This window comes from Miscanthus floridulus, chromosome 4 (assembly GCF_019320115.1).
Source record: "Miscanthus floridulus cultivar M001 chromosome 4, ASM1932011v1, whole genome shotgun sequence".
Lineage (NCBI taxonomy): Eukaryota > Viridiplantae > Streptophyta > Magnoliopsida > Poales > Poaceae > Miscanthus > Miscanthus floridulus.
The window spans coordinates 121,151,126-121,215,452 of record NC_089583.1 but is presented as its reverse complement, the minus strand read 5'-3'; the positions used below and the strand labels follow the sequence as shown (position 1 = coordinate 121,215,452).

The 64,327-nt window shown below is 49.7% G+C and overlaps 3 protein-coding genes and 1 non-coding gene across 4 annotated transcripts; 1 reads left to right on the top strand and 3 right to left on the bottom strand.

Moving 5' to 3' along the window:
- Positions 1-26,017: 26,017 nt before the first annotated feature.
- On the top strand, positions 26,018-42,703 carry LOC136549233 (uncharacterized). The gene is made up of 4 exons (XM_066540482.1): positions 26,018-26,103; positions 26,187-26,856; positions 27,147-27,415; positions 42,415-42,703. Exons 1-4 carry the CDS (start codon positions 26,018-26,020, stop codon positions 42,701-42,703), a joined length of 1,314 nt encoding a protein of 437 aa, XP_066396579.1.
- Positions 42,704-49,111: 6,408 nt separating this feature from the next.
- LOC136550580 (CBL-interacting protein kinase 29-like) lies at positions 49,112-50,775 on the bottom strand. The gene has a single exon (XM_066542192.1). It carries the CDS (start codon positions 50,641-50,643, stop codon positions 49,306-49,308), a length of 1,338 nt encoding a protein of 445 aa, XP_066398289.1. The 5' UTR covers positions 50,644-50,775; the 3' UTR covers positions 49,112-49,305.
- Positions 50,776-56,375: 5,600 nt separating this feature from the next.
- Positions 56,376-56,457, bottom strand: TRNAS-UGA (transfer RNA serine (anticodon UGA)). The gene has a single exon. It is a non-coding gene; the product is annotated as a tRNA-Ser (tRNA).
- Positions 56,458-57,048: 591 nt separating this feature from the next.
- Positions 57,049-59,376, bottom strand: LOC136552919 (WEB family protein At2g38370-like). Its single transcript, XM_066544493.1, has 2 exons — positions 59,064-59,376; positions 57,049-58,888 (listed from the first exon to the last, which is right to left on the bottom strand). The coding sequence occupies exons 1-2, from the start codon at positions 59,262-59,264 to the stop codon at positions 57,311-57,313; spliced, it is 1,779 nt and encodes a 592-aa protein (XP_066400590.1). The 5' UTR covers positions 59,265-59,376; the 3' UTR covers positions 57,049-57,310.
- Positions 59,377-64,327: the final 4,951 nt, after the last annotated feature.

The following is a 64,327-nucleotide window of genomic DNA, read 5'->3' as shown; positions in this document are numbered from 1 at the left end:
GGAAGAGTTGGTTGGCATGTCCATGTCCATGCTACAGGGCTGTCTGGAACTGAACAGCCAGCCAAGTGGAACCGTGGAAATTGTTGGCAACACAGGCAGGGCCGCAGGGGTCGGTCACCAGCAAAGAAGACGAGAGGCGCGGGACGACACACGCAAAGGCGCGGTCACGTGGGCTTTGCCACTTCCTTTATTCTCCGTGGGCCTAGGCCGGTCCTCTGCCCGTTCCCAAGACTCCGTGTCGATTTCTGGGCTTAAAATTCTCTTGGTTCATTCATGTTAGCTTTCAATATAAGCTGGCCCAAATCGGCCTGTGATTTGATCTAAAAAGATTATCTTCGTTAAAAAAAAAGTCCACGCTACCTCTCTCAACTTTTTTGAAAGTCTGTTTTTTCTCCTGAACTCTAAAACTGGGTAAACCAACTTTTAAAACTGTTCGTTTTACTTCCCTAGCCGGTTATAAGCGGTTTTCAAATGCGGTTTTATCTTTTTCTTTTCTATTTATTTCGGCTGAATCTTTGAAAAATCATAGTAAATCACCAAAAAAATCATAAAATGAAAAATATAAATTTTGTTGGACTCCAAATGTGTAGATCTACACAGTGAACATATAATATGGTATGCTTTATGTAATTAATTCATAGTTGCAGTTCTATGTTCCAATTATGGTGGGCTAATAATTGTATGCTTGAACTGTGCACCATATAAATTTCACCACAATTGGACCATAGAAACTACAACTATAAATTAATTATAGAAAAACATAGATCTAAAGCTACAGAAAAAATTATACTAAAACATACTATATTATATGTTCACTATGCAGATCTACTCGTGTAGAATCCAATAAAATTGGAATTTTTATTTTATGATTTTTCTGTGATTTACTATGATGTTTCAAAGATTCAGCCGAAATAAATAAAAAAGAAAAAGACAAAACCGGCTTTGAAAACCGCTTATAACCGGTCAGGGAGTTAAAATGAACGGTTTTAAAAGTTCAGGGAGGTGGTTTATCTGGTTTTAGAGTTCAGGGAGAAAAAGCAGACTTTCAAAAAAGTTGAGGGAGGTAACGTGGACTTTTTCCTTAAAAAAACAGGATATCGAGCTGTGGCCTTATCCAGCCGCCAAATTCCAAAAAAAAATCTGCATAGAAAAATCCATTTGATGTCAACGTTTGTTTTTCCTACTTTTTTTGAATTATAAAGACACTTATTTATGCATCCATACTTATTCGATATAAACGCACACACATATTACCAATATGAGCATCTTCAAAAGACTAAGACCGAGTCGACATATCTTTCTCATTATTGTGGGCATGTCATTTATTAAAAGAACAACACAGTTAAATTATGAAATAAATTTAGAAAAATGCAAGCACCCGCGTCAATTTGAGGATTTGAATTCATGTGGGAAAATTTCACTATAAGAAATATAACAAACTAGCTATGCTCATTTCACGTTTGATTATCCTACTCGTTATGCAAACCAGTTATTCTACACACTAAATGACTTAATATATCGAACAAATTATACCTTTAACTAGTTTGCAAGGTGGTTTTAGTCTACATGACGCCACATCAGCTGTCTTATGTGGCAATATGTCAGCTCTGATGGGTTAAATTGAACTACATTCATAACTAGAGGGTCAAATAATCTTTACAAAAAATATATATAAATAAGTTTTTTTTCTTCAAAACATGCCCCAATATGTTTTCAAATAACTTCAAAACATTATTCTAATAGCTAACAAGAGCATTTAGTAGTAAAATTTTTTATAACTTTTCAAGATAATTTTCTAAGATTAAACCAGATTTTAAGATTTATAAGTGCGTAACTCGAAAATATTTTTTAATTTGTACAATCTTTCATGTAAAGTCTATTTGACCCAAAACTATCATTATAGTCCAATTTAACCCCCTCGGTGCCGACGTGGCACAGCATGTAGACTAAAAAACACCATAAACACTAGCCAAGGGTGTGATTTTTTGGTATTATAAACAGTTTAAGGGGTTTAATACTTTGAGGAGAAAAATCAGACGACTAATGATAGTTGACTGGTAAAATATACCTTTTCCATTTTACACCTGCTGCTTCCGCTCCACGGGCTTGGCCCAAGTTGTGTCTTCGGCAGCCTGTTGTTTTCCGGTGATGGGCTGGGCTTGGCTGACCACACATAGTAAAGAGGGGAAAAAAACTCTGAAGCAGTGAAGCTCCATAAGCGTCTGCTTGGCACAGGTCTTTTTTTTTTTTTTTTAAGCTGGTCATCCACAGCTCATATTCATGGTATCTATCTTAGGCCGAACACGTTTTTTTTTATGTACGAACACGTATGTTTAAACACATGAACTATTCCCTGAAAAGAAAAAACACATGAACTATTTCCCTGAAAAAAAAACACATGAACTATTTCTCTGAAAAAAAAAACACATGAACTATCAATGGAGTCGTTTCACGCGTAGATCGTATTGAAAGTATCGCGAAACTGTGAAATTCAGTACGTTAAACTGCCGGTTTCCTATCTTCTTTCTGAACAAAAGCTTTTTCTGTCGACAAATGTGAAGAAATATCTCTCTCTCTCTCTCTCTCTCTCTGCAGACCGGAATCCAGATTCCGGCATATAAATATCTTCAAAAGTTGAAGAAATAATCCCGCCAGCTTTGCCGTGTTCTTTGGTAGACAGTGTGCAGCTCAATCATCAGGTATACTAATATAGGAACATATATATAAGCATTTGATAAGGTAGGTAGCTTAGCTTCCGTGGATGCATGTGTTACCATTATTTTCGGCCCACCTAATTAAACAGCGCATGGGGTGGGTGTGACTGTGAGCTGTGCATTTCATGCATGCAAGCAGACAAGCAGTACCCATACCGTACACCACATTGCCATCGATCCAACCGGTGACAGACGATGATAACTTAACCCAATGATGATAATACGCCGGCAGAGCTATCATCACTCATCAGGGAATGAATGTTCGGCTTCAATTTATTTGGTTTGATCGCTGCGCTGACCAGCTCCTTCCAAAATCCAAACTGTAGTTCTCTTGCTTCTGCTCTGCATATACACTGCATTGTTATTGCAAGCCTTCGTTGGCTGCCGTGAACTGTCAAATATAGGGGATATATATATATATATATATATATATATATATATATATATATATATATATATATATATATATATATATATATATATATATATATATATATATATATATATATAGGGAGAGGCTATTCAGTAGCCGGCTACAAAATAAGTTATTCTGTAGCCACCTCCATTTACTATAATTTTATATACTAATTTACCATAATATAAATACATATTTACGATAGTTGGGTTACTATAACACATGGGGATATTTACCATAACGTTATATTAAACCACTTAGTAAGGAGTTACTATAATCTCGTAAATTAACATAGTAATTATCGTAACTCAAAGTGGCTACAGAATAAGTTATTCTGTAGCCAGCTACAAGATAGTAGTTCTATATATATATATATATATATATATATATATATATATATATATATATGTTTGGACTTTGGAGGAAGTACAAATGAAGCCAAACTCTAACGAATGAAGTAATCTAAATACTGATGGATGGATATTGTATTATATTATTTATTTACAAGCTACCACCACCATCATATGTTTGGACTTTGGAGGAAGTACAAATGAAGCCAAACACTAATGAATGAAGTAAGCCAAATACTGATGGACTTTGTACATTTGTTAAGTCTGCGTTGTCAACGTTAACAGTTGTTGTTTATTTCTTTTCCTCTTCCTAAAGTTCAGCAGCATGCCTCCGGACCTGTTCTACCTCTTAAAGTAAAGCGAGTGGTATACTTTTCATTTGAAAAAGGAACTGAGTGGGACAACAGCCCGCCTTTGCACACCGCGGGAAACCACTTTGTGTTTGATTTGATTTGTATGAAGCCATTAAATTGGCCCCATCGCCATCACTTGATCTAATCAGCTCCAATAATCAGATGCACTCATCAAATATAGCTCCAAGAGAAATGACAATTCAACAGCCTGTTTGATCGTCACCAAACAAGCTTGAGAAAATAAGGGCCTAGTATATACATGCATTTTCTTTCCTCCCATTTTCTGCCCTTATCTTTTGGACTAATAAACAATGCTCAATCATGGCTCAGGTTAGCTGACGAGTTACATCCGTTCCAAACCCACATGGACCACATGCACGCACGGCCGCATACAGATTGCAAACCACTTCATCATCTCAAACTTTTTATCACCTGTTCATCAGCAGCTTATATATGCTGCCACTACACATCACATGTGACCATGCTATCAGTACACCAGGAATAATCAGCATTTCGGTGCTCATAATTTTGATAGACCATCAACTAGCTATAGATCTAGCATGTTTACTGACATTTAGGATAAATAACAAGTCTGATAAATAACAAGTCCTAGAACATGAACTAGTACGAGATTTACAGATAAAGTGAGAGAGAGGGGGGTTGAGGAGGTGTAAACCATCGGCCGCCATCGTAGAAGACGAGCTGGCCATGGGGTTGCTGACGGTGGCGCGGGGAAGCCTGGCGGCGACGACGCTGTCGTGGTGGTGACGGTGCAGAGGCGGCGGTGGCCGGTGACTGTCTTCTCGTCGCTGGCAGCACCCCCTGTTAGATCAGTTAGGGTTTAGGGACTGTAGGTGAGGCGTCTGGCGGCTTAGGTGAACCTCGTGCCTTGTGCCCCAGCCCCCACCTCCCTTTTTATGGCGCTGTACGACGGGGCCCACCAACCATGGAACGGTTGGGCGCCCCCGATCAGGGCGGGGATCCAAGGGCCCAATTGACCGTTGAGCCAATTGGTGGACATCATCTAACATTCTCCCCCTTGATCTCACCTTATGACTTAAACTCAACTTACTTACTTTATCTTGTTTTCATTCCATCACAGATCAGTGCATAGAGCGTGTCTCATCATCACGGTCAGTTTCCATTAGATTAAACAGCTACAATGCACTTCTCTATTTTAAAATAGATTCTCAACTAGGCCCTTATTGTCCAGGAATCATAGGCTTTTCCTTAAACCCATACTGACTAAGTGTTCTCTGAACACGCTGGGTGGTAAGCCTTTGTAAGCGGATCCGCGAGTATCTTTTCTGTTCTTATATGCTTGATCTTGGACTTTATCTTTCACAATATAATACTTTATGTCAATGTGTTTGGTAGCACCACTTGACTTATTTCTGTGAGCATAACATACTGTTGAATTATTATCGCAGTATAACTTGAATGGTTTATGTATGTCGTCTACCACTTTCAACCCGGGCATGAATTTCTTCAACCAATTCACCTGCCCTGTGACCTCATAACATGCTACAAACTCGGCATACATTGTGGATGATGTAGTGACGGTTTGTTTCGAGCTTTTCCACGATATAGCTCCTCCTGCGAGAGTGAATATGTATTCTGACGTTGATTTTCTGTCATCTCCCGCATAATCAGAATCTGTATACCCCTCTATGTGCAGGAAATTAGATCTTCTGTACATTAGCATGAGACCCTTCGTACCTTGCAGGTAACACAAAACTTTCTTTACTAATTTCTAGTGTTCTATTCCAGATTACTCTGATATCTGCCAAGTAACCCGGTAATAAATGCTAAGTCAGGGCGAGTACACACTTGAGCATACTGTAAATTTCCGACAGCTGAACTATATGGAACCGCTTTCATTTGATCGATTTGATATTGGTTCCTGGGATATTGAAATTCCCCATATATATCGCTCTTGACTATGGGAGCAGGTGAAGACTTATAATTTTGCATATTGTATTTCTTTAAAACTTTTTCTAAGTATGTCTTTTGTGATAATCCTAAAACCCCCTTTTCTCTATCTTGGTGAATCTGTATTCCTAGGACGAACGAAGCTTCACTGAGATCCTTCATATCAAATTTTGAGGGCAAGAACTTCTTTGTTTCTAGTAGTAGATTAACATCACTGCTAGCGAGCAAGATGTCATCCACATACAAGACTAGAAAAATGTATTTCCCATTCTTGAACTTTGCATAAACGCAATTGTCATCTACATTTTCTTGAAACCTAAACTTTCTTATTGTACTATCAAACTTCAAATACCACTTTCTTGAAGCTTGTTTTAATCCGTAAATGGATTTCTTCAGGCGACATCCAATATATTCTTTTCCTTCCACAACAAAACCTTTCGGTTGTGCCATATAACCATTTTCCTCCAGATCCCCATTTAGGAACGTCGTCTTTACATCCATCTAATGTAATTCTAAATCGTAATGTGCTACAAGCGCCATTATGATTTTAAAAGAATCCTTACATGAGACTGGGGAAAATGTCTCATTGTAATCTATGCCTTCTCTTTGCGTGAAACCTTTCTCCATAAGTCATGCTTTAAACCTTTCTATATTCCCTTTGGAGTCATGTTTAGTTTTGTAGACCCATTTACAACCTACTATCTTGTCTCCTTTAGAAATTATTTCTAAGTTTCAAACACCATTGGTTTTTATTGATTTCATTTCATCTTCCATGGCTTCAAGCCACTTGGATGAGTGAGCGCTTCTCATGGCTTCTTCAAATGAGGTGGGATCACCCTCTATTTGAAATTCTTCACATTCATAAACTTCGTAGTCATCAGGAATAGCTGATCTTCTAACTCTTTAAGACCTTCTAGGGGCCTTGTTAGATGATGCTTGTTCTATATGAGGCTGTTGTTGCTCTCCCTCATGTAGTCATGTGTGACAATGGGTTCTAGGGGATCCTAAAGGATAGGTTCCTCATACTCATTCATTGTTGCCACATGAGAACTAACAATAGGTGCTGTTACTATAGTGTATTGCACTATTGGTATAGCAACAACAAGTAGCGTGAAGAATGACTCCTAAACTATAGGAGTGGGCACGTGTACTCGCTTCTCTTCAAAACTAATTTCTTGCACTACCATGCTCCCCCCGATCATATCATCCTCTAAGAAGACAACATGTCTTGTTTCTATAAACTTCGTTTGTCTATCAAGATAATAGAAGCGATAACCTTTTGACTTTTCTGGATAGCCAATGAAATAGCAACTAACTGTCTTGGAGTCCAGCTTTCCTATGTTTGGGTTAAATACTTTTGCCTCAGCTAGACAACCTCACATACATAAATAGTTTAGTGAGGGTTCCTTTCCTATCCACAATTTATACGGTGTTTTGAGCACCGACTTGCTTGGTACTCGATTAAGAATATGAATGGCGGTTTTAATGCCTTCATCCATAAACTTATCAGTAGGGTAGAGTAACTTATCATGCTTCTTACCATATCCATTAAGGTACGGTTGCGTCTTTTAGCTACTCCATTCTGCTGAGGCTCGCCCGGTGTAGAATACTGGGCTACTATACCATTTTCCTATAAGAACCTTGCAAAGGGTCCAAGAACTTGGCCATATGGGGTGTGTCAACCATAGTACTCTCCCCCATGGTCAGATCTTACTACCTTAATCTTTAAGTTGTGCTGATTTTCCACTTCAGCCGTAAATATCTTAAATTTATCCAATGTTTTCGATGTTTCCTTAATTGGATAAATATAACCAAAACATGAATAATCATCTGTGAGTGTTATAAATGAATCATAACCATCCACACTCTTCACAGGAAAAAGGACCACATATGTCTGTGTGAACTATTTCTGAAATTCCTGCACTTCGTTTAGCATCTTCCTTTATTTTCTTAACATACTTTCCTTTTATGCAATCTATGCATTGTTCTAAATCTGAAAATTCTAAAGGTGGAAGAATTGATTTCTTAATCAATTGCTCTATTCTCCCCCTCGAAATATGACCTAAACGACAGTGCCATAATTTCGAAGATACATCATGCACTCTCTTCTGCTTATTTGTTGCATTCATAGACGAGGAAACATTCCAATTCTCAGTGCTTATAGCATTCACATTCCAAAATGGTAGGACCAACACACTTATTATAATACATCTTGTCTTGTCAGAAGGCAGGACCAACACACTTATTATAATACACAATCCAACATTTGCCATTAACAAAATGGCAATCATAACCATCATCGTTAAGTCGTGAGACACTTATTAAGTTTCTACGCAAAGAGGGTACATAAAGAATATTTGAAAGCTAAAGTCTAAATCCATCATCTAATTGTAGAGAGAGATCTCTAATGGCTTCAACTTCAGCTTCAACTCCATTTGCTACTTTAATCCTTCTTTCTCCTCTTTGCAGGGTTCTCCTCGTATGAAATCTCTGTAATGAATTTGCAACATGAACAGTTACACCTGAATCAATCCACCAAGTAGATTTTGCATAACTTAAATACATGGATTCATCTATGAATGTAATGAAATCCTCACCTCTCTTCAGAAGGCTCTTTAGGAAGTCTAGACAGTCTCTCTAGTAATGTCCATGCTTCTTACACCATTTACACTGATCCTTTTCAACTTGAGCATTGTTGTTCTTCTGATGGTAGTCATTCTGAGGGGCTTTCCCTTGAGGTTTGACATTTTTGTTGAAGTTCTTCTTGTTGTCCTTCACAAGGTTAGTAGAGTCACCCTGTAAGGATTTTAGCCTCTCCTCTTCTTGAACACACATTACAATGAGCTTCTTTATATCCCACTTATTGGGCTGCATGTTGTAATTAACAACAAAAGTTTCATATTCTTTTGGTAAGGAAGCAAAAACCAAATAAATCAGGAACTCATCCTTGAGCCCCAAATCCATTGGCTTCAGCTTTGAAGCTATGTTGCTCATCTTCAGTATGTGCTCTCTGATACCGCCACCAGTATACTTCTCATTGAACAATTTCTTGATCAAAGTACTGGCATAAGCCTTTGAAGAGCCAGTGAACCGACTCTTCACCTTCTTAAGATACTCTGTGGTAGTATCACAATCTGGGATAGATCCTCTTATTACATCTGAAAATTGTGGACTTAGCCATCATCAAGCACTTGCGGTTTGAAATGTCCAATTTCTTGCGTTCGAGATCATACTTCATCCGCACTTCTGCATGATCTCGCTGCCGAGCAGTGAAATCAGCATCAGTCTCATTATCTTCCCTGACTAGGTCCACTGGCTCAATCAGACATGGGGAGGTAAGCGCTAGGTCATTTTCAGACAGCACAAGTGCTAGTTCATACTTCTCTCGCCATACCCTATAGTTGCCCCCTTCAAGAGGTGGTATGCGCGAGATAAAAGCCATTGGGCTGAGTTTTGAAAAACACTGTCAGAGATAGTGAGAAAAATATGACATCATAATTGCATGCTTTAATTTAACATTGGTCAAAATTAAAACATACAATATTCTTATACACTAATTCTACATCAACGTTGGGTAGAAATAGAATTAATGCATGAAAAACTTATGAATAAACATTATAATATTTCTATTATCAACGTTGGTTAGAAAAATAATAATATTATAATTTACTGACTAAAAATGACTACTCTTCAAATTAAATTCCCCTGTTGGTTCGAATTTAATTAGAAGATGATAAACTTTAACTTGCAGTGGAAACATGAAAAAATTATGTATCTACTTTTCAGAAGCATTTAATTGTGCTAATCTACTGTCGGGTTCATAAACCCGGGGTCCCTCATGGACCTGCTTCCTAGCAAAAGCTCAGCGTAGCAGATGACATTGCGAACAACGTGCAACTACTGGGCCGGCCCAAAAACCTAACGATAGGCTAGAAGGGCGATCCAATCTCCGATTAGAAGGCCTGACCAAGGAAAGGACAACGCTCGCTTCTGACTGCAGCCCGCCTCTCCGATCGGAAGGCCTGGCCAAGGAGGAACGACGCTCGCTTCTAACTTTGGCCCACCTCTCCGACTGGAAGGCCTGGCCAACAAGGAACAACGCTCGCTTCCGACTCCGGCCCACCTCTCTGACCGGAAGGCTTGGCCAATGCCGCTTTTGACTCCGGCTCGCCTCTCCGATCGGGGATGCACCGAACCTCTGCTTACAGCTCTTCTCCGACTAGCATAGTCAGAGCCAACTAGGACCAACTGACCGGGGACGCCCGCTCGGTGAGGACCTAGGAAACGAGTAGAGCAAGTAAGGCAGGGCGCTCATGTCAACTGCAATACCAAGGACCGTACCCTGTACACCTGTAGCACAGTACTGACAGGGCATGTTAGAAGGGTGACCTGCCACCTTCTAGGCGTGTTAGGGCCCAAGCAGTGTTGTGGGCTCCAACGTTTGCCCTACAGTGTTGTGGGCGCCCTCAACTCCCATACCAGGCGAATACGGTAAAACCCCCACATGCCTCTAGGCATCAACAATGTTATGGGCACCGTCATTTGCCATACATGGTGAACACGATAAAAACCTCCCACATGCGTTTGACATTAATAGTATTGTGGACGCCTACAATCATCTTGTACCCGACGATATGGGCAACAAGACTTAATAGCATACGTACACACTCTCTCTCTCGCTTGTAAGGCCGTCCTCTTCATCTATAAAAGGGGACACGCTCTCTCCAAAAGAAAGGGACTCAGACAATTTGACCACTAGGACGATTCGATCGATTCGAACACGCAACGAACAACTCCAACAAGAGCACACGCTCAAATACTTAGCACACGTAGAAACTCCTGTCTCTCTCGGCCCTTTGGTCCAGAGTCCGACCAGAACTCTTACACCCCCCATCTTACTCCCTCTCGTTTGTAACCCCACAACAAACTTCGAGCATCTAGGCTCAGGAATAAAGTCATCGATCGACTCAAACTGGACGTAGGTCATATTGCCTAAACCAGTATAAACCCTATGCCATTGAGTGCTAGGCCACATCCGATCACAACGTATGACAAAACAACAAATATTTACGTGCTGGCCACTTTCTGCACTGACATCTACTCTCTGAAAAAAATTATCCCTTTGGTTTAAATTTTGACAGAGATTAAAACTGGATAAAAAAGCATCAAAATTTGCTTCTAAAAATGAATAAAACAATAACTCAGTGTTTATTGTTCATATAGCACATCCCCGTTGAAACAGCAAAATCCGGCCTGGCCTGCACTGTTCTTGCATGTGCTGCGCCTTCCTAGGCCGCAACCTAGGCCAAGGCCGGCAAAGCCACCAGCCGCGCACGCCCGCCTGGGCCAAATCTAGGTCTAGTGAATCATAGCCGTTGATCATGATCGGACGGATGGGCGACGTTTGCACGAGAATAAAACCGCCGCCGTGGCGCGGGCGCCCAAACCCTAACTCATTCTCGCCTCCCTATGTCTCCTCTCCTCAGCGCAGTCGAAAGAGAAAGAGTGAGAGCAACGCAGCGGTGCCGCCGCTGGTCCTCTCACTAGCGTGCGTGCTCACCCTAGGCTGAGCGTGTTGCCATCGAGCGATCTGGGCGACGGTGCCCTCATCCCCCATACGCGTTGTGGTGGGCTTGCCCTTAACCCTAGATCTTACTAGCGCCACTGCAGGTCCCCTCTCTGAAGCGCGCGCTCCCCAGTGGGTGAGCACGGCGTCGTCGAGCGGTCCTATGATGGTACCCTCGGCCGAGGCTTGCGCGGACGGCAATGAGCGTGGCTCGGCTTCTCCCCGCGCGCTGACGAGGCAGCAACGGAGTTCCTTCCCTCGCGATGGCGGGATTCTACCCACGCGACGGCGATGGTGACGCGCGGCGGAGAGTCTGGGTATGTTCTCCCCTCCTTCGTCCTTACTCTAGGGTTAGGGTTAGGGTTTCAGGTACTATTCTTCTTCCTCGAGTTGTCTACGCAAGTTAGGGTTAGGGTTTGAGTTCCTTTTCAAAACCGAGACCCTTTCTTCCTCCTTTTCTTCACCCGATTTGGGTTTAGGGTTCGATGAACCCTCTGCTTAGATCCGAATCGGATCTCTCACCTCCTTCTAATTGCTGCTATTGGGTTTTCTACCTCGATAAGCTAGACCTACATCTAGTTAGGCGACTGATACCATTGATAGACTTGATAGGATCAACTAGCCATAGATCTAGCATGTTTACTTATATTTGGGATAAACAACAAGCCCTAAAACATGAACTACTATGGGATTTATAGATAGAGTGAGAGAGCGGGGGGGGGGGGTTGAGGAGGTGCAAACCATCGCTCGCCTTCGTAGAAGACGAGCTGGCCATGGGGTTGCTGACGGTGGCGCGGGGAAGCCCGGCGACGAAGACGCTGTCGCGGTGGTGATGATGCAGCACCCCCTCTTAGATCGGTTATGGTTTAGGGACTATAGGTGGAGCATCTAGCGGCTCAGGTGAACCTCATGCCTTGTGCCCGGCCCCCACCTCCCTTTTTTTGGTGCTGTGCTACGGGGGCCCACCAACCATGGAACGGTTGGACGTCCCCGATCACGGCGTGGATCCAAGGGCCCAATTGGCCTAACAAATTTTGCCCCATCTATCGTCACGAGAGGTGAGGTGGCAGATTGATAAGGACTAATGGCTATAGGACAGCACAATAATGCAGCTGCAAGCATCGGAGTTGGGAGGGAGAGGGACCCCTGTGCAGTTGGTTGCAGACCGTAGGGCAGCCATCTAAAGCGATGTTCAGTAATACTGAATACTGATAGCTAGCCGGTCTGTTACTTCATGTCCTATTCTAGAGATCGCTAGCAGTTTTTGCATGTTCGATGTTACATGAAAGATGAAAGAGACGTCGTCTTTTTTAGTGTGTGTTCGATGTTACATTGCATAATTACCATAGTCACGAGAGCATTATGAATGATTCAGAGTGCTCTATCTCCTTGTCACGCAAAAATAGTTAAAAGTGGTTGCCACGCAAGCTGTCGAGTCCCACAGGTACCCAGCGCATGTACACGTGTGGGCATGGCTGCCGCGCAAGTTGTCGGATCCTACAGGTATATGTCACATGTACATGTGACTACCACGTATGTCGGTCCGATAGACAAATGCCTACCCTAAGACTTAAGACGAAGCGACATTCGTTACAGTTCTCAAACCAAGCGTCATTGAATATTTGGTTCAATGACAGCGGTGTTCGTTATAGTTCCAAAACAGAGCGTCACAGATGAGTAGGGCGAGGAGCATGTGTGATCTGTGACGATATCCTATGTCGTTCTGTAAGAATCCTCCTGGGAGGGGCGGCCTGGTGGCGGCGGCTAGGGCTGAGGGGGGCTGTAGGCGTTGGGCTAGGGAGGAGGGGCGGTGGCAGGGAGAGGACGAGGGAGGTGCAGGAGAGAGGTAGGGATAGGGAAAGCCTGAGGTTATTCTTTCTTAACTTTAGATGATTACAATGCTCCTATATTTATAGTCCTGGATAGACTTGTATCTCAAGTAAATTACTATAAAATCCCATCTAATCTTATTTCCTAGATTGATTCTATTTCTATTCTTTCCTATTTTTTCCCCTTTATTCTAGATCCTCCGAGACATGGGTGTTGGTGGCGTGGCGGAAGGCCACCCCACCCTTGGGTGCGCCCATCCTGGTGGCGCGGTTGGCCAGGGTGTGGCCGCCTGGGCCCTTCTCAGGCCTGTAGCCCTCCTTCTGGACCCTTTATTAGACGTATCCCACGTTCAATGATGATATTTTTAATGTCATAAATGTTATTGTTCTTTTCTATAAATTTCCTCAAACCTAAAATAATTTGACTTAGAATAACTTTGTAGAAGTTAATTTATTTTAGAACGAGGAGAGCAGTGAGTCAAGATGATGGCCCCGTTTGTTTCCACTTGTTTCGAGGCTGCTCGTGAGGGGAAGAATCGAGAAATAAACTATACCGCCGATTCCCCGTCTATCGCTGCCACAGAGCCACGGTTTGGCTACCGGACTATGCGATCAGAGACCACGGTTCAAATATGTGGCCGATCGATGTCGGCTAGATACAAACGTTTTACAACCATGCATGTCCGTGTGGTCAGCGGATCGCCTCCGGGGCTGCAGCCCAACCACAGAGAATCATTAATTTGGTATAAGCTTCCGTCGACCACAGCCAGCTGGCAGCTCGCCGGCCAGCTACACAGACTTGTGATGAAATGGGCTAACCTAGCAGTGCATGAGAAAACTTTGTTGGCAGGTAGTGTAGGAGTAATACGTAGTCTGCCCACATTATTATTCAACCGGTTACTAGTTAGTTGGTGACAGCTTATAGTTACATGTCGTGATAACAACGAAAGTGCACGGCAGCAAAACTATCAGCGGATCTCCGGCCGTACGTTTCACGTTTGGACCCGATACAAGTACGGCACCCGTCACGTCATGTTAAGTCCACCGTTGTTCCGTTGGCAACTTGTAATGTTCCTCTTCAACGGTCTCTTTCCTAGATCCTTCCTCGTGTGTGCTGATCCAGATCGAGCTTCCAATAAACACAAATGTACTATGTCCGCCTTAGAAAATGATACAATTCTATAGTAATATTCAGTCAAACCTTTTAAAATTTAACCAAACTTATATATATAAAAGATACTAATATTTGAAACACTACAGATGTAACATGCATTAGACTCATTATGAACTATATTTTCACAGTACACTACTGGAATTTTCCTGAGGGTGCGATTACAGACAGGAAAATAGAAAATACTCGGCCTGTTCGCTGGTTGGTTTCTGGGCTGGTTTGGGTTGGCTGGCGCTGGTTTGTTGTGAGAGAAAAACACTATTGATTGGCTGGTTTGGGCTGGTTGAAACCAACAAGCGAATAGAGTGACTGATAGGAAAATTCAAAACCAATTTCCCTGTCGATGCACCGTCAGCCAGTAATCGCTAGGGACAGAGCGACAGGGAAATTAGAAAAAGTCTGACGCTGAAATTTTAAAATAATTTTCATGTCGGCCAATGACCGACAGAAAAATTTGAAACCGTAAGGTCTAGAAATCTAACTCTGTTGGTTTCAAATGATAGTAAAATTGGACCTCATCGAGAGAGAAAGTATTTTCTTGACTGTGTTATACCGACAGAAAAATGGGCAATTTTCATGACGGTGCTGTAACCATCAAAAAATAGTTTCTTTTTTCTATCGGTGGACACCAACAAGAAAATTATTGACTGTGTTATACCGACAGGATATTACATTGCATTGCAGTAGAGCTTTAATACAGAAAAAACAATAGATTTAATACATTTTCCACAATAACATATAATAGTACTCAGATTATTTTTTATGATTCATATACAAGCTTAACTCACATATAGCAATAATTGTAATTATCCTATGTGTTTTCCAAAAGCTGTAACATTTAATACATTTTTCACATAAACATATATAGAGTTTTCCTGTGTGTTTTCCAAAAAACCATCAAGATAATTGAAATTATCCTATCGGTATACGCAATAACCATCAAAAAAATTCGAAACCTTTAGGGAAATTCGGGTTTCCAGTAGTGGTATACATATCCAAAGCCATAAAAATTAATATTATATTCTAATCCCTCTGTTGAACGGTTGTTTTTTTTTTGGTATATAGATGTTGCTATGTATTTAGATATACATTAGGCTCGATTTGGATGTAAATACTAAATAGTGAAGGTGCTAGAATTGAATGGGATATATCAATACCAAAGCATCCTTCAAACGGAAAAGGTCTTGCAATACCAACTATTGTTTGGATGTACCTAGAATTGACACATCTTCTCTGCCTCTTCATGCACCTATGATCCAACCTTCCTGTCAATGGCACTAGCCGCACCTCCGGAGCTAGGAATAAGGAGAGGATTCTGGAAGAAGGAGACGATCCTATCGAAACTTGTCATTGGCAGCAGTCGCACCTTCAGAGCTAGGAAGAACGCAGAGATGGGAAGGAGAGAATTTTGGAAGGAGAGGATACTAAAGGAGCTAGGGAAGAAACTCCAACTAGAGTTCGGGTAGAGTTCTCCTAGCAGAGCTAGGGAAGAAGGAGCTCTCCTGCCTCGGACCTAATGAAGACAGGGTCGGGGGCATGGAGGTGGTCAGCCTCACGCACGAAGAGGGTCGGGGCCGCCAGGCAACAGTGGCATTGGGGGCTCACATGAAGAGGGAGGCATCAACGGTTGAAGGTGTGAGGAGAGAGGTAGTCGTCGAGGGTTGGCGTGAGTAGAGAGGAAGTCATCGGTGCTGGGTTTGCAATGTTTAGGAGGGTGACGGGTGAAGGATGCACACAGATCATGGGCCATTGAGGAAGGCGTCGAGGGATGCTACCATGTACCAAGGACGAGGCAATAGGGGGCACATGTGGCGAGGGGGGCAACGCAGAGGTGCTCGTCACCCAATTTCACCCAATACAAAGGGGTGAGGTTCTGTATTTGCAGAGACCCCCTCTAGTTGAAAGTCAAATATCAAGGTATTGGGGTTGTAATTCCAAATATCTACATTCAAATAGGGTCTTATATTTATATTTATAGATACATAGTAATCTAGAAAAGCTATAAAGATCCATAATTTGGAATGGAGGGAGTACACATTTAGTTAAAGTTAAGATACTTTGATTTCGACACAGCCTAAAATTACATCTTTAGGGGACTAAGGGAGTACAATTAACTCAGACATTTAATTTGATCAGTAATGTATTAGACCCATATATAAAACTCGTACAGTCAGTACTCTCCTCTCCCCTGCTGTATCATGTAAACATGTTAGGGATGACTGAATCCTAGACTACAAATTAGTCCATTTCGAGATAATAGGCTTTGTTTGTTTGAACTTTCTACCAACTTTTGAACATCATAAGCCAAAGCCTAGACAAACAACTAGCTTGTTGAGCCATCTTTTGAGAAGCAGGAAGCCCATAAAAACCAATGTTATACGCGAAGCTTCGGAGATCTGGCTGCCAGCCTCGCGAAGCTCTACTGGATGGCCACCTCGTGAAGCTCCTCCTGACGCCCACCTCGTCAAGCTCTGCCCCTTCAAACTCCACCTGGCACCTGCCCCTTGCAAGCTCCGCCTAGGCAACCGCCTCGCTAAGGTCTGTCGGCGCCGGCCCCTTCAAGTTCCCAACCGATGCCATCTGGCCATCGGCTTGTTTCCTATCTATGTAGCACATACCTCATCCAAAAATCTAGGTTGCCAAACAGCCTCAGCTTTTGCCACACGCTAGTTTTCAGAAAGCCAAAGCCTAGAGCAACTTTCAGCTAAAGCTTAAACAAACAGACCCTAATTATAACTTTTTTTTGAATGTCACCAGGGGGATGAAATCCCATCTGAATAAGGTGCAAGGACCAGGGTTCGAACCCTGGCCAGCCGGCTCAACCGCAGGGAGGCTTGCCACCACACTCCTATGTACTCTGTAGACCCTAAATATAATCATGAATTAAAAGAACTAATGGACTCTAATCACCAATAGCCCTTGTCAGTCCATATTTAGTTTAGCTCTCGTATTTGACATCAGAATATAAAGGACTAACTTTTACTTCTGGAATCCAGCAAAACACTCCGTGGTGGTCTGCTAATTGCTTGGACACCGTTTGTTTCGTCAACATTGACAACTTTTGTATACGAATTTTTCAGCTAGCTTTGGACTTGTTCTTGTACTACTTCACCTTAATAAAGTGAATGAGGCGTGGTATATATACTCTATTCTGAAAATTGAAGCGAGCGAGTAGAGTACATTTGGACGAAACGTTATACACTTTGCACGTCTCAGCTGACCATTGGTTTGCCCATCACCATCATATCAGTTGAAACTTGAAAGTATAATCAAATCCACACGCTAGCTCCAACACACACACACACACACACACACACACACACACACATGACAATTCAATAGTTTGTTTACCACTAATAACTAGTAGTTTGCTTGGAAAATTAAAGAAGGGCCCAGCTAGTAGTTTGTTTTTAACCCCATTTAATTTGATCATCATTAGTTTATTTTGATAAGATTAAACTTTGTCCTATCAGTGCTAAGGATGTTCCTTTTTTTTGCTTCATTTCTGAAGCCGATCGCATATATGCATCCAAAAAACAGACCAAAAGAAAAAGAAAACAGACCAAAAGGAATCCCCGCTGCGTCAGCAGCAGCATCACGCTTCATCACAACATCTTTTCTAACCTACATACCTGGCTACATTACCTTGTGACGCCATCTTATATTCTGTATATATCACACAACTAATAATTGAACAAGGAACACGAGCACAACACACACGACGGGCATCTTCAACTGGTCCTCATAGTTTTGGCCCGTCAATTCTGATGAGAGGTGAGGTGGCAGATTGATAAGGACTATATACAAGAGCACAATAATGCAGCTGATGCAGGCATCAAGCATGGGTGTTGTGGGGGAGGCAGCAGGTACCCGTGAAGGTTGTTGCAGTGCACCATGTAAAGCAGTGTTCAGTATACTGCTGACGGCCAACCGGCCCATTGCTTCGTGTCCAGTTCTAGCGAGTAGTGATCCTTTCGTGTCCACTGATGAATGGCTCTGCTGCAGGTCCGAGCTTCCTTCTCGTTCTCGCCACCGATGTCACTCTCTATGTCATGTTCATGTTCAGCTGAATTGAATTTTAGGTGTAGTACGTGTGTGGCTGACTGGGACACTAGCTATCTAGTTTTTGGATCACTTTAAGGATCGGATGCATGGTTGGGCAGTTGGATCAAAATTGGCCACGAAACATCTGGTGAACGTACGTTTAATTTGGTCCATGAACCATCAATGCAATGACCTAGCTAGTACTAGCATGCATTATTCATGAAGTGTAAGTTGTCGTCGATCGGTTCCAAAATAATGTGGAGCTCGATGGCTGAGGTTAACGTGTAATCGATCCATAGTTATCTGTCCAAGGGTCCACAGTTTAGTTTCTCTCGATCCATCCGTTGTTATGCATGGCTGTGGTTGGCTGCACATCCTTTTCTCTATCTATCTTGTTTGTCCTCCATCAAGTCAGAGCACAACACCTCTGTCGATCTTGACCGCGAAATCGTCAGCGGTGGTATGATATTGATAGAAACAATGGGAAAAAGCGCTGCACTTTTTCAACCTGCCATCGCTACCTGCCTGTCTCCATGGACCATGAAGGCTAGCTGTGTTATCCAGACTGCGCGGGTGGTGCAGTGCAATAGAGCTGTCTCGTTTGAACTTGTCATTGCTCGGCCGTCGCGGTCATGCCCGGCGGCAGTACAATGCACCAAGCCGCATGCAGCCGGCGGCGCCGCCGTCTATTGTCCCGGCGGCCACCGCGCAGACCGAACCAACATAAACGCGCACGCGCATCGCATCTTCCAGGTTAGAGTTAGAGACGACGCAAACTAGCGACGGCCGCGCTGCCTCCGCTGCTGCTTTTTGGCCCGTCGCACCCGGGTTCCCGTCCTCGTCAACGATGGGCTGGGGCACTGCGGTGGTGCTCAACCAAACGCACAGGCCAGGTCATCCAGCAGGCCGCAGCTGCATCGTCCGTCCGAAGATAGCTGTTGTCTTAACATCGTAATTCTTGGATAGAATCACGGAGACGAAGGAGATCAGCATGGGCGACCAAGCTAAGTTAGAAGCCCAATTCATATTAAGTTTTCAGTCTACCTCGGAATATAGCAACGATCCACACTAAAATCGTCGCAAGAGCATGGAAAGCCAAGGAGATATAACATATATATGCCACCAGTCCAACATAAAAATCCTTTATAAGTCAATGATAGTCAAGAAAAAAGTTATTGTACAAATCTGTCAACGCTATTGGGTTGTGCATCGGAGTTCATTAGTGGCGCATCTAGGGATCCTTGGGCACTACTAATACTATATACCATCTCCATCCGCAAAAGAATACAATTATGGAATGCGTGTCGGTTAAAAAAACTCAAGTTTGATCAAATTTATAGCAAATATTATTAGCATTTATGTCTCCAAATAAATTTATTATAAAAATATATTCTATAACCAATCTAATAGTACTTACTTTGTATCTGTCGGTGCAAAAAAACGTGTCGATGAGCTGAGCACACAGTAAGCCGGAAGGATCTGCCTGATGGAGCAAGACTGGAGATCCGATTGGCTTCAACGCAGGGCTAACCGATCCTGCGAATTCTTCCCGAGGCATGCCAGTCAATTTGACCTACAATTGACAAGTAGAGAAAGTTTATCAATAATTTAATGTGGAACATGCCAGTCTTCGCCCAGACAGTTCCAAGTGTGCCGCTTCGGGAGCAGCCAAACAAGAAAAATCGACTAAACGGCCGATACGCGAAGAAATCGGCTGTTTACAGACTGTAAAGCTCGTAGGTCGTGATTGATTTTTTTGTTGATAAGTACAATGCCCATAGATGTAAGTAAGATCATCAGCTAGGCGGGTATTACTAGTGTAAAGCATTGAGCCAATGAATCTAATGAGAAAGGATACAGCATGCGAACAAATCAACTGTCTAGTATGAATAGATCTACAAACGCTCTGAATCTAATCTGTTACCATCAACAGTGAGGTTCGACTATATCGATGACAGCTATGATGATAATAACAGACCAAAACCGAAGAATCCGTAAAACCATCTATACATTGACAGGCTTTCCGAAAGATATGCTATATGTGTGAAAGCTCAAGCGGACCGGCTGAAATAGCCGATTCGGGTGGAAAAAGGACTACAGCATGTGAACAATCGACTATTTAACATGGACAAACATATGAACTCATCAGACTTAACCTACTATCTCTAACAGTGGGGTTCGACCGAATCGATGGCAGCCGTGATAAAGACAACAAATCAAACCTTCAAAGTAAACAGATATATTCATATTTAACAGAATCATGAAGACACACTGTAGGCGTTAAAGCATAGACGATCGGCTATTTAGCCGATGCAGGCATAGCAAACAATTAAGGTCATGCCTGATCGAAAACAAATCTACCAACTAGTATCCTCCGATCTAGAGTGCCATCAGTGGGGATCGACCGTATCGTTGCAGCCATAACAGCGAACTACAGACCAGATTTAACTAGCCAGCAAACCTCCTCAAGATCATACATGCCTTAACCGCGTACTATACACGATCAAGATCAAAATAGAAGAGCCGATGAAACATAACCCGTCGCTCAACGTAAGAAACATCGTATTGTAACAAAGCAAATGACGGACTAAAATGATATGAGACCTATCGGTGTTTCGGACCGAGGGGTCCTCAACCAACCAGTGAATTTATTCTGCGTGCTCCCGATTCCGGATGATGATGCAAAGAGACACAAGGTTTATACTGGTTCAGGCAATCGATGCCCTACGTCCAGTCTGAGAGATCGATCTTGTATTCCTTGCACCGAAGTGCTCGTAGTAGGGGGTTGGGAGCTAGTCTCAGGTCTCGGCAAGGTGTTGTGTGAGCCGCTTGAGACGTTGCTCTCAGGCGGCTGGGATGTGTGCGTGTGTTACAACGTGTTACCCGGTCTCCTCCCTCCCCCCTAAAACGGCCCAAGTCCTCTCCTTTTATAGCCCGAAGGGGGGGCAAGGACGGTACATGAGCTAACTATACGGTGTCGTGTGAACAGAGGCGGCGTGTCCGGGCCCTGTAGCCTGTTCCTGTGGCGGTGTGGTCGTCGGAGTGGTCCGTCCTTGGAGCACTGGAGCGGCATGGTCGTCCCATCCGATCCTGTGCATCGCGGGAGCCCCGGGACTGCCTCGGAGTGGGTGCGGTGGTGAACGTACAAGCCACTGTGGATGGACTGTGTGCGAGGCCGAGACTTGGTCGGTGCCGAGGCTGCACCGCAGTGGAGGGGTCTCGGCAGGCACGAACCCTAAGATAGCCGAGACCTTGGTGTACAGTGCCGAGGCCTCGAGTGGGCGGCTGATCGTGGGCACAACATTAAGACACAGTGGCCGGTAATCCCCGCCATACCCTGTCCCAGCCGGTATGGCGCTGATCGTGGACACAGCGTTAGGACACAGTGGCTGGTAATCCCCGCCGTGCCCTGTCCCAGCCGGTATAGCGCTGATGCGACCTCGGGTCCCGTCGGCCATTCTGTGGCATTGAGCCATCGTCCGGCTGAGATTGCGGGAGTGGTTGAAGCATTAATGAGACATGGCGCGCTGTCTGGAGGGTCGGTCGAGGCAGGGGGTGATGGGCTGTGGATGAGACGGGCTCGCGCGAGACGGAGAATGAGGCCTCGCGCGAGACGGAGATCGAACTCCTTGCCGAGGCATGCCGCGAGAGGCCTCGCGCGATACGGAGAATGCGCCCCCTGCCGAGGCCTCCCGTGGAGAGCCTCGCGCGAGGCGGAGTTCATGTCAGGATGCCAAGACCTCCTGCTCGAGGCTCGAGGCGAGGAGGAGGAGGGCCCAGTGGGCTCGGTCGTGGTGAGTGAGGGGCCCACGGCTTACCTTCTAGCTTTATTTCTTTTAGCGACCCTTTTGATTGTTCGCTCGGGGTACCCCGTTCTAAGGTACCCGACAGTAGCCCCCGAGCCTCCGGGGGAGTGCGTGCACTCTCCCTGAGGGTTTGCCTAGGCTTGGTTCGTACCCGCTCCCGTAGGAATTGGGTTTTGTATCTTGGGGTTCCGGTGGGTGCGCGCGAGCGCACCCACCGGGTGTAGCCCCCGAGGCCCTGGAGGAGTGGAGTTACTCCTCTAGGGGCTTTTTTATTTTCGTGTTGAACGAGTAGTTCTTATTGCATTTGCCGAGCCCATAAGCGCAAGTTCGGGTTGCGGGGGTCTCAGCGAGACTGTAGGACAAAGCCCTCTAGCCTCCGCACGGAGCGAGAGGTTCGTCAGGGGCCCCCCTAACTTTGGGTATGACCCTCACGCTTCCTTTCGCTCGGAAGGAGGGGTGGAATGTGCCAGGCTACCCTCGATGGGCGCGAGCGTGGACACTTCCGGTGAGCTGTTATCGGGTAGTCTGAGTGGAGGCCCGAGCCCCGTTCACTAGGGGACGGCTAGCGGTCTAGAGACGCACTCTAAGAGTACCAGAGGGTTTCTCTAGTGGGTGCCGAGGCCATTCGCTGGGCCTCGGTGGCTCGATGCCTCCCTACGGTGGGATCCCATTCGGATACTTCCCTGTCGGTCTCGGACACGACTTAGGACGCCCCGAGCGACTGTTCGCTCAGGCCTGGGCCATTCGTAGGCTCACCTCGAAGTCGTCCCTGACTCTGTTGCCCTGGGGCAGCTGTCGAAACCTCTTGGAGGCCCAGCCTTCGAACCCCTGGACCGTAACGGGCTCGGTGCCCTTTATCGTGTTTTGTAATGAAACCTCTAGCGTGGGCTTGGACCATTTGTCTTGGTCTTCGGGTGCAAGAGGAGCCCCTGAGCCTCCGCCTGGAGCAAGAGGGCGGTCGGGGGTCCCCTGATTTTTTCATCCAACCCTCACATGTCCTTTTTGTTCGGACGGAGGGTTTGTTTGCCGAGCCTATTCTGGTCTCGGCAAGGTTGCAGGAAGAGTCCCTAGCCTCTGCGCGGAGTGAGAGGGCCGTCGGGAGTTCCCCTGACTTTTTATACGCCCCTCGCGCGTGAGGGTTTGTTTGCCGAGGCCCCTTTTGGGCGCGAGCCCAAGAGTTGGGGTCTCGGCGTATTTGCAGGAAGAGCCCCCTAGCCTCTGCACAGGGTGAGAAGGCCGTCAGGAGCTCCCCTGTCTTTTTGTATGACCCTCACGCTTCCTTTTCGCTCGGAAGGAGGGTTTGTTTTGCCGAGCCCCATTGAGTGCGAGCTGGGGTCGCTGGGTCTCGACAAGGTTGCAGGAAGAGCCCTCTAGCCTCTGCATAAAATGAGAAGGCCGTTGGGGGTTCTCCTAACTTTTTGTGCGACCCTCACACTTCCTTTTCACTCAGAAGGAGGGGTGGAATGTGCCTCGCTACCCTCGGTGGGCACGAGCGGTGGCACTTCCAGTGAGCTATTATCGGGTAGTCCGAGTGGAGGCCCAAACCCCATTTGCTAGGGGACGGCTAGCGGTCTAGAGACGCACTCCAAGAGTACCAGAGGGTTTCTCTAGTAGGTGCCGAGGCCGTTTGCTGGGCCTCGGTGGCTCGGTGCCTCCCTACGGTGGGATCCCATTCGGATACTTCCCTCCGGTCTCGGACACAACTTTGGGCGTCCCAAGCGTTTCGCTTGCTTGGGCCTCGGCCCCGTATGGGCTTGCCCGCGGTCATCCCTGACTCTGTTATCCTGGGGCGGCTGTCGAAACCCTTTGGGGCCCAGCCTTCGAACCCCTGGATCGTAATAGGTTCAGAGCCCGGTTCCTTCATACGAAAGGAATAGGCCATAGGGAATATCTTCCCTATTGGCTCGGCACGGGCGGCACGCCTTTTGAGGCGGTTTCATGGGGAGTCAAAACGACGCCTGCTGCCGTAGTGGCCGAGCATGGCGTGGTGGATGGGACGTAACTGTCCTCGCATTTAATGCAGGAGACGTGGGCGCGTGGGCCGGCGAAATCGGCTCGTGGTTAACCGCGCCGGATCAGGGGGAAAACCTCCCCGATTTTGTCGCCCGTTCGTTTCGCCTCCTCCCTGCATAAATACCCGAAGAGTCTTGCCCCTCCTCGTCTTACCTTGCCTGCCTTAGCACCGCCCCCGTCGAGCCATCGCTAGAGCAGCGGGTGCCGGGAAGACGAGGAGAGAAGAGCGAGCCTAGGGAGAAAGCGAGAAAAAAGCGAGAGCGTGGGAGAGAGAGAAAAAACTCACTGCCGCACCCGATTCCTCCATCGCACCCATAGCCGGCAACATCGTCGTTGTCGAGGTGGACCCCTGGGACCCATCGGACGTCACCGAGGAGATGCTTCAGTCGCTTGTCGACGGTGGACTCCTTCGCCCGGTGACAGACCCCACCAGGCCAGAGTGGATTGCTCCGTATGGCGAGCCGGAGCCGAGGCCTCGTGACGGCTACATTGTGAGCTTCGTCTCCTTCCATGAGCGCGGCCTTGGCATCCCGGCGGACCGGTTCATGCGGGCGCTCCCGCATTACTACGGCGTGGAGCTCCATAACTTCAATCCCAACTCCATCGCTCAAGCGGCAATCTTTGTTGCCATCTGCGAGGGGTATTTGGGGATTGCTCCCCATTGGGAGTTATGGCTCCACCTATTCCGGGTGGGGCACACTACCAAGCCGACGGGTACGTCGGGCAAGAGGAAGGCGATGAGGGCCGGCGGCTGCACTCTCCAGGTGCGCCAGGACCGCCAGCACCTCTACATGGTACACGAGCTGGTTCTACCTTCGTAACGATGACGGAGGACTTCCACCTTACACTGGGCGGATTGTGGGGAGCTGCCCAGAGAGATGGAAGTGGGGCATCCCGAAGGACGACCAGCCCAAGCTGGAGCCGCTCCTGGAGGGGCTGGCGAGGCTACGGGGCCATGGCCTCATCATGGCTATGGTCGTGGCCGCCTTCCACCGCCGGAGGGTGCTGCCGCTGATGGCTCGGCGACGGTGGTTATTTGAGATGAGGCCGGGTGAACCCATGGAGGGCATCTGGATGTCCTCCTCCACCCTCTCCGATGAGGAAATTCTTCGTCGGGTGGGGGAGACGGTAGAGGTGAAGTTGAAGGGCGGCAACTTGACCCCCTTCGTGATGTGACCGTCGTGGGGGTTCCTATCGCTGGTAAGTCGTGTGCCACTATAGCCTCTGAGCCTCCTCAGTCTCCCCTTACCCCTTGTTCCCTTATGCGCGTTTGTGTTCCTTCAGGGGATGAGGGACGTGCGCTCCTCTCCACCACCCGTTCCCGAGGACGTGGGGCGGCGGGCGATCAACCGCGCTCACGCCGATGCGCAGAAGAGGCAAAAGGATGCCAAGGTGGCGAAGCGCACGAAGCACATCCTCATGCGCGAAGAGCTGGATAAGCGCCGCCGTCAACAACGGAAGGATGGTCTCCCATTGGAGGAATCCCCGTCGACGTCGTTGTCGACGGAGGCCTCGGACGGGAACGATAAGGGCGAGGGAGGGTGAGGTCCCCTAGACCACCTTCCTGACGTTGTGGAGGTGGCGCTCGGGGTGTCGGCAAGTAGCCCGGCACCCCCGGAAGGGGGAGGAGAAGCGGACCCGGGGCCGGCGGTTGCCCGCTCCGGGGCCAAGGCCGACATGCCCAAGGCACGGGCGTTAGGCAAACACGCCATCAGCCCGGTAGGCTCAGCGGCCGTGGTGGAGCAGGTGGTGGTGGAGGTGATGCCACCGCCCCTGTAGAGGACCGAAGGGGCGCCGGGGTCCACTAAAGACCGACCAGCGCCGATGGATACGGAGGCGACGCCTCTGTCGCCGCCTCCGCCACTGCGAATGAGGTTTGCCGTGGTGAAGCGGTTGCCGCCCCGTTCAAGGCAAGTGTATTCTTGGCAGGGTCATAGTGCCTTCCGTTCGCTTTTTTGGTCTCACGCTGACCCTATAGGTTAATTTTCCTTAGTCGGAAGCGGCCTACGGACGACCTTCCCTTGGCGCCCCTTAAGGCGCTTAAGGCAAGCCCTGGCTCCTTCGCCCACTGGGTGGCGGAGGCACAAGCTGCCCTCCACCGCGGCACGGCATCGGCGAGGGTCGACCTGAAAGAGCCGGCTGCCCAAGGAGGGGCTACCGAGGTGGACCCTACACCAACGAGAGAGGGAGCGCTTCCGTCCCGTGGGGGCGAGGCTCACAAGTCGGATGGGGCCGGTGTGCCCGTGGTTGCCGAGGCCCCCGGGGTCTCCGAGGCTAAGGCGACGGAGGACAGGGCGCCCAAGACCGCCGAGACCGCAGTGGCCGCGGCCGGTGTTTCTGCGTCCTTCGAGGCCAAGATGGCGGAGGCTGGAGCCCTCGAGGCCGTCGAGGCCATAATGGCGGAGGCCGGAGCCCCCGAGATCACCAAGGCCGTCGTAATGGCGGCGGGGCCATTCGTCCAGGTGGCGGAGATAAAGGCGGTGGAGGCCTCGGTGGCGCCCTTGGCTCAAGGGTCACCGTTGTTGCGAGAGAGCGCCCGGGAGGTGGAGGTCTATCCGATCTCTTTCGACGATACCTCCCGGGCATGGGAGGCGGTCAACGCCGAGGATGCCGATGACGTGGAACAGCCGGCGCCGATCTTGGACGAGGGAAGTTCGGCCCTCGTGCGGGCGTGACCCGAACCTTGCGGGTGGGACCACCCGTGGGTACTATGGCGGAGCCGGGATGACCCTAAGGGGGAGCCTCAGTTCACCCTCGAGGACGCAGCTGAGGGCGGGCGCTGGGGCACCTTCGAGCAATACCGCCAGCTGGCGGAGCGGTCGCTGTGGACGGCCTTGTTCGTGGTGGCCGACGAACTGCCCGGAGTCGCCCAGGTTCGCGTTTTCCTTTCTCGCGTGACGTCGTTCTTTTCTCGGTTTTGTCACAATCAACGACCTCTGTTCTACTTCCTTAGGAGCTCGAGACCCGGTCCCTCAAGAAGTTGGTCTTTCTCCGGCGGGAGAGGGGCATCTGGGACCAGCTTCAGCGGCAGAAGGGCCTTCTTGCCGACGCTAACGAGCTTCTGTCGGCGCAAAGCGCGGAGATGGAGGACCTCCGCCTTCGCTGTGCCGACGCGAAGGTCGAGGTGGCCACGGCCCAGACGCAGCTCGCCCCTTTGGCGGCGCGGGTCAAGGAGCTGGAGGAGGAGCTTACCCGCACGGTCAGCGATCAGGATGCCTTCAGGTCCTGGGCCGAAGAAGCGATGGCCTCGGGCAAGGCCCTCGTCAGGCAGCTGGGGGCAGAGGAGAGTGTGCACCAGCTGACCAAAGGCGCTCTGAACAAGGCCCTTGCTACGGTTGAGGCCTTGCAAATCGAGGCTGTGGTTTTAAAGGGGACGGTCGAGGGTGAGTTCCAGTCCCCTTGTTTTGTTTCCTTTTCCTTATGTTCGCTCCCTGACTTCCTTGTATGACGCAGAGCTGGGAAGTGAAGCTTCCAGGGTGGCCGAGGCCTCTCGGGTCGAGGCCCAGCGGTTGAAGGAGAAGGCCGAGGCCTGTTAGGCCGAGACCCGACGGTGGGAGCAGAAGGCCAAGGGTGAGTTCCGTGGGCTTCCATCCCTAACTTAGGTTGTTCTTTCTCTCGCTCGACCTCATTCCATTTTCCGCGGTGCAGAGTTAGAGGCGGAGATCATTTGGGCCGCCGAAGCTTCTAGCATGATGCAGACGGTGCTCGAGACCGAGATCGGGGAGCACGAGGCGCTGAAACGTGCTGCCCTTTCTACCTACGAGGCCTTGGAGGTCGAGGGGGTTCAGTCAGGCAGCTCCCTTGGGAGCCGCTTGATTGCACTGAGCAGCCAGATGCGCGAGCGGCTCCAAGGGGCGCTGCACATGGGTGTCAAGCGGGCGTTGGCCGTCATCTCCTCTCACTACCTTAGCGTCGACCTCCCGGCCATCAGTGATGGCTATGTTCTGCCTGATGATGACGAGGAGGCCGACGCGGCGGTCATGAAGCTGATGGAGGCGGCGGAAGGCCCTGGCATGGCGCTGGCGATGCTCTTCAAAGAGGAGGTGGTTCCTCCCCTACCATCTACCGGTGCTGAAGGCCCTGAGCCTTGATCTGGGCCCCGGGGGCTATGTAAAAATAGAATAGAGGTTATTTTTTGTATCGTAACGCTTGTGGCCTCGAGGCCTTTATTTTTGAAGTATTGGTGTTTCTTAGTTGTTTTTCTTATGTTTCCGAGCCTCTGCCCTCTGTTGCTCCTGATCGGATTTCGTTTACAAAACACCCCCTTGGGGCCTAAGCCGTCCCTTGAGTGAGAGGTAGTGAGGGAGTGCCGTAGCCCAGAGGCGTAGGCCGTCTCGTGACTCCACCGGCCTCTTGCTTAGGAAACAGACCTTGGTCCAAGGAGTTTTTACAACTGATTTGTCAGAGCCTGCTAGGAACTTGGCGTAGGGATTTTTGCGAAAAACAACTGAAGAATGGTGTGTGGGACCTAGGGGACACCTAGGGGGGTCCCCTATCTAGCCCCCGAGGGAGGCTTGGTTCTGCTAAGGCAGAACCGAGTCTCCCTTGCCGTGTTACTGTATTGCCGAGGCCTACGATGGGCTCGAGGGGTTTCTCGAAAGATTAGATCAACTAAAGAACGCTTTTTGATTGTATTTCGAGAAACGACATATACAATGCTTGGAAATTTAGGGATAAAAGCGACGTAGCTGTTCTATGTTCCAAGCGTTGGTGAAGACTTCGCCCTTCTCGTTGGCCAGCTTGTAGGTCCCGGGCTTCAGCACTTGGGCGATGATGTACGGTCCTTCCCATGGCGGGGTCAGCTTGTGGCGACCCTTGTTGCTCTGTGCTAGCCTCAACACCAGGTCGCCTACCTTCAAGTCTCGGCCTCGGACGTGTCGGGCCTGATAGCGCCGCAGGCTCTGCTGGTATTTGGCTGAGTGTAGTAGCGCGACGTCTCGGGCTTCCTCCAGTTGATCAAGGGCGTCCTCTTGGGTGGTGCGGTTACTTTGTTTGTTATAGGCTTGCAGCCTCGGGGAACCATATTCCAAGTCGGTGGGGAGGATGGCCTCGGCCCCATAGACTAGGAAGAAAGGCGTGAATCCCATGGCTCAGCTTGGAGTGTTCCTCAGGCTCTAGATGACCGACGGGAGTTCGGCGAGCCATTTCTTGCCAAACTTTTTCAACCGGTTGTGAATCCTTGGCTTGAGGCCTTGTAGGATCATGCCGTTGGCACGCTCTACTTGGCTGTTGGTCCTTGGGTGTCCTACGGCCGACCAGGCCACACGGATGTGGTGGTCGTCGCAAAACATTAGGAACTTTTTGCCGGTGAACTGCGTCCCGTTGTCGGTGATGATGGTGTTGGGGACCCCAAACCTATGGATAATGTCAGTAAAGAATAGCATCGCCTGCTCGGATTTGATTCGATTGATCGGACGAGCCTTGATCCATTTGGAGAACTTATCGATTGATACTAGTAGATGGGTGTAGCCCCCTGGGGCCTTTTGCAGAGGCCCGACCATGTCGAGACCCCACACGGCGAACGGCCATGTGATGGGGATGGTTTGCAGGGCCAGGGCCGGGAGATGTGTCTGCCGAGCATAGTACTGGCATCCTTCATAGGAGCGTACTAGCTTGGTAGCATCGGCGACCGCCGTCGGCTAGTAGAACCCTTGGTAGAAAGCGTTCCCTACGAGCGTTCGAGGCGCCGCATGGTGCCCGCAGGCGTCTGCGTGTAAGTTCCAAAGCAGGGCTTGGCCCGCCTCGGCACTGATACACCGTTGGAGGACACCTGAGGGACTTCGCCTGTACAATTCGTCATTGTAGAGGGTGTAGGTCTTGGCTCGGCGCGTAAGCCGTCGCGCTTTGGTTCTGTCATCAGGAAGCTCCCCCCGATCAAGCCAATCGAGGAACGGAACTCACCAATCCACGTCCTAATCAGTCTGTGGAGGCTCGGCGTTGACTTTCATGACCTCAGGCTCGGTCGAGGGGGCCTCGGCAGCAGAGGGGGCATTGAGCTTTGCCGTGGGTTCCACAGGTGGGCCCTCCTCTGTTGCCGAGGTGTAGCCAATGGAAGGTTTGTGGAGGTCTCTGGCAAAGACGTTCGGGGGGACCAGGGCCCGTGCCAAGGCCATCTTTGCCAGCTCGTCGGCGGCCTCGTTGTACTTCCGTGCGACGTGATTTAGTTCGAGACCATCGAACTTGTCTTCTAGGCGTCGTACCAACTTGCAGTAAGCCTCCATTTTTGGGTCAAGGTAGTTCGACTCCTTCATCACTTGATCTATGACGAGTCACGAGTCACCTCGGACATCGAGGCGCCATGCCCCAAGTTCGATGGCGACTTGTAGGCCGTTGATGAGGGCCTTGTATTCGGCCACGTTGTTGGAGGCGGCGAAGTGGAGCCGTACCATGTAGCGCATGTGTACTCCGAGGGGCGAAATGAAGAGCAGACCCGCGCCTGCCCCGGTCTTCATCAGGGATCCGTCGAAGTACAGGGTCCAGCACTCCGTCTAAATTTGAGCAGGTGGCAGTTGGGTATCTGTCCATTCAGCCATGAAATCGGCCAAGACCTAAGACTTGATCGCCTTTCGAGGTGCAAAGGTTAGGGTTTCCCCCATAAGCTCGACAGCCCACTTGGCTATCCTGCCCGAGGCGTCCCGGTTATGCACTATCTCGCCCAGGGGGAAAGATAATACCATAGTCACTGGGTGTGACTCGAAGTAGTGATGCAGTTTGCGCCGAGCTAGGACCACGGCGTAGACCAGCTTCTGGATGTGGGGGTAGCGTTCTTTGGTCTCGGAGAGCACTTTGCTGATGAAATAAATAGGTCGTTGGGTGGGCAGAGTATGTCCCTCCTCTTGCCTCTCTACCACTACGGCAGCGCTGACCACTTGGGTTGTTGCGGCGACGTAGAGTAAGAGGGCCTCATCCATGGCCGGGGGTATCAGGACAGGAGGATTCATGAGTAGTGCTTTGAGTCTATTGAGGGCTTCTTCGGCCTCGGGAGTCCAAGAAAAACGCTTGGATTTTCTCAAGAGTCGGTACAGAGGAAAACCTTTTTCGCCGAGGCGTGAGATGAAGCGGCTCAGGGCCGCAAGGCATCCCATGACCCTCTGTACTCCCTTGAGGTCTCTGATTGGTCCCATGCTAGTTATAGCCGAGACCTTCTCTGGGTTGGCTTCAATGCCGCGTTCTGAGACTATGAATCCCAAGAGCATGCCTCGGGGGACCCCGAACACACACTTCTCGGGATTGAGCTTGATGCCCTTCTCTCTAAGGCATTTGAAGGTTATCCTCAAGTCATCGACGAGACCCTCGGCCTTTCTGGTCTTGACCATGATGTCATCTACGTAGGCCTCAACGGTCCGCCCAATGTTGTCGCCAAAGACCTGGGTCATGCACCGCTGGTACATGGCACCTGCGTTTCTGAGGCCGAAGGGCATCGTCACATAGCAGTACATGCCGAATGGTGTGATGAAAGAAGTCGCGAGCTGGTCGGACTCTTTCATCTTGATTTGATGGTAACTAGAGTACGCATCAAGGAAAGACAGGGTCTCGCACCCTGTAATGGAATCAACAATTTGATCGATTCGAGGTAATGGGAAGGGGACCTTTGGACAGGCTTTGTTCAAACCGGTGTAGTCTACACACATCCTCCATTTTCCATTTTTCTTCTTGACTAACACAGGGTTAGCCAACCACTCTGGGTGGGACACTTCCTTGATGAATCCGGTCACCAAGAGTTTCTGTATCTCCTCACCGATGGCCCTACGCTTTTCCTCGTCAAAGCGGCGCAGGCGTTGCCTCATGGGTCTAGATCTGGCCCGGATGTCTAGGGCGTGCTCGGCGACCTCCCTTGGTATACTCGGCATGTCCGAGGGACTCCATGCGAATATGTCGGCGTTCGCACGGAGAAAGTCGATGAGCACGGCTTCCTATTTGATGTCGAGGGTGGCGCTGATCCTCAGCGCTCGGTCGTCGGGGCAGGCGGGGTTGACCGGGATGAGTTTGATGGCCTCGGCAGGCTCGAACGCCCCCGCACGACGCTTGGAGTCAGGCGCCTCGCCACTGAGTTGGTCAAGGTGGGCAATGAGGGTCTTGGCCTCCGCAAGAGCCTCGGCGTACTCGATGCACTCGACGTCGCAGTCGTATGCATGTTCGTACGTGGACTCAATCATGATGATACCGCTGGGGCCTGGCATCTTGAGCTTGAGGTAGGTATAGTTGGGGACTGCCATGAACTTGGCGTAGCATGGCCGCCCTAGAATGGCGTGGTAGGCTCCCCCAAACCCGACTACCTCGAAGGTAAGGACTTCCTTGCGGTAGTTGGAGGGGGTGCCGAAGCAGACGGGAAGGTCGATGCGCCCGAGGGGTCACGTGCGCTTCCCTGGCATGATGCCGTGGAAAGGTGCGACATCGCCTCGGAGCCGTGACCGGTCGATCTCCAAGAGCTCCAGGGTGTTGGCATAGAGGATGTTGAGGCCGCTGCCTCCGTTCATCAACACCTTGGAGAGTCGGGTGTTGCCGATGATCGGGTCGACAACCAGTGGGTACTACCCGGGATTTGGAACATGGTTAGGGTGGTCATCTCGATTGAAGGTGATCACCTCTCGAGACCAGTCGAGGTATTGGGGGTGGCCACCTTGACCGAGAAGACTTCTCGGCGTTCCCTCTTGCGCTGTCGCGCCGTAAGGCATGCCGAGGGACCACCGAAGATCATGAAGGCATTGCGTACCTCGGGGAACCCATCGTCCTTGTCTTCATCCCGGCCGCCGGCGCCCTTCTGCTTGGTGTCGTCGTTGGGGAGTCCGAGCCTGGCATAGTAATGCCGTAGCATGGTGCAATCCTCGAGAGTGTGCTTGACTGGGCCCTAGTGGTAAGGGCAGGGTTTCTTGAGCATGTCGTCGAAGGGCCTAGGGCCTTTGAAGCCTTGGGGGTTCTTGCATTCTGCGGCCATGACCAGATCAGCCTCTAGGACCTCCTGCTTCCCCAGGCGCCCCTTTTTCTTTCTCTTGGGGAGGTGGGAGGCTGAGGCCTCGGGGGCCTCATCCCTCCGCTTACCCTTGGTGTCGGTGTCGGGGAAGATGGCTCCAACAGCCTCTTCACCCGAGGCGAAGCTGGTGGCGATGTCGAGGAGCGTGGCGGCAGAGTGCGGCACGTTCTAACCTAACTCTCGAACCAAGTCCCGACAAGTGGTGCCGGAGAGGAAAGCCTAGACGATCTTCGAGTCGCCGACGTTGGGCAACTCGGTGCACTGTTTGGAGAAGCACCGGATGAAGTCTCAGAGAGGCTCGTCCAGCTTCTAGCGACAGCTCTTAAGATCCCAGGAGTTCCTAGGGTGCACGTATGTGCCCTAGAAGTTCCCGACAAAGATCCTAACCAAGTCGTGCCAGTCGTGGATTTGCGAGGGAGAAAGGTGCCCGAGCCAGGCTCGCGCTGAGTCTGACAAGAGCAAGGGGAGGTTGCGGATGATGAGCAGGTCATCGTCCGCGCCACCTAGCTTGCAGGCCTGGCGGTAATCGGCAAGCCAGAGTTCAGGGTTGGTCTCGCCGCTATACTTCGCGAGATTGGCTGGTTGCCGGAACCGGGCGAGGAAAAGAGCAGCGTGGATAGCCCTGCTGAAGACCCGAGGGCCTGGCGGTTTAGGGGAAGGACTGTGGTCCTCCCCACTGTCGTAGCAACCACCTCAGTGTGGGTGGTAGCCCCGAGCGGGCCCCTCGTTGTCGTGGCGTCGTCGCCTGCTGACCACCTCATGGTCTCCCTGTACCTCGCGTCGATTGCCGAGGCGGTCCAGAAGCACGGGGACCCTATGGGCTATCGGCGCTCGGTCGGGCTCGGGACGAGCCGGGGCTTCCCTGTCTTGCCGAGGAGGTGCCGTGGGCAGGTTTGAGGCGCCCCCGTGTCATCGGGAGGCGGAACTCTTAGCCTACTGAACCGCGGCAGTCTCTAGGAGATCCCGGAGCTCGCCGCGGACCCGTCGCCCATCCGTGGTAGAAGGCTTGGGCATTGCGCGGACCAGCATTGCCGTAGCCACGATGTTCTGGCTAGCGCGATTGAAGACTGGGGGTTGCTCACTCCCTTCGTCGTCATGGATGCGGTGATGCACATCGCGGGCCCTCCGTCGGGCTCCCCCGCCTTCGCCACGACCTCGCTGTTCCTGTTCGAGAGAGTCTCAAAGCTGCTGCAGAAGGAGTTGGCCTTGTTCGACCTTGGCCTGGAGCTCACGGAGCTGCTCTAGGTCTGGGCGCTGGGGTCATGCAAGAGCGACGTTCTCATTTCGTGAGGCCGACAGGACGGCGCATGGAGGTCTGGCAGCGCCTGCACCTGGGCAAAGCGGGGAACGGCTACCTACCCCCTCGTCCTCTTCGCCCACCCTCGGCATCCCGAGCCCAACGTGAAAACACTCGCGAGTGGGGTCGTAGGTGCCTTCATTGTCGAAGTCGGAGTAGCCAAAACAGTAGTCGCTTGCGGCCAAGAACTGGCGCAAAGCCCTAGGGTCGTAGAGTCCAGAGAAATCCACTTCGGGCCATGCCTCGTCCTCATCCGAGGAGTCAGCGTGGGTGCTCAGGTCGAGAGCGAAGCGCTGGCGGTGTTCCAAGGGATGCTCGTGAGCGGCGGTGTAAGCGTAGGCGTAAGAGGCGGCGGCATTTCTCAACCCAAAGGGGTATGGGGATGGTGCCGTCGCCAGATTCTACTCCACCGGGGTCGGTTCTTCAGGGAGTGGTGGAGCGGAGCTTGATGACTGGGCATCGCCGCGTGCCACCAGCGATTTTCCTTTGTCCAAGCTCAGGCTAGATAGGTCCCCAGCCAGGGACCCTGTGCCAACAGCTGGTCGTAGGATATCGGCGGGGGGTGGCGTGCCGCCCCGAATTCGCGTAGCGTCGGGGTGGCCTTGCTCGTGTCGTGCCTGGCGAGCGCGGCGAGAGCGGCCGCCCGGGCGCCACCTGCGCTTGGGCTACCGATGCGTAACTTCATCGTCGGACAGTGGGGCTCGAGGAGTGAGGAGTACCATGTCGTACTCATGCCCTAGAGACATGAACTCTAGGCTCCCGAACCAAACCATGGTGCCGAGACGCAATGGTCGTACAGGGTCTGCCATCCGGAACCTGCTGGGATGACAAGACTAACACACAGCGACCCCTACCTGGCGCGCCAACTGTCGGTGTTTCAGACCAGGGGGTCCTCAACCAACCAGTGAATTTGTTCTGCGTGCTCCTGATTCTGGATGATGATGCAAAGAGACACAAGGTTTATACTGGTTCAGGCAATCGATGCCCTATGTCTAGTCTGAGAGATCGATCTTGTATTCCTTGCACCGAAGTGCTCGTAGTAGGGGGTTACAAGCTAGGTGAGAGAGGGAGCTAGTCCCAGGTCTCGGCAAGGTGTCGTGTGGGCCACTTGAGATGTTGCTCTCAGGCGGCTGGGATGTGTGCGTGTGTTACAACGTGTTACCCAGTCTCCTTCCTCCCCCCTAAAACGACCCAAGTCCTCTCCTTTTATAGCCCGAAGGGGGGGGCAAGGATGGTACATGAGCTAACTATACGGTGTCGTGTAAACAGAGGCGGTGTGTCCAGGCCCTATAGCCTGTTCCTGTGGCGGCGTGGTCGTCGGAGTGGTCCGTCCTTGGAGCACTAGAGCGGCATGGTCGTCCCATCTGATCCTGTGCATCGCGGGAGCCCCAGGACTGCCTCGGAGTGGGTGCGGCGGTGAACGTACAAGCCACTGTGGATGGACTGTGTGCGAGGCCGAGACTTGGTCGGTGCCGAGGCTGCACCGTAGTGGAGGGGTCTCGGTAGGCACGAACCCCAAGATAGTCGAGACCTTGGTGTACAGTGCTGAGGCCTCGAGTGGGCGGCTGATCGTGGGCACAGCGTTAAGACATAGTGGCCGGTAATCCCCGCCGTACCCTGTCCTAGCCGGTATGGCACTGATCGTGGACACAGCGTTAGGACACAGTGGCTGGTAATTCCCGCCGTGCCCTGTTCTAGCCGGTATGGCGCTGATGCGACCTCAGGTCTCGTCGGCCATTCTGTGGCGTTGAGCCATCGTCCCGCTGAGATTGCGGGAGTGGTTGAAGCATTAATGAGACATGATGCGCTGTCTGGAGGGTCGGTCGAGGCAGGGGGCGATGGCTGCGGATGAGCCGGGCTCGCGCGTGAAAGCTCTAGTTTGGTTTTGGTTAATTGATGAAACCCTAAGTGCTAACCTAGTTTATCAAAGTGATTATGAGATAGGTAGCACTACTCCAAGTGATGAAGCAATGACGAAGATCATGACAATGGTGATAGCATGGTGATGATCAAATGCTTGAACTTGGAAAAGAAGAAAGAGAAAAACAAAAGGCTCAAGGCAAAGGTATAAAATGTAGGAGCCATTTTGTTTTAGTGATCAAGACACTTAGTGAGTGTGATCACATTTAGGATAGATAGCCGTACTATTAAGAGGAGTGAAACTCGTATCGGAATGCGGTTATCAAAGTGCCACTAGATTCTCTAACTCATTGCATATGCATTTAGGATCTAGTGGAGTGCTAACACCCTTGTTAATATTTGTGAAAATATGCTAACACATGTGCACAAGGTGTTTGCAGGGTTGAGATGGGTTTGGGTCCCTCTCTCCCTCCCGCCGAGCTTGCGAGGCGGGATTCGGCGCTTTTGGGAAAATGAAATGTCTATTTTCTATTGCGCCGGATGCAAAATTCTTGGTGGTTGGCACACTTAAGCAAGGGTGAAGAAGTTAGAGTTGAAATGGAGTTAGTAGAAATGATGCTGGCGTCGGTCTACTGACCGGACGCTGGGTCACTCAGCGACCGGACGCTGAAGGGCTGCGTCCGGTCGAGCGGTCAGACGGCACAGTCACTGGGATTGAGCACCGGACGCTGGTCTGCGTCCGGTCAAGATGGACCGGACGCGTCCGGTCGGAAAAACATGCCTCGGGGAGCTTACTGGAAACGACCGGACGCTGGGGCTTCAGCGTCCGGTCAGTTTTGACCGGAGCGTCCGGTCAGTCTCGTAGCCGTTGGAATCTGACGAACTGTGTTTGAAGCTGGTGACGCGTGGCGTCCATCGGGCGACCGGACGCTGAGGGCCAGCGTCCGGTCAGTATGGCCGGAGCGTCCGGTCAGAGCGCGTTTTGCCCAGTGAAGGGGTATAACGGCTCTATTTGATGGGGGCTCTATTTATAGCCCCATGGCCGGCTCAAGGGAGCTCTCTTGCATATTTTCATTGACATAGCAACCTTGTGAGCTTAGCCAAAGTCCTCCCACTCATCTCCATCATTGATCCATCATCATTGTGAGATTGGGAGAGAATCCAAGTGCATTGCTTGAGTGATTGCATCTAGTGGCACTTGGTATTCGTGTTGCGCTGCGGATTTCGCTTGTTTCTCTTGGTGGTTGCCACCACCTAGACGGTTGGAGCAGCGGTGGAGGATCGGCACGAGTTGGTGATTGTTCGTGGCCGCCTTCGGTGATTGTGAGGGGAGTTGTACCTTCCCCGGCGGAGTGCCAAAAGGTAACTCTAGTAAATTGCTCGTGTCATTGAGTTACCTCACTTGTGGGTCGGTTCTTGCGGTGTCCAATCGTGTGGACGAGGTTTGTGAAACACCTCTTAGCCGCCGAACCACCAAGTGTTGGTCGACACAACGGGGACATAGCGTGTTGGCAAGCACGTGAACCTCGGGAGAAAAATCGATTGTCTCTCTTCTTTGTCTTTCTCCCGGTGATTGGCTATATATTCATCTTGTGATTGGTTCATCCCCTACACGTCGGTATAATCACTCTACTCACTCATTTACATTCTTGCAAACTAGTTGATACAAGCTCTTTAGTGTAATTAGAATTGAGAGCTTGCTTTATTATTTACATTCATCTAGTTGAGCTCTTTAGAGTAGCAAGGTTGAGAGCTCTTAGTGAGTAATTACATAGCTAGTTTGTGTGCCTAAGTATTCTTTGCAACTAGAATTGTTGGATAGGTGGCTTGCAACCCTTGTAGAGCTAGAGCAAGTTTGCTTTACGCTATTTGTCATACTAATCAAATTGCTCTAGTTGATTTGTAGATTTTTTAAATAGGCTATTCACCCCCCTCTAGCCATATTAGGACCTTTCAGCGCGATACGGAGAATGCGCCCCCTGCCGAGGCCTCCCGTGGAGAGCCTCGCGCGAGGCGGAGTTCATGTTAGGATGCCGAGACCTCCTGCTCGAGGCTCGAGGCGAGGAGGAGGAGGGCCCAGTGGGCTCGGTCGTGGCGAGTGAGGGGCCCACGGCTTACCTTCTAGCTTTATTTCTTTTAGCGACCCTTTTGATTGTTCGCTCGGGGTACCCCGTTCTAAGGTACCCGACAAGACCGATCTAGATTGATCTCGACCAGGTAAGTTGATGTTGCTGGAAACTAATAACAATAAGAAACATCAGCAAGATCGGTAACTTAATAAATCTATCCGAAGGACGCCACCCTTAGGTAGAGCCGATAACTTGACATTAATCGAATTCGAGCAATGGAGGTCGAACTTAACTGATGCAGCCGTACTTGAACTAGATAAGAGTCGATAACTAGCTTATATTAGAGTTCACAGTGGAGGTCGAACTTAACCGATGTAGCCGTACAAACAGAAGTATAAGCCATGATGGTACTTACAGACAAGCCAGAGGTCGGCCGGACCGATGCAGCCCTGCTTGTTGAAGAACTCGCCGAGATCTACACTACTCCCACTCCTAAGGGTTGGCGTAAAGCCAAAAAAAAAGTAACTTGTATTGATTGATTGGATGACCTTTTTACAATAGCTGAGGTCCAATATTTATACCCGGAACCTAAACATGAATTCTACTTAAGCATGACTCATTACAATCTTTGGTATAAGAGAAAATATTCCTAATTTAAGATAACTTAGACCCTAATCTTTCCCTTTTTGTAGAGCCCAATATGTATTTCCCAACGTCAACCATAGCTCATTGTCGTTATCTGCTGACGTCATTCGAAGAGAGCCGATTCCAGTGCCGTATCTGAATCAGCTGATATCGACCCTTATACAATCGATTCCTTGATGACATAATCTTGGAAGCTTTGAGTTCCCGCGTTCTTCTTCCTAAATTTTGGTGTAAACAATATCATTTTTCAACGGCAAGTATTTCACTGTCATCTACAAAGTTTGTACTTCAAACTTTATTTAAGTATAACACACATGTTCTATAGTATTTTTGCTTAATAAAAATTGATTTTCAGCCCTAGTTGATATACATGAGCTATTAAATCAACTTTATTTAATATTTTTATTGATCATTTTAAGTTACAAGAAATTTATCTACACATTCTATCACATGCATTAACATATAAACATGATGCTCATGACATATTTTAGTAAATGAATTAGGGTGTAACATCGAGGGTGTTACACGATACCACTTGAAAGGTCCTAACGGATATAGGGGTGAATAGGCTATAAAAATTTCTACAACAACACTTAAGCGAAGTGGTGAGTCAAATAGACGGCGAAACGAGTGTTGTGCTAGCCTACTAAAAATACAAGCCACCTACCACAATTCTAATTGCTATAGTCTCTATCCACACAATAGCTATGTCACTACACTAAGTTAGTGAGCTATCAAAGACTAACTAAAGAGCCTCACTAACCACTAGTCTCGACGCAAGCTAACTCTCAAAACTAATTACACTAAAGAGCTGAGCTTACACACTAGGAATATAATACAAGAGAGGATGGCGATGATTATACCGACGTGTCGAGGTATGAGCCAATCACAAGATGAAGCCAATCAATCAATCACAAGATAACCAATGAAATCCTCGAAAAAGGTGGCACAAGATTTTTTACCGAGGTTCACTTTCTTGCCGGCAAGCTAGTCCTCGTTGTGGTGATTCACTCACTTGGAGGTGCCACATAATCAACACAAGATGAGGATCACACAAGCTACGAGCAATCCACTAAAGTACCTTTTGGCTCTCCGCCAGGAAAAGGTCTAGAACCCTTCACAATCACCATGATCGGAGCCGGAGACAATCACCAACCTCCGCTCGACGATCTTCGCTGCTCTAAGCCGTCTAGGTGGCGTCAACCACTAAGAGTAATAAGCGAATCCCGTAGCAAAACACGAACACCAAGTGCCTCTAGATGCAATCACTCAAGTAATGCACTTGGATTCTCTCCCAATCTCACAAAGATGATGAATCAATGATGAAGATGAGTGGGAGGGCTTTGACTAAGCTCACAAGGTTGCTATATCAATGCAAATGGCCAAGAGGATAAGCTTGAGCCGGCTATGAAGCTTAAATATAAGCCCCCATGAAATAGAGTCGTTGGGCACCACGGGCCACTAACTACGGGACGACCGAACGCGCCGGTCAGAGGTGACCGGACGCACGCCTTCAGCGTCCGGTTGCTCGATGAGCGCCATGTGGCCCTGCTTTCAAACGTGAGCCACAGATCTCCAACGGTCAACTTGCTCCCGCGCTCGTGTATTAGTGACCATCGGACGCGCCTCTGGTCGACCTGCCTTGCCCTCGTCGTGTCAGGTCAACACAAACCGCGCGTCGTCATCGAGCGACCGGACGCACCAATCACCGCAGCTCCCCAGTGTCAGGTCGGTTCCAGAGCCGCCCAAACGCGATCGGACGCGTCAGGTCCACCACGACCAGATGCGCCCCAGTGTCCGCTTGCCCTTCTCATCGCTGCGCACCACCACGTCACCCGACGTCAGCCTGACCGAACGCACCAGCGTTGCGTCAGGTCACAAGATGAACCTGCGTCCGGTCAGAGGCCGAAAACAGCCCGAGCGTGCCTAGTGATTTTATAATTGACCAGACTCGCCGCCTCAGTGTCCGGTCATCCCGAAGGCCGCGTCCGGTCACTAAATTTCAGTGACAATCACCTCCTTCACTTCACCACTTGGAATGTGCCTCCTATCTCATAATCAATTAGATAGACTAGGTTAGCACATAAGGTTTTATTAATTCACCAAAACTAAACTAGAGCCTTCACCGCCATCGGCCGAGGGAGAGGAGACGCTGCCGGATCTGGGGAGGGCGCCGACGGCCGAGGTAGTGGAGGGTCAGTGGTTTACTTGAGCCCGCCGGTCGTGCGCTAACGGTTTGCTCGAGCCCGCCGGCCCCGCGCCAACAGTTTGCTCGAGCCCGCCAGCTAGATCTAGTGGGACGTGGGGGAAGGTCGCGGCCACCATAGAGTGGAGGGAGGGGACGCCATGGAGGCCGCCAGACTTGAGGGAAGACGCACATGGAGGAGGGGTGCCGCTGGATCCATGGAGGGGAGGGGAGGCTATGACGCACTGGAGGGGACGCCATGGCGCTTGCAGCGGTGAAATTTTTTTTGTGAAGAATGGAGACAGCAGGGTCCGTTCCAGAGTGGGCGAGAGGCTACGACTATACGGGATACGGCGCGGGTAGGGTCCGTTATAGAGTGGCGCGACTCGGACGGGGTCCGTCTGGACAAATGGACGACCGAAAAGGAGAATTACCGTTTCAAATTTGGACCAAACTACGGCCCTCGCCGCGTCGAGTTTAAATGCACCGTTGCGTTTAGTTCGTTTACAAGTTGTAATGCTCCAGTAGATTTCTTCCTTGATGCATGCTTGCTTGCTTGCCGTAGTGCTGCTGATCGATGAGCTTCCAATAAACACGATTAGGTTTCTCATGCGTGAAGGCGTGACGTACACTTTCGATCAGGCATTCAGTGATGTACTCGAACTCGTTTCCTCCTCTCGTTCGTCCGTGCATCACTATCATGTAAACATGCATGTTTCTTACCAACACGAAATTGGCTAGTTATGGACAGCTATTCAGATCGCTGCGTGTTGGTACGGAACCTTTTCGAACCCCCTATGAATTTGCACCCAACTTCTTTTCTAATAACCTTTCATCGAACTTGTCGACTTGCTTAAAATATGCATTAATTGCTAATGTCTGCTAGCTAGCTAGCTCTTCTTGGTGAATCGGGATACTTGAGACAGCCTGCAGGCACTTGCATCGCATTGAGCAGCCGCCCTGTTGGCTGGTGCATGGTACCGTGTGAAGTGGCAACTCCAGCAGCAGCGCCTAAAACAGGGCTTCTACTTTATATGTGCTTTCCTTTATTTATGGGTCCTTAAAATTTTGCTTCTGCTCCAACAGCACCACCCAAATGAAGGCTCCTAAATCCAAATCAGCGGTCAATGACGTACGGAGCCCACTTGTCATTGGCTTAAATCTTTCTTCCCCACATCCTCCACACACACACAGAGGCCAGGACGAAGCCGGTGGGGTCGGTGCCGAGCAGCGGCATGCGGCCCTCGCGGGCGTAGCAGCCGAGCGCGACGTGGATGAGCGCGGCGGCGGCCTTGCCGCGGGGCTCCGACCTCCGGTGCGGGCAGTGCAGCGGCCGGTGCTGCGAGGAAGAGCGCCGGCGCAGCGGAGGAGAGGCCTGCGCGCCCGCACGGCGGAGCACCTCGCGCGGCGGGGCAGAGCGCTGGCGCAGCGAGGAGAGGCCCGCGCGGCGGAGCAGAGCACCGGCACGTCGTACACCGGATGAAAACGATGGATATTATTTTACCACCACGAACCATTTTTTGTACTTTGCGTTGGAAGGAGGCGAAGCCAAACAGAGGTTACGTTTTGTGAGTACTGGAAATGGATTCACATACAAATAAAGCCAAATAATTGCTTGATGAAACACCGTTTTGTTTTGTCAACATTGACAGCTTTAATAATTTAAGATTGATGAAGTTATAATAAACACCGCGGTTGTCTATAGCTTAAAGAATAGCATCATTAAATTCTAATCTAGAAAATAAAAACATCAACGTCAAGTTAAGGTACGCGGTTGTCCGTAGGCCCCGTTCACTTCACTGAAAAAACAAGCTGAAACAGTGTTCCGGCTGATTTGTTGGGAGAGAAAAACATTATTCTAATAAAAAAAACAAGCTAAAAAGTAAGGATTATAAGAGAAACGAACGAGACCAAATATATTTTGAAACGAAAGCGAGCGAGTATATCGGACAGAACGTTATGTTTATGTTTATACGCCGGCTTTGCACGTCTCAGCAGGGCATTTGTTTGGCCGTTGCCATCAGCTCAAGTCATCAAGCTCCAATCAAGATTGTGTTTGCGTTTTTTTTTTGGTTTTATATAGATAGAGAACTGGCCGTGTGTGCTAGCTAGCTGACGAGTCACTACTTCATCTCCTCTGCCACATGGTCCACATGGCCTCAGGTGATGCACTGATGCTTCAGCATCACTCACAGAGCTCTCGTATGTATTGCGCTCTATCATCCAGCTAGCTAGGTCACTGAATTTCTGAAGTATCCATCCAAAACCAAACCATACCAAGGAGGCAAGGAATCCCGGGCCCGCGTCAGCAGCATCGATCACTTCATCACCGTATATATCTTTTCTATCAGCTAGCTATTCATGCGCCCACATATATATACGTACATATATGCATGTGATCCACATAATTTTTGCCCCGCCGTCTATCTACCATCATGACAGGTGAGGTGGCATATTGATAAGGACTAATGGTTATAAATAGAATAGAAGGGCACAATAATGCAGCACTGGAGTTGGGAGTCGGGAGGAAGGCACCCGTGAAGGTTGGTTGTTGCAGTGAAGGGACAGGGAAATATATCGGCCTGTTCGCTTGGTAGTAAACGATCGTAAATTTTCAGCCAGAACAGTATTTTTCTCTCACACCAAACCAGCCAACAGTAATAATTCACGATCGTATACGATCATTTCAGCCCCAGCCGAATAGAGGTATGGGTTAGGGATGTGATGTTTTGTACCCATACCTTTGTTTGGGTTGTCCATAGTTTGGATTAGGGAAATCCTGTGAAAAAAGAAAACAAAAAAAGCTGACGCCTCCGCGCTCGTGGGAGTCGTGGCCCCAATCTTCCGTCCGAGTCAAAGCAGGCACCTCCGCCGCGGCACAATAGGAGCCATCATCCATCGCTGGCGCGCCTCCCGTCCTAGTCCATCGCGGCGCCCCTCCCATCCGTCACCGGCCATCCAAGGATGGCGCACGACGCATCACCCAGCCCAACAGCTTGTTGGCATTATCCTCTCGTTCCCCACGAGCAGATCCGCTTGGCAGAGGTGACAAGCCACCACGGGCACGGCGGTGAGCACCATGGGCACTGCCCTGCTTGTGGACGGCGACTAGCAAGCAGGTGCACGGGCATTGGCTCCTAGCGGCGATAGCACAGGCACGGGCCCCTGGTGGTCGGCGACGGCACAAGCACGGAGGTGAATCAGGGAGGCGGAAGCTCGCCTACTCGCGGCCGTTGATTTCGATGAAGATGGCCAACTTAAGCCCGGATCCAGCTGTAAGTCGCTGGATCGATCTCCACCCCGCCGGAATCGAGGTTCTTGGCTCCCCTCGTTGCTCCAATCTTGTCGCTACAGTGCTATCCCTTTCATAACCCACCCTATCCGCTCAGATAGATTTGGTGGGATGGGAGGCCATCCTATCCCAAATCCAAACCCTCACTGTATCCCAATCCAATAAATCAAACATGGGTTATACAGCTATTGGGTTATGATATCCCTATCCCACCCCCTCTATCCCGTGAACATATATGGCCATCGGGCCAGGCCAGCCCGGCATGGCCCGAGCCTGGGACAAACTCGGCCCGCTGGGGTTTGGGCCGGCACGGCACGCGGGCTGTGCCGAATCGTGCACCGTGCCTGCTCTACGGCCCAAGCATAGCCCTATGGGCCGGTAGTCGGGCTGTGCCGACCCATTGAGCACGCCCAATTCTACGGGCAGTGCCAGCCCACAGCCCGGTGCCCTTAAATCACCTCAAAAAATTCATCTCATACAGCACTTAGCAAATATGACATTCTCAGTCAGATCACAAGCATAGATTATAAGTTCTAAGTTCACATATTACAACTTCTAAGTTCACATTCACAATCACTCAATCGGATCACTTACCAAATTTCACATTCACAAATCAAAACTGAACTCAACTCCAAATGACCAAATCCAACAAAACAAAAGACACAAGAGAGACAATTAAGATAACTGAGCTGTTTGTGCAATGCTGCCTCATTAAAAACCTTTCTATGTAAAATTCACCCTTGTGAGAAACCCTAAAAAGAAAAAAGAGTGCAGCACAGCTCTTAATTAAGTCTTAAACATGTTCAAAGGTCTCAAGTCTCTCAGAAAATAGATACATATTATATTTACAGATCACACTCTCAAGTCTCAACTCTCAACTCTCAAGATGTACCAGCAGCAGCACCTCTAGATGTACCAGCTTCATCTTCACCGAGATATAAATTCTTGAAGGAATCCTCCAACTCTTGGTTGTCAACAACATGTTGTAACCTTCTTTCTCCTAACTCCCAATCCTTTATGCAAGTCAGCATCTCCACAGTTTCAGGCAACAAACGTCGTCGCCGCTCCTCAATGATCCTTCCTGCTAAGCTGAAACATGATTATGAAAAGACAGTAGAAACAGGACCTGATATAATATCTCTAGCCATGATAGATAGGATTGGATATGTTAGTTTGTGGTTACGCCACCAGAGAAGTAAATCAAAATCATCCTCATATGCAGTGACATTGTCACTGTCAACATAAATTGTGAGCTCACACATAACAAAAATAGATGTAGATGAAGTGGGGACAGAGGCAAGGGAAGGACCAACAACACCAGATCTAGGGCCTCCAGAGATCCTTCCCTATGCCTCTTTTTTTACCTATATGGCTTGCAGGCTGTGTAGCCCTTTGAGACCTAGCTGCACCAAATTTTCTCTCATATTTGTTAAACAACTTGTAAATTTCGGTTCTCATATCAGCATAATATGAACCGTAATCACAACCAATGTACTCTTTAAGTAATTGCAGAACATTAAATAGACCTCTCATCTTAGCTCTATGATCAAGAATGAATGCAAATGAATATAACAGAGGTATGTCCTGCCAGTATTTATGGAATTTAAGCTTCATAGGATATACAATAGACATTAGATTTATATCTTTTTCACTTGCATGCAAATGTGAAGCAATATCAAGAAGATGGTGCAGAATAAGTGGACTAGTTGGATAATAAACACCAGAAAGAACAATAGTGCTTTCATAAAATATTTCTAGGAACTCTAATATCTTTTCAGCTACATGCCAATGCCTTGCGCAACCGGAGCACGGTGCCAGAGAAGACGACGGCCCCCAAGAGAAGACGACACATTGTTAGCAAGGACGGCGAGCGGCGGGGGGAAGATAGTAACAAGAACTCACATAATCACCAAGATCTAGAGGGGTCGAGGGGAGATAGGGAGAGGGAGACGGGAGAGAGGGAGGGTATCAGGGAGGAGGAGAAGGGAGCGGCTCGACGACGGTAGGCGGATCGAATCGAGGTCACCGGAGTCGGGGGAGGTCACCAGAGACAGCGAGGCAAGAGCGACAGTGACTCGAGAGGGCGGAGCGGCGCGGGTGGGTGCCTGGGTGGGGAATGAGATGACCGAATGATTTAGGGTTTGGTGAGGGAGGGGAGAGGGAGCCGGCGTCGCTTATATACGAAGGGGGAGGCGGAGAGCAGCTGGGCCGTCGCCTTGGGCCATGGGGGAGAGGGGGAGGCGAAGACCAGCTGGGTCGTCGCCTTGGGCCATGGGGGAGAGGGGATGGCGAGCTGCTGTCGGGCCGACCCTAAAAAGCCGGGTCGTGCCATGCCAGCCACGGGCCTGGGGTACGGCTCAGGCACGGCCTACTGTACCGGGCCGGGCTGTGCTCGTGTCGAGCTAAAAAAGCGAGCTTCGTGCCGTACCGTCGTGCCTCAGGCTGCATGGACATTTATACCCGTGAACCAAACGCCACCTTGGGGTACTACCGAATACTGATAGCCCAGCGGGTCCATTGTATCAGGAAAAACGTCTGCAGAATTGCTTGCCGTAGCGATAAATGCGCTGTTATGAATGAATGGCTCCGAGCGTTGTGCTTTCTTCCTGATAGCTCCATGTCACTCTCTGTGTCATGTTCAGCTGAAATTTTAGGTGTATTGTGTAGTACGTGTGTGGGTGACTGGGACACTGTTTTTTGGATGGGTCGTTAAGGATGGTGCAGCCTGGCAGCTGGACCAAACGTCGAGACCTGGCCACGAAACATCGATCTGCAGGTGACCCACCCCCTTCTCCCTTTCCTTGGCGGTCTGGTCTGGTCTGGTCCACTCCATCCGTCGGTCCATGAGGTTGGGTGGCACTAATAACGACCTTGCATTATTGATAATGAAGTGTACGTACATCCATTGTAGTAGTACGTCCTTGCCCATCTTCTCCATTCCAAGAAAGATGCTGAGGCGCTGAGCTCGGTCGATCTCGATCCATTGTACGTTATCCCTGTTGATGTCGAGGCTGGAAGAAAAGAGCAAGCTACAGATGTACTAGTACGTGCGTGCTTGGCTCTCTATGGCCGGCTGCGCTGCGCATCCTTTTCCTGTTGGCCGCCGGTGAGGTCAGAGCGGCCGAAACGCCTCGTACAGATGTCTACCGTAATCTCATCTCTTCTGTTTGTGCCGTGCCCCCACCGACTGCGAAATCACTGAAAGCAACAACCCTGCGCTTTTTCAACCTGCCGTCGCTGCCTGTCTGTACATGTCTTGACGATGGAATGGAAGGCTGTGCTTTGGTGTTATCCAGGGGGGTCGCGTGTCGCCTGCTGCTCGCCGGCGATCGCGGTCAGGCCCGGCGTGCACGGCACCGATGCAAGCCGCAGCCACCGCGGCTGGCAGCCTATTCGTCCCGCGGCCGCCGCGTGTCCTTGGCCTCCTGTAGCTTGAATACTGTATATCACGATTCACGACTTCCTGTTGCTGCTGCCCATACCACCAGAGTGGTAGGCTCTCTTCGTTTATCTTATAATCTATTTTTTTAATTTATTTTTTTAGTTAGAATTATATTTTTTTTTCATAATAAATCAGCAGGAATAATGTTTTGATTTGTTTTTTTAATGAAGCGAACAGAGCCAAATTGTGTAGAAACGGAATATGCGACGGCATATTGGCAGGCAAATGGCAATGGCAACGCGTCAAGCGACGAACAAGGTGTGTTTTCCCCAAAAACAAGCTTTTAGCAACGAACAACGGACCAACCAACCCAAGAATGTTAGGTGGAGGAGGCAGGCTGGCAACGCTCTACTCCTACTGCTCTAGTCTGCTCGTGTAGGCCGCGCCCAACCGCTCGTCTCCCGCCTGTCTTTCCCGGCCGGTCCCGGGGAATCTCCATTCTCACGCGCGACGTGACGCGACGCCACGGCACGGCACGGAGGAGATAGAGGAACCTCTTGGGAAGCCGGAACCTCCGGTGCCGCGTTTGGTGGTGCTTGTACGCGTGAGTGAACCTCCGGCAAGGCAGAAGGCACCAGCAGAGGCACTAGGCAGCAGATCTGCAGATGATAGGTAGGCTGGCTGATACGCCAACATCCGCACCGCGGGCTGTGGCCGTTCGTTTCATCCGCGGTTGTCCATTGTCCTCCCTCCCAGCAATCTTTCTTATCCGGTGCCGGAGCCACGCGCTTTTCCAGTATGCCACCAACTGACCGACGGACGAGTAGCTGCTGCTGCTCTGTTTCTTCTTGTTACCACCTTGCAACTTGTGCTTTTTCAATTCTACTACTATACTAGTAAATAAATTAGTTTCGTTTCACATGTAACCTAAACTCATTTCTCTTAATTACAATGATATGCAGAGCTTTTGCTTATTTGCGGGAAAAAATAGTTTCGTTTCACATGGCTGCCCGCTGACTTTGCCGTCTACGGAGTAGCACACAGCAGTAGTCCTAACTTGTGTTGCCAACGGCTCCGTTCGGCTTCCCTTAAATTTAACTCGTTCGACCTTTTTTTTAATCAAAACAGTATTTTTCTTTCTCAGGACTAACCGGAACTGTATTTTTCAGTCACTTTCACCGAGTTTTGGCAAGCCGTACGCCCGTACGGGACCGATCGCAAGGAATCTTCTTCTTCCTTGCTTGCTTTGATGCATACTAGCATGGAGTAGTATTTTACAGGTGATGATTTCGCCGAGGCGGAGGCGCGGAGCAGAGTGCCACAGCAGGCACCAAACAAACGCATCCAAACAACAAACAAAAGAATCACATCGCAGAACGCGGCGACGGGCACGCACGGCTTCACTCACAGCTCAGCTCACCGCCGGGGGCTTCACGGCCGGCTCCAGCAGCTCGGTCCAGAACAGCGCGGCGTCGGCGCCGTCGCCCTTCACCACCTCAACCACGGACACGGCGTCCGCGAGCCTAAACACGCTCACTTTGGCCACCACGCCGCCGCCGCCCTCCTCGTCCTCCACGTACACGGGTCCACCGCCGGCCCTCTTCCCGTCCTTCCGCACGCGGTACCCGCCCTTCCGCCCGGCCGCCTCCACGCGGGCCAGCACGGCCGCGGCGGGCTCGCCCACGAACACCCGCTCCTTACCGGCGCCGACGAACAGCGCCGACAGGTCCGAACCCGGGGAGAAGCTGAGGATGTCGAACGCGGTCGGCTCCCTGTCATCCTCGTCCGCCTTGGTCTCCGCCGGCCCAAACCACGCCTCCTCCTGCTCACCACCGCCGTGCATCAGGCGGCCCAGCTCCTCGTCGCTGGCGCCGTGGCGGAACCACGGGTGCGCCACGATGCCGTCGGCGTCAAAGCGCGCCGACGGGTCCGGGTCCAGCACGCGCCGCAGCAGGTCGCGCAACGCCGGCGAGAACCACCCGGGGCACCGGAACCTGCCCGCGTAGATCTTGCGGTACATGTTCACAAGGCTCGCGTCGTTGAAGGGGAGGTAACCCGCCGCCAGCACGAACAGCACCACGCCGCAGGACCAGATGTCCACCTTCGCCGGCTCGTACCCTTTCCGCGACAGGATCTCGGGGGCCACGTACGCCGGGGTGCCGCACATCGTGTGCCGGAGGAGACTACTACCGTCGGTGGCGGTGGCCACGGCGCCGAGCCCGAAGTCGGCCACCATCAGCGCGCCGGCCTCGTCCAGCAGGAGGTTCTCGGGCTTGATGTCGCGGTGGTACACGCCGCGCGCGTGGCAGTACCGCACGGCGGACACCAGCTGCCGGAAGTAGTGCCGCGCCAGGTCCTCCGTCATGCGGCCCGACGCGTCCACCAGCGAGAACAGCTCGCCGCCGGCGGCGAGGTCCAGCACGAAGTGGACCTTCTTGCGCGTCGCAAGGATCTCGTGGAGCCGCACCACGTGGCGGTGCCGCAGTCGACGGAGGATGCCCGCCTCCCGCTCGATGGCCACGGGCCGGTCACCGGCGCCCGCGGCGTTGGCGCCTGCGGCGCGCGGGTTGGGGAACGACTTGATGGCCACGGACCGGCCCGTGAGCAGGTCCCGCGCCAGGTACACCTTGGCGGACGCGCCGCGGCCCAGGAGGCCGCCGAGCTCGTACCTGCCGAGGAGCACGGTCCCGGCGGCAGGGGGAGAGTTGGCGGCGGCGGCGGATGCGACGGCGCCGGTGGCGGGCGGCATCGTGGCGGCGGCGTCTGCTCGGCCGGCGCCGTCGTAATGGCCGGGCGCGACGGGGAAAATTTTCTTGTACCGTACCGTCTCACTGGCCGGTGTGATCGCGGTCGTGCTGGGTGGCTTTGCGGCTGGCTGGCTGGCTGGCTGGGGCAGTCTGAGTTGGGGGCTTTGCCGCCGCGGCGGTGCCCGTATTTATGTATCACGCGGTGGCCGGCTTCGACTTCCGAGTGCGGGAGGGAGACGCGCTGCTGGGTGGGAGTACTCGGACTCTCACTTGGGAGCTTGACGAGTGGGCCCGGCAGTTTCCGCTTAATGACAGCTGGGGTCCGTTGGGTGGGTGCAGGAGCAACGAAAGTTCCTGCTTTCAAATGCCGGTGATAGTAATTATTCCTCCTTTTTTGCATATATTTGAGCTCTATACATATTTATTGATTCTTGCATTTTCCCACCGGAATTTCCAAATGCCGTACGACATGATTATTGCTGGTACGTGTGAGATGTCAGTCGAACTGGCACTGGTTGCGTTCAAACTTTAGAAGTGCAAAAAAGCTGATAATCGAGACCTACGACACAGAAACACGGAGAAACAAACAGTAGCACTGATAATCGGGACCTAGAACACAGAGAAACAAACAAACCACATCGGCGTAGAGAGATCGGACACAAGATCGGGAGGCAAAAACAAACACCACGCGTTAGATCGAACGGCTCACAATTCGGTTGCCAGATGCATCCAAAACAGTCGGTTGACATATAGCAATTCTGTTAAAGTTTAGTTTAGTGATGATCAAACAGACCTATAGTTCAGTAGTACTATGTCGCTAAGCTCGTTTGTCTCGTGTACTTGTCGTCATTAGTATATTCCACTGAGACGAGAGTGGAACAAGCCTCATAAAACGGCAAGATACAAGGAACGGAGCAAGTAAAACGCGACCCAAGCATGAGCTTCCTTAGAAGTTAGAATTGGGAAGTGTTGAAAATATATTTGGATTTCTTCATTTTTAAACATCAACACTTGACCATTTCTAAAGTACGTATACAGCAACCTTCGTAGACCAATAAGTGAAGCCATTAAACAACGGTAGGCTGCAAAACAACACTCGGAGTCTTCTTTGGAGAGTTGTTAATCTGTTTATAATAACTAGCAGCAAAAGCTGGAACACCGTTTGCTTGCTACGTGCTGTATGGAGACCCATCTTCGGAAAGTTTCTTAAAGGAAAATAAACTACTACTACTAATAGCAAGAAATACTACGAGTGGTGCTAGGAAACAGCAGCTGTACTCCAACTGCATTAATGGCCTCAACAAGTGCCGAAATAAAATATCTAAACAAAGCTCCAGATCGATTATACATTATAATGATGAAATAAACTTTCCAGCTGGAATACACGGCGTAGTGGCACATCTTTTGATCTTTCCTCCAAGATTCATTTTTTAAGGAAATTTCTCCAAGATACTAGTACTGCAGATATCTAGGAGCAGTATTCAAAAAAGGAACACGAACAGTGCGTGTAGGTGTATGGCACCTCCATGTGTATATCTCTGTCGCTAGATATATATGCAAAGGTGTGGTACGGTACGGTATACTCGTAGCTAGCATGCATGGCAAGGCATCCCCACAGGCACAGAAGACTGCGTGTGATATCCGCGTCGCGCGGGAAGCCGTGGCGGGAGCACGCCCGCGCGACGGCGCGAGCGGCGAGCCGCACCTCGCGTATCGGCGACGTTTGCCGCGTCGCGTGCGTGCGCCGCGTGCGCTATGCGCACCGTGCAAACAGATTTTCGTCCCCAAATTCGATTCCCTTTGGCTTTATTTGCATGCGCCCACCCCAAATTTAAAGTCGTTTGGCAGGGTTTTAGATTTCTGTGAATGTTTCACATCTGGTGAATCATAATCACTTTACAAAACCGTCTGGCTATTGTGTTAGATTCTAGTTTGAAAAAAAAAATATATATATAAATAAAAATATGGTTAAAAAACTTCTAATTCTTTGTGCGCCAATAACAACTTAAATACAATCCATTTTAATTTGTTGCGCTTTAAAAAGATTAACTAAAACATAAAATCAGTATTACAGAGAGGAAACTAGAAATAGAGTCGATCGAAACCAGCCTCTACCCATTTCGCATTCTCATGTAGAAGAATAGAAACATTTCAGCTTCGATTCTTGTGTCCGTGCGTTTGGTACCATTTATGGGATTCAGTTTGACAAATGAAACTGTTTCTTGTATCCGAATGCAGCCTAAGGTTTGTCTTACGAGCAAGTTATATAAGTCGCCAACTTGGTGGGACGTGCCAAATGTACTCTGAAATAGAATTCTTGTTCCGCACAGCGTGCAAATTGTGCCGGTACGGTATTTCTTTCTTTATTCTAAAACCCTGTTTTTTTAGGCATATGTTGATTACAAATAAGAAAGAACTTAGAATCACACGTGCAAGGTGCACCAGCAATTTTGAGTTCGGACTGGGTCAAACTTTCTTAAGTTTATATTAGTTTACTAAATAAATATTATTAATATTTATTCTAAAATTTAATGGCATTTAGAGACCTCTCATATCACTTTTTTGGAGGTGCTCAAATGAATAGAGTTTACATGTGCATGTATTCTTAGGAGTGAGTGTACACGTGTGATATGAAGGCGCGTATTCGGAAAGAGTTGCTTAAAGGAAAATAAACTATTATACTAACAATAAGAGCAACAAATAGTACAAGTGGTGCTAGGTAGCAGCAGCTGTTCTCCAACTGCATGAATGGCCAGAACAACTGCCGAAATAAAAACATCTAAACAAAGCTCCAGATCGATCGAATTATTATTATAATGATGAGATACACTTTCCGGCTCGAAAACATAGCATAGTGGCACATCTTTTCTCCAAGTTTCCATTTTTGAGGAAATTTCTCCAAGATACTAGTGCTGCAAAGATATGTAGGAGCAGTATATCTAAAGGAGGAATCTATTTATATTATTTAAAAATAGACCTCACGTATCTGCGTTGCCGTGTTACGCTCCGTGCAAGCAGATTTTCGTCCGCGAATTCCGTTCCCTTTGGCTTTATTTGGAAATAAGAGATATACACCGCAAATTTGAAGTCCAGACTGAGGGTTTGATTTACAAGCAAGTGAAGTTGAGTATCGCCATCTGCAGTGGAAATTAACGAAGAGGCGCGGCAGGGCGACGACCGTGACGTTGACGGTTGTGGTGGCCGTGCAAAGACGACCCGGGCGCCGGGGCTCTAACTCACGTCGTTTCCTTGAGAGCACGTGCGATGCGTGCTGCAATTGTATCGTCGGCAGCCCAACGGCAGGCGGCAGCTTGGCAAATGGCAAGCGTGCAGGACACCTTTTTCGGCCTGTTCGCTGATTAGTTTCTGGGCTGGTTTGGACTGGCTGGTGCTGGTTTATTGTGAGAGAAAAATACTATTGGCTGGCTGGTTTGGGCTGGCTGAAACCAACAAGCGAACATGTTGTTTGTCGTCTCCTGGAGTCCTGGGATTGGGCGACATGACGACAAGAGCTAACAGAAAAGCAGTTGTTGCCGCGAGAATTGAACAGGATCATCAAATTCAAAGCAACATCTATCGATGTCATCCCGGGCGGCAAGTTGCAGAGAGGCGCGTGCTCGATCGGAAGGCTTCGACTGTTCCGGCCGCCCCTCGGTCTCGCGCTCCGGCGACCGGCGCCGGCGTTCTCGTCGCACCGTGCAGTGCTGTTACGGCGGCGAGCAGACTTGTAAGTGAGTGCTGGTGTGCAAGAACGAAGTGGGTCTGCATCATTTTCACCCATCTTTCCTGGTTGCTTCCGCTGATGTCAGTTGAGCTCCTGCCCTCTCTAGATGAACCGAATTAGTTTTCCACCAATTAACCTGGACCACGATAATTCGATGGAGATGGAATATGCTGGTGGTGCCATAACACCTGACAAGGACACAAACGTCCATTTCACGAGCAAAGGTGATCGAATAGTGAAGGAGAACACAATCGCGTTCATTCCGTTCATAATAGGTACACGTACACGAATAACAATAATAATACAAAATAGATTCGCATATATGTCAAAGCATATCTTTCGTCACCATACATAGGTTGCTGAGGCCTTTGGACGTGACGGTCATGCATGAGCCATGGGCCCATGGGTGTCTCGTGCTAATGCGTGCTACCGGCCAGCATTAGGTAGGATGCTAGCTACGCAAGATCTGTGCACACAGTACGTGTGTTAACTTGCAGTCTCTCTGGCCGGCGGCCACGTCCCACCGTCGCAAGAAAGGCTGATAAATGGCCACCACCTGATCGAGATACTACTTCTGTACTTGTTTGGAGTATATTACTCAAGAAAGCAACTAAAGTTGGAGTTGGAGACACACAACGACGACATATATGAAATTATAAAAATACCATTTGCCTTTTGTGACTATTTTATTTTTCTGGTGCGCATGTGTGGATAGAAGTATCCGGACACTGTCTTGTCTTTTTGTGATAGATGGGTTAAAGTAGCATTTTTTGTGGGATAAATTTTAAACTCTGGAGCTGGGAGTATTCTTTTTTAAAAAATAATAATAAGAAGGGAAAAAGGCCCGCCTAGTGATTTGCCACTTAGATTCCATTCCTACGGGGTATATGATGATCCAAATTAAATTCAATCAATTAGGCATCTCGATGGATTTGGTGGGCCACGCGAGGTGACGTGTGTACCAAAACTAGTGTTTTGTTTTTAGAAGCCACGACTAGTACTAGTACAGTAGTACATCACCAGGGTCCAGCGAAGGGGGAAGCGGTGCTGATCGAGCCGGCACTCTGCGAGTCCGCGTTGCAGCCGCCCGGAAGTTTCCTCGTTCCTCCAGCGTCATCATCGTCCATCACTACGCGCAGGCTACTGTAAAAAGAGAAATCGGACTTGTGCTGACACCAGGTTCCAGCGATTGCGCCCGTGGCCGACGTGACGCGGTTGCATTTCATTGGTCGGATTTCCTTGCTTGCTTTCCAATGACAGTCGTTCCTGCTTTGTGTCTGACGATGATACAGACACGCAGGTACAGGGCGAGCGGGACAAAATGCCGGGGAGATATATGCCGCCGGTGCGCCGGCCGGCCGGAGAGTCCGGACCCGGACTGGACTTTGGGCGGGCAATGAGAATCGAGGCCGCAGCGCGGCATCTCGGATTCACGGAGCGGAGTGGAGAGCGGCCGGGGCGCCGGGCGACGAGCCGCCGCCGACGACGACGCGCGAAATTTTCCACGGAATTTCTCGGCACTCTCTGCTGTCTGCGGGGGGATAGACTCCACCGTAATGCCGCGGAAACGCAGTGGAAACTGGAAACTCATGGGCGGCCTTGCATTGTTTGTTTCGCGTCCATTGCACTTGCACGACCCAGGTTGGTGGTGACCTCAGTACCTGACCGCGACGGCGAGCGGCGGGCGAGACCCAGTGCCAGTCGGACTTGTTGCCGGTCGCCCGCCGCCGCACGGGCCTATACCAGTACTAGCTGCCTTCCTACTCCCTTCCCGGCTCCCGCGGCAGCTGAGACTTTGAGACTTGAGACGAACCTGAACCTTGTCTGCACTCACCGCCGGCCTGACCTGACTGCCTGAGCGGGAGCGGGAGCGAGAGCGACAGCACACAACACAACGGAGCTTCAAAACTTTGCAGCCGATGAGTCATAGAAGAATAAATAACACGAGAATAGTTCGACGAATGAGGCCCAAGATGGAAAGGCCCAGCAAGATATAGACAAAAAGTATTGCGTCGACAGCAGGGTTCGAACCTGCGCGGGCGTAGCCCAACAGATTTCAAGTCTGTCTCCTTAACCACTCGGACATATCGACCTTTTGTTCACCCCTATTTTCTGTAATTATTTGTAAGTGAGTGCTGTCAGGTGAAACAACTCACATAACGCCGCCAACCAACCCGGCCAGAAACCAAAATGGACCCACCTGAAGCTCATCCTGTTACAGAGACTAGCGAAAATGACTGCCAGAAATCTGAAAGGACTTCTACTAAGTACAGTATCCTAAAGCATGAATTTTTAGGCAAAGCGCTAGCTAGTCTGCTTGCTGATGACTTTCTTTTCTCAGCTGCATTTTATTGCGCGCCTCTCTAAAGCGTGACTCAGCTCCAAACTCATTGTCCAACTTGAGACCAGAAAACAAAGAATGCTATATTTATTGATCGTATTGGACCATTCCATGTCCACGTGATTCATGGCTTCATCCTATCTATATTATCCCAACCAAGAGAACCATATCCACCCATCCCCGAACACCACCAAACAAGGGGGACTGCACAAATGATATCAGAAAGCTTTTTTCTTTTTTTCTTTTTTTTTTTCTTTTCGAGAACGTGCAAAGCATGGTCGAAAATTCACAAAGCAGAGATGTCAGTGAACACTTGTGAAATCAGATAGCACAGAAGAACATTTCAATTTTACTGAATACATGCCTCATATACTTGATATCAACTACTAGTAATATCGATACATTTCAAGTTCACACAGCACCTGATGACTACTGCTAAACAGAAATACCAGTTACTAGCCTGCTACGGAAGAATCGATGATCTAGGCATCTATAAACGATACATACTAGTAAATTACAAGAACAACAACTAGGGTCAAGTTAACAGCTAGCAAGGTAGACTACAATAGTTTTCTTTTTCCAGCCCAAGTTGACTTCAGCAGCTCTAATGTGATCCCTTTTTCTTCTTGCTCTTGGCTTGTTTCGCCAAGAAAACCGACAGCCCTGTAAAGGCAAACTTCTTCCTCTTCCCTGAGAATTTCTTGTGAGCAGTTGCATCACTGCTATACACAACTGCACGCCTGCGGTTCAGGATCTGTCCAAGCGACATATTAGAAGCTTCGCTTGCGTCCTCTGAAACGCTTTTGTCATACCCATCTGGTCCCATTAGCTTCATGCTCAATATCTGCCCTATCGACAATGTTGGCTTCAAGGGACCCTTTGAAGCGTCAACTACATCCATATTCTGAGAATCTCTGGAACGGGGAGCTGGATGTTTGAACTTGGGAGGGTCATGGACTGAACGCCTCCTGTGTCCTGTCGTGGATCGACATCTGCGGAGAGCCTCTTCTACCGCGATCTTCCCGCGGTTAGCAGCATCCACCCTCTTCTGGGCCTCCTGTAGTGCCTTCTTACATTCCTCGACTTGTAACCGAGCTTCTTCCAGCTTTCTGAGAGAGTCAGATTCTGTCTGGCTGGCTTCATCGACCTGTACCATTGCAGCTTCGATTTTCTTTCTTGAGCATTCATCAGCCTCCTGAGCTTTGGCAGCAAGCTCAGAGTACTCTTCCAATGAAAGGCTCACGCCTTCCGTGCCCTGAAGATCCTCAGCTGAAGCTTCATTGCTTAGTAGGATCTTGATTTCAGCAAGGGCAAGAGCTTCTGCTGCTCTTGCTGCCTCTTCTATTTTCTTGGCTGCACGACACCTCACCTCAGCAGTGCCAATGCTAGCTCTCATCTGCTCAATTTCGGCAGACAGCATAGCAGCTTCAGATTTTGACGAATTCGCAGCATTCCTGAGCTGCTCTAGCTCAGATGTCATCTTCTTGATCTCGACAAAGATGTCTGACGGATCGTCACGCCTCCTCTGCAGACCCCGCAGAGTCTGCAGCTTCTGTGCGGTCGGGTCCAGCTCGTCCTCCAGAGAGGCAATCAACGTCATATTGGCGCAAACCTTCTCTCGGCTTCTCTCCACCAAGACTCTCTCTTTGGCAATGTCGTTCCGCAGCGACTCGACGGAGGCTCTGATAGCCGCAAGATCACTCGTGGTCCTGTTTAGGTTGGCTTTTGCCTGCTCAAGGCCCTTCAGCACTGAAGATCCAGGAGACTGCTGCAGCTGCACATGTAGCGCGCCCATAATCGCACCAGTTTCAGCATTCTCAGGCTGCACTTCTGCAGGTTCTCCGGTGCCAATGGGCAGCACTGAAGAACCAGGGGATTGCTGAAGCTGCTGCACATGTAGCGCGCCCATAACAACATCAGTTTCAGCATTCTCAGGCTGCATTTCTGCAGGCTCTTCAGTGCCAGTGGGCGCCTCGGCTTGACCCTGAACCCACTCTTCAGGGATGCAGAATGCACCGGCATCCTCGTTCTGTATCTTTAGCTTTAAATCTGCAACCACCTTCTTGGTGGACTCCAACTCTTTCAGCACATCAAGCGTCTCCCTTTCTTTGACTCCGAGCTCCTTCTCTAGCTGCGCGCTCTGCTCCTCCAGATCGGCCAGTTCTTCGGCCCCCTCCTGCTTCTGCAGCAGAAGGTGCGAAATTTTATCTACCTGCCGCATTTCCCTCCCAATAAATCTAGGAACCACAGACGACACAGTCGCGAGTGGTGAACCAACCAACAAAAAAGCACGATACACGCCATACGCAAGAGACATTTGCGGCGGCGGCGCCGTGCGAGGAACACAGATTGGCTACCTTTGGGTTTGGGGGCGCGAACATACGCTTGATAAGGTGGGAGCTCCAGGCGGCGCTGCCGCCGAAGTGGTCGACGGCCTCGCGTACCGACTTGAAGGGCGCCGAGGTGTCGACCTCAGCCCTGCCCTGCAGGCCGGCGCCGGCGCCGCCGGCGGAGGCGCCGGGCGGGGCGAGTTCTTGCGGCTCGGCCTCGCCGTTCATGGGGACTCGTGCGCAGATGATGCCTCTCTCTTCTTTCTTGGGTTCCGTCCGTGGGGTTTTGGTGGGGGCGGGGGTGAGAGGAGAGGACGACCGACGACAGAGAGAGCCAAAGGAATCGAAGCCAGTGGAAGCGAGCACGGCGGGGTTTGGATGGATTTTGTTTTATTTATTTATCGCCATGGGTGACTGTTGGCCGGGCCGCTGGTACAGTAAAATTGTAGTAGCCGTTTGGGAGCCGTTGGCGCGTTGCTACCTCTCCTCTCCTGTGTCTGTGCACTTGCAGGCTTTTCCTAGCCTTTTGGCCTTTTTGCTACAGACAGCAAAGGTGACGTTTGAAATTGGACTTTGCTTTGTGCAAGCACCACGAGATTTGGCAAATACTGCCTCAGTAAAAAAAAAAAAAAATGCAAAATCTCGCTTTTTCAAGTAGTTAAACAGATTAAGGTTGACTAAGTCCATTTAAAATAAACAAGTATCATTATATTATCATTTAATATATTATTATCATAGTACACCTGAAAAAGTCGTAAATATTAACAATATTTTGCACAATCTTAATAAAATTTACGGGGATTTAGCTCAATCCAAACTCAGAATTGCATCTTTTGAGACGGAGGTAGTAATTGTACGCCCCTGATTCTACAGCCTGTTGGTTTGGCTGGGCTTGTTCGTTGCTGGTTCGTGAAGAAGTACTGCTGGCTGGTTTGGTGTGAGAGAAAAATATTGTTCTGGCTGGAAATTTACGATCGTTTACGACAAGCACAAGCCAACCGAACAGGCTGCTAAAAGATACTGAATATGTTTACTAAATTTGACAAGATGCAATTCTTGGTTTTATTTGATGGTTTGACTCAACCAAATCTAGAATTCCACAGTTTTGATACGGAGGTAATAATTCACTACGTTAGATTTCATAATCACTGCCGGATCGGAACCTCCTGTCAATCGGTAGTGATGGGACCGGCAATGATAAGTAGTAAAACTGAAAATATGTGTTTCTTGGGATTCAAAATCGAGACCTCAACGTTAACGTCTCCGCGAGTGCATATACTTATCACCGCCGGCTCCACCATAACCGGCAGTGATTGTTGTTCTTGCATGGTAATTGTACTCCCTCCGTTGTAAAGGATATACTATGATAATATACTAGAGTCAAACCATTAAATAAAACCTAGAATTTACTACCTCTGTCTCAAAAGCCTCGGTCTTGTAATGCTATGTTATCGAATTTTATTTGTTATCGATCATAATAATATATTTAAAGCCATAGGTTTAGAGCAGTGTTCTAAATAACAGGCTGTAGCATCAAGCGAAGGGGTCTACTTGGTCGCTATAGCGCCGCTATATCCCACTATTTAGTATAATGTTGTTTGTTGCTATAGCATCTCTATTTAGAACACTGGTTTAGAGAATTGGGAGGAAGTAAGTATTTCAATTATCTAGTACAAAAGTAGAACTGATATAACTTGTTGGACTCATGTGCAGTATACAAAGATTGAACTGCAAGCTGGTGATGCAGAAGCGGTTCCCACTTCCCGCAATGAAATGCATCATAAAATGTTTATTTTCCTATCTTTACGTTGCATATCATACACTACGGGAGAAGCAAAATTTGTCGAGTGCCACATGCTTTGTCGAGTGCTGAAAATAGGGCACTCAGCAAAGCCACTCTTTGCCGAGTGTTGCACTCGGCAAAGAATTGCACTCGGCAAAGAGTGGCTTTGCCGAGTGCCACAGCGTGCCCGACGCTCGGCAAAGCACGCCACTCGGCAAAGGCACTCTTTGCCGAGCGCAACACTCGGCAAAGAGCGTACTCGGCAAAATGCCCGTCAGTTGCCCGCCTACCCCGCCCATGCCGTTACCATCTTTAAAAAAAATGTTTACCGAGCGCTTAACCTGACACTCGGCAAAGAGGCCCTTTGCCGAGTGCTGTGGCCTGACACTCGGCAAAGGCCCTCTTTGCCGAGTGTCAGGCATGGCACTCGACAAAGTATTTTTGTTTTTTTTTTGAATTTTGATTTCAATTTTTTTGTAGACCTTATCTATTGTTTACAAGCACATGTTAAAATTGGGGACCTTTTTATAACTTTTTGCTATATTTCTTGAATTAATTTTGTTTACTTGCATTTTTTCTGAAAAAGTAAATTTGAACTGCAGGTGCATGAAATAATGAAATGTAGCCATTCAAAAAATGATAGTCATGTTGTAGAGTGTATTTTGAGGCCGTATGCAGGAACTCACCCAAAATTTTGAACGCCTTGTTCGCCAAACATGACGACCCGCTTGTGGTCGGAGTGTATTTAAATTATAGAAAATGCAAACAAAGTCCAAAATTCACAAAACTTGTCGAGGTGTTGTGTGATCGCATGTGGACGCTATGATAAAAATTTGAGAAGGTTTCGAGCAAGTTGTGACGTCAGATGCCTAAAACCCAGACATCCCCACGCCGCCCCTCGGCGGCCGGCCCTGCCCCCGGCCCGGCCGTCCCTGCAGAGAGGAGGAGCCCGACCGTGGTGCCTTGCCCCCAACCAGGCCGTCCCTGCAGAGAGGAGGAGGAGGGGAGAAAGAGAAGGGGAGGAGGAGAAGGGAGGTGGGAGAAGGAGAAGGGAGAAGGAAGAAGGAGAAGGGAGGAGAAGGAGAAGGGAGGAGGAAGAAGGAGAAGGGAGGAGGAGGAGGAAGAAGAAGAAGGAGAAGGGAGGAAGGAGGAAGAAGAAGGAGGAGGAGGAAGAAGGAGAAGGGGGAGGAGGAGACGGACCTCGGTCCGACGACCGTTCACGCTGTTCGTCGATGACATTCGTCCACTCCGTCGTCCCCGCACATCGCCGTTCATCCACGCCGTTGTCCCCGTCCCTCGCCGGAAAAAAGGTAAAGGCTCCGGGGGTGTTGGACTTGGTGTTGTTTATGTGTTGACGGCCTTCGTGTCGGGTTTGTGTATGTGTGGGCCATCGTGCCCCAAATGTGGACGTCGGCCATCGTGCCGGCTTTTTCTTGTAGGTTTTGGAAACCTCCCCGTACAGGGGAGGTTCTGCCGAATTTTTCAAGTAATAGTGATGTGTTTCTTCTTTTGCAGAGCAGGAGCTGTTGGAGGGGACCCGAAGCACCTCGGCGATCCCGATCATCTTCGTTGGTGCTGCGGTCATGCCTGCACTACTTCATCTCGCCACTGCACCGACTCGCCACTGCGCCGCTAGCCTTTCTCCACCACCACCCTAGGTATAATTGACCTCTCTTGCTTACAGTTGTCGTACGTAACCCAGTTAGGCGTCTCCCGTATGAAACAGATACGGTTGGAGGTATGCGGATCTTTGCATATCTATGACCGTATCTGTTTCGGATTGTCCACGTTTTTTGGACAGCCCGCGGATGCGTAGATGGGTTAGTTTCCATGTTCTACTCGGATCTGAGATGGAGTTTCGGCACCACCTCCCTGTTGTTCTCCGGATACACACTCTCCCTTCCAGGATGTGTATTAGGAGAATAGTAGGGAGGTGCTGCCAAAATTCTATCTCGGATCGGAGTAGAGCATGAAAACTAACCTTATCTATGCATCCGCGGGTGGGATTAGGACCTATCCTCACCTATTAGACAGCAGGCACGCCGTGCAGATGAAACTGATGGTTATATTACTCCGTTATGTGTATATGATATTGCTCCGTTATGTGTATATACTAGAGGATGGAGAACCATGAGTGGATGTACATGGGACGCCCAAGTCAGGCTCAAATCACCCGTGAATGGATGGATAAGACCGAGAAATTCTTGGACCATGCATTTAAGGAAGCTAAGGGAGCGAGAGACACGTTCTGTCCCTGCAGCGATTGTGAAAACAAGAAAAGAAAAACAAGGGAAGTCATGATGAAGCATCTTTGCAAGTTTGGATTTATGCCAAACTATACCCGGTGGGTGTACCATGGTGAAGCCTATCGTCCTAGAGAGGAGGTCGTGAGACGATGCTTGGAGGCATTTGATGGTTATGATGGGGTAGAAGGATGGTTAGGTGACTATGAGGATGCGATGTTTGCTGAAAGACCTCCGGAGGTCGAGCAGGAGGATGAGGAGGAGCCAGAGCCAAGCGCTAAGGCGTTCTTGGCCATGTTGGAATTGGCACAGAAGTTCCTACATGAGAAGACAACGGTTTCTCAACTGGATGCCATTGGGCGCCTACTGGGGTTGAAGTCCCAGCACAACATGACTTGAGCCTGCTTCGATGCTATGATGGCAATTATTGGGGATTTGCTTTCGGAGGGTCATCATCTGTCGAGCAGCTTGTACGAGTCAACGAGACTCCTTTGGGCACTGAAGATGCTGTATGAGCAGATACATTGTTGTCCGAAGGGGTGTGTCCTATTTAGGAAAGATCACAAGGATGCAAAGTACTGTCCAAAGTGTAAATCCTCTAGGTATGTGGAGGTAGACAAAGGTGATGACAAGAAGGAGCAGAATGAGGGGATCCCCATGAAAGTCCTACGATACCTTCCGATCATACCGAGGCTCCAACGACTATTCATGTCCGAGGAGTTCGCAAAACAGATGACATAGCACAAGAATGGTGTTCGATACAATCCTGATAAGATGGTACATCCAGCAGATGGTGAAGCATGGAAAAGCTTTAATGGCAACCATCATGGCAAAGATGAGGAGGCCCGTAATGTACGCATTGCACTGGCAATGGATGGGTTCAATCCTTATGGAATGATGTCGGCCCCATACACTTGTTGGCCTGTGTTTGCTATCCCCCTCAATCTCCCCCCTGGGGCCCTACTTTAACGGCAAAACATATTCTTGACGTTGATAATTCCTGGACACCCAGGAAACAAAATGGGTGTGTACATGGAGCCGGTTTATGATGAATTGATCAAGGTTTAGAATGAAGGCGTATGGACTTATGACCGAGCTACAAAGAAGAACTTCAAAATATATGTTTGGTACTTGTACTCCATGCATGACTTCCTGGCGTATGGGATATTCACCGGCTGGTGTGTCCATGGGAAGTTTCCATGCCTAGTATGCAAGGCAGCTCTACAGTTCATTTGGTTGAAGAAGGGTGGCAAGTTCTCGTTGTT

Bases quoted from the DNA above. Each gene is read 5' to 3' on its own strand.
- LOC136549233 (XM_066540482.1), top strand. From the start codon at position 26,018: ATGGATACGGAGGCGACGCCTCTGTCGCCGCCTCCGCCACTGCGAATG. The intron at 26,104-26,186 runs GCAAGTGTATTC...AATTTTCCTTAG, and splicing joins CGGTTGCCGCCCCGTTCAAG to TCGGAAGCGGCCTACGGACG. The intron at 27,416-42,414 runs GTCCTGGGCCGA...ACACACACACAG, and splicing joins AGCGATCAGGATGCCTTCAG to AGGCCAGGACGAAGCCGGTG.
- LOC136550580 (XM_066542192.1), bottom strand. From the start codon at position 50,643: ATGCCGCCCGCCACCGGCGCCGTCGCATCCGCCGCCGCCGCCAACTCT.
- LOC136552919 (XM_066544493.1), bottom strand. From the start codon at position 59,264: ATGAACGGCGAGGCCGAGCCGCAAGAACTCGCCCCGCCCGGCGCCTCC. The intron at 58,889-59,063 runs GTAGCCAATCTG...CTTCTGCTGCAG, and splicing joins TCGCGCCCCCAAACCCAAAG to AAGCAGGAGGGGGCCGAAGA.